The following is a 69,868-nucleotide window of genomic DNA, read 5'->3' on the forward strand; positions in this document are numbered from 1 at the left end:
CTGGGACAGAGGATGTGAGAGCTGAACCAGTTTTTTGGAGGACCTGAGAGGGCAGCTAAGTCAGTGGCTCTTAGGTTAGGAGAAGGCGAGCCTGTGCCTGGAGACTTTCCAGTCCCTTGCTTGTTAAAAATTTGTATGTGGCTCACTAGGAAAAATAGAGATGACACCATCATGGGGCTTACACACGGTCCAAAAGCAAGTTTAGTTACTCAGGAATGGTGGAGATTCTGCAGCGCACACAATTCTGTTTTCAATCAATTCTATTTTAATCTTATTTAATTTTATTTTTTTGTGTGTGAGGAGATCAGCCCTGTGCTAACATCTGCCAATCCTCCTCTTTTTTTGTTGAGGAAGACTGGCCCTGGGCTAACATCCGTGCCCATCTTCCTCCACTTTATATGGAACGCTGCCACAGCACGGCTTGCCAAGCAGTGCGTCGGTGCACGCCCAGGATCCAAACCAGTGAACTCCGGGCCACCGCAGCAGAGCTCGTGCAATTAAACACCTGCACCACTGGGCCGGCCCCTCTATTTGAATTTTAAAAGTACACATCATGAGAAAATCATTGGTTTTACAACCTGAAACAGTGTCAGATGCACAGTTTTGAGAACTATACTCCACGCTACAGCAGAGGGGAGGGGGGCCTGAGGAGCAGGGGAGGGATGGTTCTGGGAGGGATTGTGCATCCTCCACCCCCTTGGGAGAGAGCAGACAGTCAGGACCCTGGTGATCCCATGATTATTTCTGAACCAGAATCTTCCTCCATGGTGTCCCTCCTCCCGTCTCAACCCTCCTGTGCAGCTCACAGCAGACAGACGCTGGGATCTCCCACAGGCTCACATCTCCCCACTTCCATCCTTTGCTTAGGACCCGTCCATGGCTCCCAGGGCACTCAGGTGAGTCCAGAATCCTACCCGTGGCCCCCAGGATGACTGGCCCTGCCCTGCCCTCTGCCCTCCCAGAACTGAGCTCCACTGACATAATCACAGTTCTTGCACATTCTTAAAATCACAGCTCAGAGGCTCCTCCTCCAGGAAGCCATCCCTGACACCCTTGGCCCTCCTTCCCCAACCTACTCACTCTGAGTCACGATTATCTGGGGTGGTCTGTGCCCCCAGTGGATGTGAGAACTAGAAGGACAGGGCTGGGACTTCCAGTCAGCACTGTGTCCCCAGCATCGACCAGCACAGCTCTGGGGACAGAGCAGGTGCTCAGGGAATATTGAATGAGTGAAAGAATAAAGGAGTCAATGAATGACTGTGTGGGTGGTTGAATGAATGAAAGCACTGTGCTCAGGGTGTATCTAATCAACATGACTGTCCTGACAGAGTGACTTTCTGAGAACTGGTGCCTGAAGTTCAGACCTTTCCCTCTCTAGGCAGCCCCCCATCCTCCCTGTCATGCTGTTGCTCAGCTGGGCCCTGTGGGATCCCATACCCTAGGGAAGGCCTAAGAACCTCCTTCTAGCCACCTCTCCCCTGCTCCCCACCCCACATACATAGGGCCCAACCCTGTGTCGGGGGCTGGAAACCAAGCCACAACAGCAATCGGGCCCTGTCAGGACTGAGCTAGTTGGCCCGGGGCTCAGAGCCTGCTCTGTTCCTGATTTTACTAATCCCTTGGCTGAGTCTACTAGGAAACTAGATATTACATCACTGTGCACTTACACACAGTCTCCAAAGAAAGTGAAAAGTCAAACAGGCAGTAAGTGCTCTGTCGGCCTCCCTCAGGGGAGCGGCTCCTTCTCCTTCTGACCCCAAGTGGCTTCTCTCACAGGAGAAACTGCCCCCTCTCCCTCAGAGCGAGCGTATTCAAGCCCAAGGAGGATTAATTCCTGTGAAGGGGACAAGTGAAAACCTTTATGGTCCTGTTGTCTTAACTCTGATGGGGTCATGACCCACTTGAGGGTCTGGTGATGGTTGTGGACATTTTCGCCCAGAACATCAATGAAACAAATAAGTGTGATAAAGACATTGGTCACATCAGCCACCTCTAAGATCATCAATAGTTTACCCAGCGCCATAGTCTTGAAAGAGGAGACCAAAGTTGGAAGACTCACACTTCCTAATTTTAAACTTGCTATAAAGCTATGTAATCAAAATGTATGCCAGTATGGTGCTGGCATAATGGTAGACACAGAGATCAATGGGATGGAATTGAGGTTCCAGAAATAAGCCCATAGATTTATGGCCAATTTATTTTTTGATGAGGCTGCCAAGAGCATTCAACGTGGAAAGAAGTTTTCAGCATGTGGCACTGAGTCAAATGGATCTCCACAGGCAGAAGAATGAAGCTGGATCTCTACCTCACACCGTATACAACATATATGACTCAATGTGGATGAAAGGCCTAAATGTAGGAAGTAAAGCCATAAAAGTCTTAGAAGAACACATAGGAGTAATTCTTCATGACTTTGGATTTGAAAATGTTTTCTTAGATATGACAGCCAAAGCACAGATACAAAAGAAGAAATAAAGGATAAATTGGAATTAATCAAAATTTAAAAGTTTTGTGTGTCAAGGAACACTACCAAGATAGTGAAAATACAATCCACAGTTGGGAATGGGAGAGAACACTTGCATATGGTATATCTAACAATGATCTAGATTATAGTATCCAGAATATATAAAGAATTCTTACAACTGAATAACAAAAAGACAAACAACACAATTTAAAGAAAAGGATTTGAATAGATATTTCTCCAGAGAAGATATCCAAATGTCCAACAAGCACGTGAAAAGATGCTCAAAGTCATTTTTAAGGGAAATTCAAATCAAATTACTAAGAATTACCACTTCACACCCACTAGAATTGTGATAATGTTTTAAAATGGAAAAAATTGTGTTATCAAGGGTGTGGGGGAAACTGCAACACTCACACTTTGCTAGTGGGAAGGTGGAATGGTGCAGCCACTGTGGGAACCTGTTTGTCTCTTCCTCACTAAGTGAATCATAAAATTACCATGTGAACAAACAATTCTACTCCTGGTGTATTCTCAAAAGAATTGAAAGAGTTGTTCAATCACTTGTATGTAAAAGTTCATTGTAGAGTTAGTCACAAGAGTCAAAAGGTGGAAACATCACAGAAGTCCATCTACCGATTAATGGATAAACTAAATGTGGTATATCCACATAGTGAAATACTATTTCTTATGAGAAATGAATTACAGATACATTACAACATGGAGGAATGTTGAAAGCATTGTGATAAGCGAAAGAAACCAGACACAAAGAACTATATATTGTATGATTCCATTCATATGAAAAACCCGAAATCGGTAAATACATTGAGACAGAAATCAGATTAGTGGTCTCTAGGGGCTGGGAGGAGGGTAGAATGGGCAGGGATTGCTTAATGAGTATGAGGTTTTCTTTAGGGGTGATGAGAATATTCTGGTGATGGTTACACAACATCTTGAATGTACTAAATGCCACTGAATTGTACAATTTACAATGGTTAAAATGATAAATTTTATGTTATGTGTATTTTACCACACACGTAAAAAAAAGAGTAAAACATTTGAATGGGGGCCGGTGGTGTCCGGAGAGCAGAAGAAACTGTCCACACCACTGGTGCTGACCCACTCGGTCTGTTTCATCACTTCTGTTGCTGAAATGAGACTTTCCCTGAGCATCTTCACTTTCTAGTGGGATTCTGACTCCCATCTGCTTGTGCAGAGTGGAGGCTGGTCTGGTTCAAGTAAATCTAAAACCCTTGATCTATTCAGTCCCTGAAACAACTCGTTCCCTTCTCATTGATTATCAAAAACCACACTGAACTGATTCCCAAGTGTCTTTCTTGACAGCAAAGCCCCCAAAGAGCAGTGATAAGTGCTCAACAGAAGATGTCCAAGGTGCTGTATGGCTGTAATGGGGAGACTGACCTCAGCCTCAGGGTCCAGAGACATTTTGGGGAGGGTGACATTTAAACTGAAAGCTGGAGAGTGAATAGAATGCATGTGAAGAGAGTGGGGAGAGAGTCAGACAAGAACTGTCATGCACGAACCCTGGAACACGTGGATGTGGGGGGACCACAGACCCTGAAGTTGAGGTGCAGAAAATGAGGGGAGTGTGGGGCCTGCAGCTGGGGACATGGGTGTTGAGCCATAGGAGACATTTTGGGTTGTAATAAAGAGTTGCAATAAGTTGAGCATGATGGGAGGGTGATGAAGAGTATACGGGACACTTGGCATCCATCCCACCCACTCAGGGCCTTCCTGTCCTCAGAGGCTGGGCAGCTTCAGACGGCCTTTCCCAGAAGGCCTTGCAGCTGGGGTTCTGGATGAATCTGAGGCTCTGAGCAGTACAGCCATGGAGTCACCAGGTGTTTCCCCAGCAGCAACCACATGTCGAGGCAATAGCTTCGAGGTGCCAAGAGGCTGCTGGGGCTGCAGCAGTGATGTTCAGATCCCTGAGTCACACGGCGCTGCTGGTCTGGGCATCATCCCTGGAGGCCAAGCCTAGAGCCTGCTCCTCCAGCCCCTCCTCTGACCAGTTGGCTCTTAACTTGTTGCCAAATTCACCTCACTCCAGTGGGACTCCAACCCACATTCAGAGGAGCTCTGTGGAGGAACCCACAGGTGGGCCTCATACCCACAATCCGTCCCTTCCCTGGTGAGTTCTATTTTGTTCCGAGTCACAGATTTGAAACGAAATGGAAGCTGAGGGGTCAACGGCACAAGTGTTTATTCAATGGCCAAAGAATGGAGAAGTGGGAACTAGGTTCACAAATCAACTTCTCAGCTCATGGGGCACGTAAGCAGCTGTTATAAGGGGTCCAGGTTATGAAGGGGAGGAAAATTCATAGTTTTCAGAGAAATGGGCAGGGTTTTCTGGGGATCAAGGGTACCATCTCTTTTCTTTCCTTATTTGGTCCTATCCTGCCATTGCCGTGGCAACTGTAAACTGTCATGGCGCTGGCGGGTGTGTGGTGTAGCAGGGAAATGCATTACAATGAGCGTATGATGAGCTGCAGGGTCTATGTCCGGTGAAGTCAGATGGCCATGTTACCTTCAACTGCCGTTAACTAGTTTCTACTATATGTCTCAGCCTCCTCCTCCTTCCTCTCGTTGTGGTTTCCTGTAAGCTAAAGAGAACATGTCAGGCGTGTTCTGAGCAGGGCTGCGGTTACTGGCTTATGGGGTTGGTGTGCCGGGTAACAAAGGCACTGTTTTACTTGGGGGATCCAATCAGAGCTGGGATCAGGCCAGACCATCCATCCTTTGGTCACCAGAAGTCACTTTGCAGAGAGCAGGGGTCAGTTCCTGAAACACTGATAATGTGATTGGAGCAGAAGGGTGACACATCCTCCTCCTCAGCTAGCGGAGGAGGACCCTCTGGCTCTGGGGAGCCCCAGCCCCTCCTCCTGCGTACCTGACATTCTCTCTGTACACCTGAAAGTCCACCGAATTCCTGCCTGTCTCCTGGGAAGGGCTCCCTGAGGCCAGATGAAAATAACATCCAGATGCTGACAGGAGGGATATTCAGCCAATTTCTTCCTGGGGAGAAGGAGAAACCAGTGGGGAATGCGGCAAGAGCAGGAAATGCCAGCGTCCTCCAGGGTTTCCCATCCAGGAGCCCAGCTCTGCCAGCCCGGACCAGGAGCTGTGGGAACTTCGACCCGGGTCTTGTGCAGGGGAGTGTGAGAGCAGAGCCTGCCTGTCCTTCCTGGAGGGGCTGGGAAGGAGGGTCAGAGGTCCGTGGACTGGGACTCAGGAGTCCTGGGCTCTGCTCCAGCCTGTGTCACTGACCCACAGGGGGATCTTGGGTCAGTGTGCTGCTTGGATCGAGGGAACAGGAGGAGAGAATAAAACAAATGGCTGTTGGGGATCTTAGACTTACTGCCAAGAGAGCCAGAACCTTCCTCACCCATATGGGGAAACACAGTCCCAACACCTAATGATGGCTTCTACCAAGTCAGGCCGGGTCCTGCCTCACAGATCCAGGCTCTCGTGCAGAAGACAGAGCTTCCCCCAGACAGTGAGGTCCCACGGTGGACACAACAGGGTGGGGGGCTCTGAGGGAGCTGGTGGGGGGATTAGACGGAACTGTGTGCAAAGGCTTTTGTGACACCTTGAGAAGGGGCAGAAGCAGGATGCAAAGCCAGGGCTGTCTGACCCCAAAGCCTCAATGGTGTTGAGTTAGTGGTTCTCAGTGTCCACTCATCTCAGGACCAGCCACTGCCCTCCCTCCAGCACAGACCCCCCCTGCCCTGTCCTGATCTCCCTCTACCTTCCTGCCCTTTGGTCACTCAGCTCCCTTGAGAGACGATGCTCCAGGCCCAGGAGTGTGGGCTGGGCTCATTCCTCCTCAGAGACAAACCTCCAACCCTGCCGTGGGGAATGTGCTTTCTCCCTCACCCTGGCTGGTGTCCAGGCATCTACTGCACCCCAGATTTTCGCAGAGACAACCAGGCCTGTGTCCTGGCCTGCCTGGAGCCATCCCAGAAAGTGAATGGAATCAAGGTCGTGAGAAATGAGCCCTGAATTAGAAAACATGACGAGGCATCAAAGTCTGTGGCAGTCAGCAAAGAGGGGACCAGCCCTGCCTGGAGACTCCCCCATTCAGGAGTTTACTAAGCAATAAATGAGTAGTACATCATTACGTGGCTTCCAACATTCGGGAAGGAAAGTTTCTGTAAAGAACATTTGACAAGATTTTGCACAACACACACTAATCCATTTCCTAACCTATATTTTTCAATTAAAAAAATAATGTACTTTATGGGCAACTCAAGTGATTATATAACCTGCTAAAATGGTGCGATCCATAGTCTGGGAAATACTGCTCAAGTGTGCAGCTGCAAGAGAAGGGAGGCCAGAACACAGGGGAGATGTGGGGCAGGGAGGGCAGCTGCTGTCCCCCTGCCCCATGGGAGAAAGGGGACATTTGGGACTCTGGTAATTGCACAAGGATTTCTGCTATGGCAGGATCTTCCCTGGTCTGCTACTCCAGGCTCAACTCTCCTGTCCACACTCCTCACAGCTCACAGATGCAGGGATGTTCACAGACACAAATCTCAACTCTCCTTCCCTGGTCAGGACCTAGCCATGGTGCCCAGTGCACTGAGGTTAAAGTCCTGAGTCCTTCCCGAGGCTCACAAGGGACTGCCCCTGCCAACCCCCTCCAGCCCCCTCTCTCTGCCCTGCCCTCCACCCTCTCTGGGCTCAGCCTTGAAATCTTAGTTCAGACATCCCCTCCTCCAGGAAGCTCTCCCTGATCTCCCAATATGAGTGATGACCCCTCTCCCAGGCTCCCACAGCTCCTGGGTTTTCTGAACCTAAACCTGACCTCTATGAGCCATTATGGACTGAGGACAGTCTGTGGCCCCCAACGATGGCACAGGACCTGCTACTGAGTCATCACTGTGTCCTGGGGGTCATCTAGCAGAGGACTGGGCACAGAGCTCATCCTCAGCTACTATTTATTGCCAGGCCCTTCCTTGTGTCATCGCTGTTAGACCAAAAGAAAATGGGTCAGCTGGGCCAGGTTGACTCCATATTACAGGGAAGCAAACTGAGGCTCAGAGAGGCAAAGCCACCTCCCCAAGTTCACTCTGGGAAACCCAGTGTGTGGGCACCAGTGCTCATCCCCACACCACCCCCAGAGCTGGGCTGTGACGACACCTCTGTCCCCAACAAGGAGAGACCAGCGCTTGCACCGAGGACACCCCCGAGCTGACCTGGATGTTTCCCTGAATCCCCCACTTCTGCTGGGTCTGGACGCTGATGTGGTTCCCCCCTCACAGAGAAGGATACGCTCTGTTCCTCTTTCACTGGGTCCTCACCCTGGTTTCTGTCTGGAGCGGGTGCATGTCATGGAGGAGCTGAGTCTGGGCCTGGGCTCCAGGTGGAGGGGAGTCTGGGGAGCCAGTGTGGAGGCTCCCGCAGGGGAGCAGAGATGCAGAAGGCAGGATCTGTCCAAACACAGAAAGTGGGGAGAGGGACATGGCTGCAGACATGAGGGAGAGGTCGCACTTCCCCAGCCCTGGAGAGAACCTTGTCTATGCTGTGGTGGTCTCTGTGCCCCTGAGGGATGGAGTCCTGCAGAAGCTGGTGGAGGGGCCTCCTCATCCTGACTGCACGAGGTGACCTGGACCCACAGAACGGACCCCACAGTGTGGGGTCCTTCACCTTCTGTCTTCACATCCTGACCCCAAGATGGCTCTTCTCAGAGGAAATTCCATCCATCTCCCTCTGAACACCCATGTTAAGGAAAAAGCCTTTGAGAATCTACTGATGGTGGTGGAATTTCTCCTACAGAACTTCACAGACAAGTAATATTGACAGTGACCTTAACCACAACAAGCAAACTCAAGTTGATTATCTTACCATTCTGTCTGTCTCTCTCATGAACTCAGTGAAAATTGTGACTTCTGAGTGTCCTGCTCCCCACCACTCCCCCGTGTCTGACACAAAGCCTGGGGCACACGAAGTGCTAAGTGGACAGGTGCTCCTGAGGAAATGACCATTAGTGGAGAGACAGAGAAGGAGGTGGGGAGAGCGCCCTGGGGGCTGTGGGTCCCAGGGGTCCTCCAGGGCCTTTTTCTTGTTCATTCAGGAGCCACCTCAGCGTCCTCCCCACACATTCCCCTGTTCCCCAATCTTGTTCAGCCTGGAATTTTCAAATGTGTAAAAACTAGTCTCTCACCTGAATGCTGTGAGCTGCGCTTTAGTGAGCCCTGGGCTGGGGCTGCGAGGACAGGGAGCTGACAGGCCCCCGGGAGGATGTGAGGGGTTAGGATGCCAGGAGAGTGGGAACGAGGCCAGCGTGCTGGGTGTGAGCAGGAGGCATTTTGGGGAGAGGTTTGTGGCAGGGCAACTGCTCCTGCCCCAGGGCCCAGTGTGTCTCTGCAGGCCAGGCATGGGATCTGATGACATCACCATCTTTTCAGGAGAAATAAAAGCACCTGCTGAGAGCCACTGATCCTCTCTCCACTCCACTGCAGCCGCCCAGTGCCATGGCTGCCCGATGCTGTGTCCTGGGTAAGGAGGATCCAACCCCAATTCCCCTCCCCTTCCACAGGCCCATAATCCCTAGCCACCCAAACACAGGTGACCAGATTCCACCCTAGACTGCTCCTAGCCTTTCCATGTGTCTCATACAGGACAGACACCCCCTCAGACCTTCCCCTGCCTCAAGCTGTGCTCTCCGGGGTGGATCCCTGGCTGTGCCGTCAGCCCCACCTCATCCCTCTGCTCTCCCACAGCTGTCTCGGCCGCTCTCTGCGTCCTCTGCTCACACGGAGCTCCAGGTGAGCCCTGGAGGGACACTCAGAGTTGGGGTGTGGCTCCCAGAGGGCTCCAGGTGGGGAGCCCCTGCCCTGCTGCCTGGTCACACCAGCTCCGTCTCTTCCAGTGTCCCCTGTGGGTGCTCACCTGATGCTGTGCCAGCTGCACATGACCTGTGGGGACAAGTTCTACGACCCCCTGCAGCACTGTTGCTATGATGACGCTGTGGTGCCCTTGGCCAGGACCCGGAAGTGTGGCAACTGCACCTTCAGGGTCTGCTTCGAACAGTGCTGCCCTCGGTCACTCAGACCCTAGGAGTCCTTCCTGGTGAAGCTGAAAGGCCAGAGTTGTTCCTGGGCCCCGTCCCCGGATGACAGGGCTTGTCACAGGTGAGGTCCTGTCCCCCAAAGGGGATTGGGGGCTGCAGGGGAACGGGAGGGTCTGGATGCCTGTTCTGTCCCTAATGCCGCCCCCTGGCCCTGTCACCTGCTCCACTCCATCTACCTCTCCCTTTTCTCTCCTGGTTTCTCTCTCCCTTTGTGTTTATTTCTCTCAGCCTCTTTGCTGCCCTTCTGTGTCTCTCTTTTCCACTCCTCTGCCATGTTCTGTGCGTCCCTCCATCTCTGTCCACCTCTCTCTTGCTCACTCTCTCTCTCTGTGTCTCTCTTCGGTGTTGGCTGACAGAGGACCCGATGACCAGACGACTGCTGGATTCTGCTTCCTGGAGGAGCCTGGGGAGAGGGGCCTGGTGTGGACTTAGATCTGGGACGTGGAGTGGGTATTTGGGGACAGGAGACACTCAGACTCAATCCTCCTGTCTTGTTCTTTCTCCTCTTTAACACTCAGCCTGAATCTGCCCTTTAGTACTCAGAGTAACTAATACTCAGATGAGTAATAATTCCTGTTCTTCAAAATTCTCTGATGGTTGTTGCTGAGGTGGGTCCCGTGATCATAATAAGAACCACAAGGACCGGTCCAGCCACAGCATTGGCTCTGGTTGGGGAAATGTCTGTGGACTCACCACAAGTAATATGGACCCAGGTGAATGTCTCAGGCGTTCCTGCCCCATGGAATCACTATCAATAGTCTGAGACCCACACAACACCCACTCATCATTAATAGACGTTGGGTTGTTTCCCTTTTGGGCTACTATGAATAATTCTGCTGAATATTCTTGCACAAGTGGGTTGTGGATTTGATTTGCATTTCCCTAATGTCTAAACATGTTGATTATCTTGTCATGGGTTTATTGGTTCTGTGTATGTCATGTTTGGGGAAATGTCTTTAAATCCTTTGTCCATTTTTTAATTGTTTTTTTGGCTTTTTATAGTTGACCAGCAAGAGTTTTTATTATATGCTGGACACAATTCCCTCGTCAGGTATATGATTTGCAAATATTTTCTTTCACTTTGATGACTTTTCACTCTCTTGATGGTGTTCTTTGAAGTCCAAAATTTTCAATTTTAATGAAGTCCTATTTATCTATTGCTATATGGTTTTGGTGTCTTGTAAGGAACCATTGCCTATCTCCAGGTCATAAAGATTTAATCTTGTGTTTCTTCTATGAGTTTTATAGTTTGAGCTTCTACATTTATTTCTTTGATCCATTTTGGGTTAGTTTTTAACACGATGTGAGGTAAAAGTCCACATCGTTGTTTTGCATGTGGATATGCAGTTGTAAAAAACACTATTCTTTCCTCTATTGAATTGTCTTGGCACCCTTGACTCAATTAACCTTAAGATTAAGAGTTTATTCTTGGAGTCTCAATTATATTCCATGGAAATGTATGTCTATCCTTATGCCAGTGCCACACTCTCCCGATTATTGTAGCTTAGTCTTAAGTTTGGAAACCAGGAGGTGTAAGTCCTCCAAGTACTTCCTTCTTTGTCAAGATTGTGTTGGCTATTAGGACCCCTAGCCTATCATGAATTTTAGGTTCTTGTTGTCAATTTCTGCAAAAAGAGTGGTTGGATTTTTATAAGGATTATGTGAATCTTTAGATCAATTTGGGAGAGTATTGCCATCTAAAGAATAATACATTTTATAATCCATCAACAGGGGAGGTCTTCCCGTTTATTTAGTTCTTCTGGAAGAATATCTTTGGTTCATATAAAAGTTACTAGACATTGTCCAAATAGTGCTATCTTCATGCTATCAGGATAAAATAAAAATATTCTGTCTTCTATTTTCCTGTTATGGCCAGGAAAGTACTGATATGTAACCCATTGGTGATGTAAACAGTCATGATTAACTTGTCCACATCTGTCCTATCGCCTGAACTTCAGTCTTCGACATGCTCTGTAGTCTCCTGATCTTCACTCCAAGGGCAGGAAGTTCTCTGTGATGACCTCCTCTCTCCCCCAGTGAGTAACCCTGCAATCCAGCTGTTAGGCTGAGTCCTAGATGCTTGACTGCCCTTTGACTCCTCTTTCTTGTCCAGTTGGCACGACTTCAGTCTAGTGGCATTAGTCCTGGTTTACTGATTCCCAGGCTGTCAAGTCCCTACAGATCCCACCGGTGGTAACTCTTCTGACCATCAGCCCTTGTCCCCATTTCTCTTGCTCTGTCTCTGGTTCTATATCTCTCCCTCCCCTCCCCTCCCAGCTTCCCCACACCCTGCTGGTTCCTCCTCTTCTGAGGGGACAAGGACCACACTGCTCCTGCCAGCCATTTCTGGACTGACGCAATTTTTATGGGTACAAATTTTCTCTCCTTGAATATTTTATTAATTTTATTGGGGACCTGCCAACAACCTGCATTAGTACATACTCTTTCATAAACATAATACGCCTTTGGATTGTGAGGGAATGTGCTGGACGTCCAGTCATGGAACTTAGGATGGTGAGTCCCAAGCTTACCTACAGGCTCGAGAGGATTTGGGGTGAAATCTCCAAGGTCACCGTCTGCCTTTGTTTTCCTGCATCACTGTTGCCTCCTGATTGTATCTCCTTATACTCCTCTGGGAGGAGAGAGCTGGAGTCTCTCTTTGCACAGACGTGGGGCTGAGTTCAAGTTATAGAGATGGTGGAGGTCATCTGAACTTGTGCATAATGTGACCCCTTCCAAGACATGTGCCCAAGGACAGGACACCCAGTCACCCCAGCGCCCCATGTGGTGCATCCTCCTCTCATAGGGGATCAAATTGTGGTTGCCACGTCCACACAGGAAGGTGGAATAACTCATGTACGTGGAAACTGCTCTGTGTTTTTTCTACATAGATTCTAGTTTTTTAATCACAAATATTAAAGTTTTCTGGTCCGACAGTGCTGTATGGGGCACATCTGGAGTCCCAGCGTGGAGTGTGTCTGGCCCTGCCAGGGAATTTATCAGCCTCTCATTCTCTGTTCTACAGCCCCTCCCACTTCTATTGGGTTTCGTGGTGTCTGTTTGCTGCGAGTGCTGCTGCTGAGCATGTTAAGCAGGGGAAGGGTCTGGTGTGAGCGTCCAGGTGGTGGCCACGGAAAGCCCTGTTGCAGCAAACAGGAATCTGGCCTGAAACCCAAAGAAAGCAGGAGGAGCGAAAAGCACCCTGCCCTCACCCCATCAGCAAACATGAGACAGGACCTGTGGCACCGGGCAGTCCCTGTCCTGCATAGGTGACCTCCTCCCTGCACAGCTGACATTCCTCAGTGTCCCTGCCTGTCCCCTGGAGGGTCTCCCTGAGGACAATGGAAATAACACCCCAGTGCTGCCAGGAGGGGGTTTCAGCCTATTGAGCTCCCGTGGCAAAGGGGCAGCCTGTGGGAAAACCTGTGAGGGGAAGAAACGCCAATTTCCTTCCGTCTTTCATATTCCAGAAGCACAGATCTCCCAGCACCAACTAGGAGCAAGGGAATGTCTTCCTTGGGGTTTGACAGGGGTGCCTGACACTAGGGCCTGCTCGCCCTTTCCAGAGGGCTGGTTCCAGGACTGATGGAGGCCAGTGGCTGGGTGCTTTGTGTCTGAGTCCTGTGTCTGTAACCCGCAGAAGGGCCTCATGCCAGGATCTTCCCTACACAGAGGAAACTGGGCGGAGGGAATTCAACCAATGGGGTTTCTGTGCCTCTGATTTCCCGTGAGAACGTGAGTGTCCTCTGGTCTCTGGAGGAGACAGAGTCTCTAACACCTGGGCTCATGGCTCTGGCCATGGCAGTGCTAATCCCTGGCGTCACAGAGTTTTAAGCGCAGTAGAGGTGGCAGACTTGTCCCCAGACAGTGACAATGAGACTAGGCAGTGCAGAGGCAGCTGGCTGTAGGATTTTTGTTGCTGGTGGTGGTGGTTTGTGGTCCAAGCGATCCCTGCTGGATGCAGAACAGCCCCTCAAGCAGGAATGTATAGGCCTATCAGGAGGAATGACATGGGACACTAATGTCCGTGAAATAAAGTTTATTAACACACAAGAGACAACAATAGGATTCCCCAAGGAGAAGGCTCAGGTTTCATCCGGAGTGCAGTGGGGTCATTAGCTTGGCTGTTATTTTGGCTAGGAGTGGGGCGGGTCCTGTTTTTCATGGTTTGAGCTTCCTGTAGGGGTCACAGGAGGAAAGCTGCAGGCTTTCAGAGCTGGCCAGGAATTAAGCAGGAAGGGAAGGCCTGTGGCTTGAAAGCTGTCAGAGAGAAACATCCAGAAGGGCACCTCCCTCTTGGTTACAGAGAGTTGAACAGGGCTATCTGTAAGGGCATTTTTGACCCTTTGAGGAGGGGCAGAGGCAGGATTCGAACCCAGGGCTGCCTGAACCCAAGGCCTCAGTGCTGTTGAGTAGTGGCTCTCAGTGTCCACACATCTCAGGACCAGCCACTGCCCTCTAGCACAGCCTCTGAGCCCCTTGCCCTGTCCTGTCTCCCTCCACATTCCTGCCTCAGAGCCTGACTCAGCCACCCTGAGACACCAGGCTCCAGGCTCCAGCTGGGCTCCTCCTTCCCCAGAGAGACCAACCACCAACCCTGTCCCGGGTACTGGGCTCCTCTCTCTCTCCCTGGCGCCAGGCTCCACCTCACCCTCTTCAGGGCAGAGACAACCAGGCTGCGTGCCAGACCCACCTGCAGCCTCCCCAGGAAACACCTGGAACCCAGGCAATGACAGCTGACCCCTTCCTGGATGACATGCTGGGTAGTTTAAGGCAGCGGCTCTTGGGAAAGCAGGAGGTGAGCCCATGGCTGGAGCCGTCTCCGTCCCTCTGCTTACTAACTGTTTGGGCTCCAGTCCCCGGGGAAGAACTGATGTCACAGCATTCTGTGGCTCGCACACAGTCCAAAAGAAAGTTTCTTTAAACAATAATCGATCAGATTCTCTGTAGTGCACACTCTTCTATTTTCTAATCTGTTTTTTCTTTCGAATTTTGAAAACATGGCAGTTATGAACTACTCAATTTTTTTTTACAACCTATTAGAGGTCTGGAAACCACTGCTCTACCTGCAGCTGTAGGGACAGGAGGCTAAAAGAGCAGAGAGAGATGGGGCTGGGCGGGGCGTGTGCTGCCCCCACTCCCCATGGAGAGAACTCAGACGTTTAGGACTCTGGCAATTGCACAATTGTTTCTGCTGCAGCAGCCTCCTGCCTGGTCACCTGTCTCCTGTCTCCACCCTCCCGTCAACCCTCCTCACAGCAGACAGACACAGGGACGTTCCACAAATCTGTCTGTATCTCGACTGGAGAGTCAGGTCGCCCAGGTTCTTGCTCAGCATAAGAGAGGAATTCAGACACCAACACAATGGCAACAGCAAGCAAGTAAAGATCTATTAGAGGAAGGGTCAGATACACTCCAATCGAGGAGCGGGCAGTGCCAGAGAGCGCATCAGCCCCATGTCTTGGGTTAGTTTTATTTTAATTTGGGCTGTTTAGAAGGGAATTAGCGTTATCTGGTTACCCACCAATAATGGTTTTTCCCCACCCACATGTCGGGAGGGGGAGTTCTTGACCTTCAAGAGGAATCTCCAGAATTGTTATGGCAGTCATATTCCACGGTAGGGGGGCTAATGCACGTGGAATTTGTATGTAAATTAAAGAAAGGTCAATGTCCTCTAGAGGTGTATAGCAGAAGGCTCTGTGTGTGCTGTTTGCACACCTGTTATTTTTATCGTCACGGTAGATGGCCTCAGATTTAGTGGTGGCTCCAGGATGATCTGAGTTCCCCTTTATCTGCATCTTGTAGGATGCCAGCAAGACGCTTCACTGATGCCGCAAGGTCTCCAGCCATGATCCTCTGCTCATGTCTACCCAGCTACCTGTCTCATGACCACTTCCATCTCCTGCTTATGACCCATCCGTGGCTCCCGGAACACTGAGGATAAAATCCACAGTCCTCACGGAGGCCCACAAGGTGACCACCCCTGCCGCCCCCTCTCCCTGCCTGCCGTCTGCCATCCCAGGGCTCAGCCTCTCTGAAATAGTCACAGTTCTCTCCCATTCTTAAAATCTCACCTCACAAGTCCCCTCCTGCAGCTAGACACCTCTGATCCCCTGTGTATCCCATCCAGCCCTGCTCACTCTAGGTCATCAGTGTCTGGGGCGGCCTGTCTTCTCCACTGGACAGTAAGACTCAGAAAGACAGGGCCTGGGCCTAGGTCATCATGTGTCCCCGGCATCATCTAGCTCAGGGCTGAGCACAAAGCAGATGCTCAGGGAATATTGGGTGAATAAAGGGATGGATGGAAGGATGGATGCATGGATGGGTAGATGGATGTGTGCATGGATGCAAGCACGCATTGATGGATGGATGCATGGATGGATGGATGGATGGATGGATGGATGACGGATGAAAACACTGTTTTCAATGTGTGCCTGACTGGATGTTTCCATCTTCACATAGTAACTTCCCAGAATTGCTGCCTGAATTTCTTTGCAAACCTCTTTCCCTTCCAGTTGTCTCCTCCACCCCTGTGTCCTCCTCATGTGAAGTTTCTGCACAGCTGTGCCCCGTGGGGCCCCACTGCTAGGCAAGGGTCCCAGCCTCCCCTTCTGACACGAGATGCATCTTTCTCCTCCCCACCCCATCATCATGAATGTGGCCCTGAGGGACTTGGGGGGTTTCTGGGCCTGGAGAGGTCTGCCATCAGGGGCGTCCACTTCTTCCTGTCACATTGGTCTTGAGGCCTGTGGAGGCCCCTCGAGGCTCACTGTTGGCTTCCCTGGGCTTGCAGGCACCAGATGCCTTCCCTTCTCACCTGCACAGCGCCCTCCTACTGGAGCTCTTTCAGATCCCCCAGAATCCCTTCCCCTGGGGCACCCCCACACAAACACACTCACCAAGCAACAGCATCTCTGCCACATTCCTTCTGCAGACTCCTCCCTGACCCCCTGGCCTCCACCAGGCCCCAGACCCTCCCTCACAGCAGGATCTTGTCCCAAAGACCCTTTCCCAGGGCCCCCCAACTGGACCTGGTGATGGTGAGACCCTCCCCCACAGCAGTAGGATCTTGTTCTGGGCGAGACTTCAAGTCCCTCCTCTGCTCACACTCTGCCTCCCAAGCTCACTTTCCTGGAGGAAAAGCCTCAGCCCTGACTGGTGACCTCCTTAGGGGGCTGAGACCCTCCCACTTCCTTTACCTAGGGAAGAAAGAAGAGGAGGAGGGGCTTAGTCTGAGGGGAGGGGTGAAGGGGTAGAGAGAGTGGAGTTACGTAACTCAGCTTGTGGGGAAGGGTCTTCTGAGCTCCACACACAGCAGACCCCACCCTGTTGTGGGACGGGGTCTCTCCTCAGCGGGGGCAGCCACAGCTGGGCAGACACAGGGCAGGGACTCAGACGGGCCCGTGGGTGGGGGACACAGAGACCCTGAACACCCGGGACCAGACAGACTTCAGCCCCTCCACCTCCTCAGCCAGAGGGAATCTGGGACCCTTGAGGCACAGACTTGGTGTCCTAGGCAGAGCTGATGTCGAGGTGGGGTCTTGAGGGCCTCTGGGGCTCGCCATACACCCAATCAGAGTAAGTTGGGCTGGGCCACCAGTCTTGAACAAGATCGAAAACGAAAGAGGAAGCTGGAAAGGAATTGCTTTCAAATTGCTCACCCAGAACTCTCACAGGAATGGGGATAGTGTCCCCTGGGGACCCGAGAGCCCTGAGCCACCTGCTGCTCCTGTTGCTGCTGCTGGAGGAGTCGCGGGGGTTCCCCCCTGGTGAGCGCCTGGGCGGCGGTGGGGGATGGGGGAGTCTGGGTGCGGATGGGGGACCGGGCTTCGTGTGGGGCTGGCGGGAGGAGAGGGGACCTTAGGACTTGCGGATGGTGCGCTTGCAGGGGGCTCTACCGAAGGGAGCAGGAGTGTTTGAGGGGCGCGGCGGCGGGGAGAGGGAATGTGGGGAGAGTTTGGCGTGTCCCCAGGGTGGTGATGTGGGCGCCGTGTGTCCTGGGACTGAGGGTCCGCAGGGAGCACGTGAATGTCTCGGGGCCTGGGAGGAGGCGGGCAGGGAGGACGATGAGGGTTCCCCGGAGACACGTGGAGAGGGGGGGCGGTGAGTGTCTGAGGCACTCCGTGGGGGGGCGATGTCTGGATGGGGTGTCCGCAGGGAGCCAGGTGAGTACTTGGGGCCCATGGTGGGGAACAGTGAGCGTCTCTGGGGATGGCAGGGAGGCAGGTGAGGGTCTGGAGGAGGCAGTGTGGAGACAGGAAGTGTGTGTGGGGGGGTGCTGCGATGAAACTACAAGTCAGTGAGGGAAGTAGCAAGGAGCAGGTGGGCGGCCATGGAGGGGCATGGTGAGTGTGTGTGTGGTCCTCGTGAAGGGGGAAGGAGATCAGCAGGGAAGCTGGTATTTGGGAGCCATGGTTGAGGATGGTGAGTATCTGGAGTCCTCAGAAGGGGGCAGGTGTGTGAGGAGCTGCAGTATGGGGGTGATAAAGGGCTGGGGAGGTGGACAGGCAGGGAGGCAGGTGAGGGTCTTGGGGGGCATCACATTTGTGCTGGCCTTATGAAACATATCTCGGCTGCTCTTGTTGACACCGGCTCAAGACAAGGTTGACATAAGGGAAGCCATTGTAGAAGAGAAACCCTATCGTAGCTTTGAATGACCTCTGACAAACTAACCAAGCTGAATCTGCACCCTCCAGGAGGTCTAACTGGACTGGTTACGACCCCTGCTTGTGCATGCACCTCCCAGCTGTGATAAGATGATAACTTTGTTTTTTTGAGTTCCTTAGGAATGTGATGACCCCCGAACAGAGAATCTATGCTGATAGCCATCATCAGTGAAAACAGAAAGATCTGGTGTGGCGCTCCCAGTCTGTAACACCAGAAGGTCAACATTCCTAACCCCCTCCCCAATAACCCAATGGCCTATATAACTGCTGTAAGATTTTGTGCCCCCTTAAGATGGTTCTCTAGGACATGAGTCGGCCATCTTCCCTCTTGGGAGCAAGCTGTAATAAAAAAGTCCATTTTCTCCTACCACCTTGCCTCTTGACTATCGGCCTGTCTTACAGGGAGCAGAAGGCCCCAATTTGCGAGGTAACATTGTTACCTAACCAAGTGGGCTCGCCTCCTGTTGAGTTAAATAAGACTCTACACCACTGGAAGTTGTCTCACAAAGTAAAGTGTATTTGTAGCAAATGGGAAGCCATGAGGAATCATTTCCTAAGTCATGGCATCCCTGAACAAAGGGAAGCAGGAACTTTTATTTCTGTTGGGGAAAGAACATTCAAAAGGGAGAGGCAGGTATTCACTTGCACAGGCTCAGCTGGAGGACATGCTTCCACATAATGAGGCCTAGCTCTTCCTGGAGAGATCTTTGCATTAAAAATAAGGCTAAGGTCATGTGTATAGCTCTGTGGCGAAGCTTCGTCAGTTACAGGATGGTTGGTGGTTACATTGGGGTTAGTAGTGGTTAAGTTTGCGCTCCGCTTCAGTGGCCCGGGGTTCACAGGTTCAGATCAGGGGGCACAGACTGTTGCTCCGCTTGTCAAGCCATGCTGTGGCAGCATACCATATAAAGTACAGGAAGAAGGGCACAGATGTTAGCCCAGGGCCAATCTTCCTCAGCAAAAAGTGGAGGATTGGCAACGAATGTTAGCTCAGGGCTTATCTTCCTTGCAAAAAAAAAAAAAAGAGAGAGAGAGAAGCAAAAGAAACAACTTGGAAAAACAGTTAATTGCTTCCAGACCCACCTTTGAGTTTCTAGAGGGGCCTAGTCAGTGACACTCACATGTTCCATGTTGTGCTACAGTTTGTATAAGACTATTGTTTTAATCTTAAACATTTATTAGAATTAACCATGAAGCCATCTGATCTTGCAGTTTTCTTGCCTGGGAAATATTTAATCATGGTCTTAATTTCTTAATGGTTAAGGGACTATTGACTTTTTCTTCTTATATCAGCTTTGGTAAGGTGAATTTTTATCTCAGAAATTTGTCCATTTTTATTGTACGTAATTTTTTACTTCACTAATTTCTCCTTTTATCTTTTGACTTTTGTTATGTATTTTATGTTCTTTTTCTAATTTCTTGAGATTGAAGCTGAGAGGGTTCACTATTTAGTCTTTCTTTTTTTCTAGTATATGCATTTAAGGCTGTTAATTGTTCTCCAGTCACTACTTTAGCTGCACTCCCAAGGTGCAATATGGATTGTTTTCATTCTCATTCACTTCAAAATATTTTGCAATTTCCGTTATGATTTGTTCTTTGATCCATCGATAATATCAAGTGTGCTGTTTAATTTCCAAGCAATTGGGAGTTTTCTAGATGTCTTTTTCTAAAATTGATTTCTATCTTATTACCACAATGGTCAGATAACATATTCTGAATGGTTTCAATCCTCTGACACTTATTGAATCACTCTTCATGTTTCAGGCTGATTTTACCAAATGTTCCATGTGCGCATATAGACTGCCGTCAAACCCGTGTGAGTCAACTGTGTCAGGTTAATTCTGTGGCTCAGATTGTGTACCTTAGGGATTTTATGTCTGCTTGTTCTCTGGTTATTGTAAGGGAGGTGTTAACATCTCTCGAAGTGTTTTGGATCTGTCTCTCCTTTTAGTTTTGCTAATTTTGCTTTATGTATTCTAAAGCTACATAATTGGAAACATACAGGTTTATGATGGTGAAATCTCCCGTTGCATGGGCCTCTCTTAAATACTGCTTTTTGTCTTAAAACCTGCTCTGATGTTAGTGCAGCGATGCCAGCCTTCTTCTGGGTAGAGCTTACGTTTATATCGTTTTTCCATCCTTTCCATTTCAGTCTTCTGATGTCTTTGTGTGACTCTTATAAGCCACATAATTTGATTTTGTGATTTTTTCTTTTAACCTTTTAATCCGATAACCTTATTCTTTTACGTGGGGTTTTTAGTCCACTCACATTAATGTAATTACTGTTATATTTGGGTTTATAGCCACCATCTCGCTCTATATCTTCTCTTCAGCCCATCTATTTGTTCCCTTTTTTCTCCTTTTCTTTCCTTCTTTTGGATATCTAGCTTTTTCATTACTCCATTTCTTTCTTCTATTAATTGTTAATTGTACATCTCTTACTTTTCTCACAGTGGTCATTTTAGAGATTATAATCTGTATTAGTATTGTAGTCAAGTACTAGTTATGACTTATAACAATTCCCAGATATTGCTAGACCTTTAAACTCCGTTTCTCACCCCCCAAATTCTCACATTATTGTTGTCATAAACTTTAGTTGTACATATACTTTAAATTCCACAGAACAGAAAAATGATGGTTCTGTTCCTTCAATATTCCTCGGATCTACTCACACAGTTGGTCTTTGGGCTTCCTGCCTGGATTTGCTTCTTTCATTCTGGGATAACATTTCCTCTGCCTGAAGAGCTCCCATTGGTTTGTCCTTCAGTGCAGACCTGATAGCAGCGACTATGCACATTTTTTTTCTTAAACCACCTTTTTTTTTGACTTCCTTCCAGTATAGTATTTTTCCTGGCTTTAGATTTGTAAGTTGGCGATGATTTTATCTCAGCACTTGGAAGATGTCGTTTCTTTGTGTTCTGCTTCCCATCATTTCTGTTGAGAAGTCAGCTCTGATGGTTTTATAAAATGCCCCCTAAAAGTAATGTGTTTTATTTTCTCTGGGCGTTTTTATTTGCAATGTTTCTCTCTGTCTCAGCTGTTCAATATTTTGGCCGTGATGTTCTCAGGTGGCTTTGTTTCTGTTTATCCTGCTTAAAGCTGAGAGCTTCCTGAACCTGGTGTTGATGTCTTTCACCTGTCCTGGACAATTCTTGGCTATTATGTCCTTGAATAATGCCAGTGTTGCATTTTCTCTCTTCTCTCCTGAAACTCCAGTGTATAGATGAGAGGGTTGCACATGTCACTTATGCTTAGCTTTCCCTTTTTCTCCATTCGTATCTAAGCTTCTGTTTTTGTGTATGCCATTTTCCCATCCTCCAGCTCACTAATCCTGTTTTTCTCTGTCTAGTCTGCTGCAGATCCCACCCAGTGAATTCAAAACTTCAGATATTGTGTATTTCATTTCTAGAATCCCCATGTTATTTTTATACCCTTCAGCTCTCTGGTGAAATCCTCTTTCCTTTCAAATATTTTGCCCATTTTCTTCTATTTTATTAAACATATTAATAGTAAAATTTTTTTCTGCTAATACCAACATCGGGATCGTTTGCAGGTCGGCACCAATTCTCTGGCATCCCCTCAATATCTTGATTACGAGTCTTGTGTTCCTGCCTCTTTGGAGGTCAACAAATTCACGTTGAATCCTGGACTTTACATACAATACACCTTCTTGGCTTCAGTTGATGCTACTTGCTGCCCAGGAAAGGTTTATTCTTTTCCTCGCTTCAGCAGTTAATACAAGGGCCTTATGGCCTCAATTCACTTGGGATCTACCTGGGTCAGCACAAGTTCACAGTTCTAGAAGGATTCCGTAATCGGCACTGTGGCCTTTAGAGGTTTCCCCCGAGAGGCTGACAGTTCTTCTCTTCTTGGTCTAGAAGACCATGGGAAATTTCTGTTCTGCCTCTCGGAGGCTTCCAGTCTCCTGCCCTGTGCAGCTGTGATCTCTCAGTGATTTCTGCTTCTGTCTCTGCCCAAATATAATTTTGCTTTCTCTTCCCTCTCCTAATGCCTCTCTAATCTCTTTCCACCCTAATATTTTTGCCTGACCCACTCTTCCTCTCGTCCTGTCCATCACAAAACACTCTGCTTGGTTCCTTGCATTCACCTCTGGGATGTGTCAGGACAGAACAGCCTCATTTAAATGACTCAAGAGAGAGGCAGCTGTTAGAAACCTTGAACTTGGCAGGGCGAATCACCCACATGTTCTCCTCCCGCAGAAACCCACACTCTCCACTACGACCTCATGGCCCTGTCCCTGGACAGGCCTGGGAAGCCCCAGTTCCTGGCCCTGGGGTACTTTGATGATGAGCTCTTCCTGCGCTATGATGGCGAGAGCCACTGGGCAGCGCCCCAGGGTCTAGGGATCGAGATGGACCTAGGAACTGAGACCTGGGAGAGAGAAACCAAGGACCTGAAGGAGAAGGAGCAGCATCTCAGACAGTTGCTGACAGAGATCATGGGCCAGCAGGGCCAGGGCTCAGGTGAGTGGGGGCAGAGCCAGGGGCACGTGGGTCTGAGTCTGGTCCCTGCCCTGTTTATCCTGCAGCAGGGGGAGGGGAGGGCACAGCAAGGCTGGAATTGCACAGAGAGGTGAGGTCCCCCTGAGACTGCACCAGGTTCCTCAGATGTGGGTGGAGGAGACGACATACCCCTGTAGGCTGGAGTCCTGTTGGGTGGAGAGGTTCTGCGACAGTGAGGTGACGGGTCACTGCCTGGGGTGGGCCAGGCCTTCACTCCCTCCAGGCCACATTGGGCTGTGAGCTCCAGGGAGACAGCACTAGAGGCTTCTGGCGCTTGGGCTACAAAGGGCAGGACTTCCTCACCTTCAACTCACAGACCCTCACTTGGACGTTGGCCTCGCCCTCAGCCCAGCACATCAAGAAGCTCTGGGAGACCCAAGGCCCCAGGGCTGATCTGGTTAAGGATTTCCTGCGTGTGACTTGTCCTGCCCAACTCTGGAGATACCTGGCCTCCTGGAGGGGCCTCCTGGAGAATACAGGTACTGACCCTGGTGGAAAGGGTCCACCCACTGTGTCTTCCCCTGGTTCCTACAAGGAAGAGAACTTCCCTGCTGTTCTCTGAGTGGCTGTCCTGCCCTGGCCTTAGGTTAAGTGATGAGTTCTGACTGAATTGTCGGAGAGGCACACCCATGTTGGTGGGTGAGGGATCTCCTCTGGACCCATTGCTGGTCCATCAGATGGAGAAGTGGAGAGTCCCAGGATGTGGGCCTGGATCTCAGACCTCAGGCCCCAGGCAGGCAGGAGAGGGAAACCTTTTCTCTCCAAGACCCTCATTCTCTGTGATGTTGACTTTGAGTGGGGGGGACATCTTGGTTTGAACTCCTTGGTAAAGGCCCTAAGATGGGGCCAACTTGGCTGGGAGCCAAGATAGAACAGAATATTCCAGCTGTGCAGCAAGGGTCACATATTCAAATCCAAATCATCCAGAGTCATTACCAGGTTCATGCCACTTTTGTTCTGCTTCCACTTTTAGAAAAGTCCAGTTTCAAGTTTCCTCCTTGTCTAAGTCTTGTGACAGAAAATAAAACGAAAGAGTGGATACTGGTGTGCGGGGTGGGGGTGGGTAGAGTGGGCAATGAAAACCCCTATCATCAGCCAGAGGTCCCCAGAGGAATGTAAGGCCCAGGACAAAAGAATCGGGCCGTGGGGCCAGCTAGCCATCCTTGTGGACAGTCCGTCCATCGCCCCCTGGGGCATGTGGAGCTGATTCTGTTGGGGAGGAAGGAGGTGCATCTCCGAGGATGGATGCTCACTCCCTGTAGAGCAGAGCAGCGCCTCTGCCCCATCCGTGCCTACAAATTCTTCAAAACCGTGTGTAAGCATCTTCAGGTGGATCCACTGGCCCCTGAGAGCAGGGAGTTCCTCTCCTCTCAGGCTCTCCAGGTGGGGAGGACCGGACCCCCTCAGAGGGTCCTGGGGCTGTTGGAGCAGCGTGGGGGCCTCCCACAGTCCTCTCTCCACTGGGGATGTAGCCCCCCTGGAGGGGTGGCTGGGGCGAATGTGCACGGGTCATTTCTAAGAGCTGGCTGGTTCCTGCTCTTGGTTTCCCTGCAGTGTAAGGAGGGAGCGTCCTTGGCCTCACTGAACTCTGCTTTGTCTCCCCCCAGATCCGCCGTCAGTGACTGTGACCCGCAGTAAGAACCTGCTGGGCAAGGTCCTCCTGAGGTGCTGGGCTTTTAGCTTCTATCCTCGGGGTGCCACCCTGACCTGGCTTCGGGATGGGGAGCCCACGCACCAGGGCACCTTTGGGCCTGCGGTCAGCCTGCCCAGTGGGGACGGGACCTACCAGACCTGGGTGGACACTCGGAGCCTCCCTGGAGAGGAGCAGAGGTTTGCCTGCCACGTGGGACACTGCGGGCTGAACACCACGGTCCCTGCAGTCTCTGGTGAGGAACTGGGGGAGCCCTCGGGGTCCAGGGAGCTAGAGCAGAGTCAGTGTAGGATCCTCGTATGAAGAAGGCCCACTGGGTATAATCGAAGCCCATTTCATGGTGACCTCCAGGAACTCAAGGTCAGAGGGCTTCCTGTGCGGCTGCTCCTGCTGCGGCTCCTCTCGCTGTGTCCACTGTCCCTGCTGTGCTGTATTTGGTGGTGGTCGAAGCCTAGACGAGGAAGCACACAGAGGATGTGAGAGCCCAGGAGAGAAGCACGTGGGACAGTGAGGAGGACGGATCTGATTCTTCTCTGGGTGGTGAGTGGAGACAGCTCTCTTCTGTTAAAAACAAGGCAACATGCCCCAAACAGAGTCCCTTATGCTAAGTCCCACATCGTCACCAAAGCAAGATTTCACTCAGTGACAGTTTCAGCTCTCCCAGACATGGAATCCTAAACCTATCAACCAGGAATCTGCTCAGCACTAGTCAGGTCATCTGCCTGGTAGGCCCCTCCCATCCCCTAATGGAAGGTGACCTTGCAATAACCAAGCTGCCTTCTTGCCTAACATAAATCCCCTGTCCCTGCTCCCTTCTCCTAAAATCTCTTGCCTTGTACAGCTCTTCAGTGGTCCTTTCTTTCTGCTAGACTGGATTCTTCCCAGTCCATGAATCGTTGAATGAAGCCAGTAAGATCTTTAAAATTTACTCAGTTGGATTTTATTTTTTAACATTTGTTACCCAGGAACAGGAAAAGAATAGACAAACCAGTGTGTATTATGAAATCTGGCTAAAAAAAAAAATGATAAAGACTCAACAATTTATCCTTCCTTCAAATTCACATAAGAACTAGACCTCAGGTTATTCACTTAGTTGAGACAGACAGGTGTTTTTTTTGTATAGAAGTAGTCCAAATAATAAAGATAGAAAAACAGAGGACGAATTACGTTATTACCGTGGCCGGCCGGGTGGCACAAGCAGTTAAGTGCGCGCGCTCTGCTGCGGCGGCCTGGGGTTCGCGGGTTCGGATCCCGGGTGCACACTGATGCACCGCTTGTCAAACCATGCTGTGGTGGCGTCTCATATAAAGTAGAGGAAGATGGGCATGGATGTTAGCCCAGGGCCAGTCTTCCTCAGCAAAAACAGAGGAGGATTGGCAGATGTTAGCTCAGGGACGATCTTCCTCACACAAAAAACCAAAAAAAACCCCAAAAAATCCAGAATTACATTATTACCACTTTTTGAGCCAAATGAATGAATGGATCTCACCCATAACCATCAAGGGCCACCAACATGGCCACTGGGAAGACAGCTGGGCGTTGTGTGCTTCCTGGTGGAAAGACCCTGATGTCACTCTTTCATCGATTTACTGTAAATAGGAAGCAATTGACTGGAAACAGAGAATCAGGTTCAGCCACATGGTGGACACGTCTTTGGCAAAGGCACAGTCTTTGTGGAATATTACAGGACAAACTACCTTATTCTTTCACCAAATAAACTGTCAGGAAACAAAAAAAAAGATAGAGAGTACCCGAGGGTTATTGTAAATATTCAATATGATTACCTTTACACCTTGTTATGAAAAGAAGTCAATCTTGTCAATTTGCTGTTTTCTTGTTTAACCTGAGGGGTGACTCAAGGGTCACAAGGATTTATGAGCTTGTTTTACAGAAGAAGGAGAATGCCTTCAAGGAAGTTACCATCGCCAGATAACCAGCACCCAACTGCCATTGACGTCCAAAAGTCAGATTGCCTAGGGGCTCATCAGGAGTGACCCCTTTGTTTCTCTGAAACTCCACCTCCAGAGCCCCTTAGCTCTATAAAACCCCATGCTTTCTTCTCTTGTTAAGGCAGATTTGAGAGAACCTATTCTTCCATCTTCTCACTTTGGCCAATTGGAATAAACGATTCTCCACCTCCAAGCACTGATGTCTCAGTGATTGGCCTACTGCACATCAGGCACACAAACTTGAGATTAAGAGGGTCAGTATTAATTTTGGTGAGCCATCAGGAGTCGCATGCCTGTGGCTGGGTGGCCTCGGTTAGGGGTTGAGTGATCAGTGGCCCCCAGCAGCTGCCCGGGCTTCTTTGCCCAGGGGCCCTGCCCTGCTGCTCCCTGCTTCCCGCTGGTGTCAGGCACCCTCAGAGAAATGCTTGCTTGGAGTGAAGAAACACATTGGACTTGGGTCTACTTTTGGTTTTGCATTTGTCAGGAGTCAGATTCTATCTTTGTGTGGGTGCATTTGTCCTGGGTGCAAGTCAGCTATGGGGAACACTAAATTGACCCCCCACCTCTAGCCTCCTGTTACATTCTCCAAAATTGGGTAACTTTTAGCTACAAGCCTATGAAAAGGTAAAAGGTGATATTCTTTTACAATATCACATGGCCACAATATTCTTAAGACTCTGGAGAAAATGGCCCGATGATGGATCCTTAAATTGGAAAAACTTCTAAATTGGAAAAATTTTTAGAGAGCTCTCATCATAATTGTTTTATTGGTACCTATGAAAAGACCAAATTAAAAAGGAAATACAAGAAAATAATGACTAGCCTTAAGACTCTGACTCAGGCTACAATTAAATTGAAAAAAATGTAAAAGTATAAATGTTGATAAGAGTATAAAGGTTGGAATGTTTGAGCTAATTATATATAAAGAGTTTATATCAACTTTGCATGAGTGTGTTGTGAAAATGGACATTATGTCTGGGTGGGAATGCCTCATCTACCTAATATTATAAGACTTGTGGATGAAGTCCTAATGAAAACTATGCCTGGAGGTCTAAGCATTGATGGAAGTAAGTGACTACAGCTCTTTTGCATGATTGTGTTATAAATTGTATTGTGGGGATAGACATTGTGTCTCACTGGGGGAAACATTCCCCCAGTATTGATATTGTAAAACAGCATATAAATCTGCCCTTCAGACAATATTCGTTAAATGTACTAAAGGAAGTCGATGGGGTTGCCTGAGCCCATACAGTGTGAGATATTTTTCTACCTCCAGATGGTATAGCCAAAATTAAGAGCTCTATTTAACTGTTTAAAGTAAGTGATCTTTGACAAATGAAAGCTTGTTTAAGTTTGTTGGTGTGATTGAAATAGGCATGTCCTCATTTTCAGAGAGATTCATGGAAAGGACTCTGACACTTACTCTAGAATACAAGTTTCTGATGAACTTTCAGATCATAAAACTGAACTGGATGAGAAATTACAGAACTCTGATGGAGAAACTGATGACTTCATGAAACTGCTAACAAAAGATAAAAGAGTTATGGGACTAACTGAACTGATGAAGATGATTATAATTTTTATGACTTTTTCATTTGAAATATTGCTGATTTTTAGTGTTTTGTTTTTTCAGATTTAAGAAAACCGTTTTGTCTTTTCTCTTAAGCTAACTATGGCTTATAGCAGTTTGTAAATTATATCTTTGTAAGCAGAATTGAAACATTTATCTTTTTCTTCCTACCTTATCCTTCCCGAATTTAGAAATTCTTAGTGAATGAAAATACTTATTCTCGTGGCAATATAGTTATTTGCATAAGTTCAATAAGAATCTGTTCTCCTTGTAATGGGACACAATTGGAAACACTGGTAATATTACCAAGCTTTGACTGGAATGTCACATTTGAGAGAAACATGCATAGACTCAGATATGACCAGACGGCTGAGGGAGAAAGGTGGACTTTATGAAATAAAGCCACTTGGAAATACTGGCCTGGTATCTTGCTTCCAGTGTTCCCAGCAACCTTACCAGGTGAGTAAAGAAGGTCACTTCCCTGGCAGGTGCAGAGAACTTCAGGATATTTTGGGGAATCTCAAGAGAAGAGAGGAAATCACTCAAATCTATGGGTTTTGCAGAGGGAGTCTGATAACAAGTCTTTGGATTGGCTTTCTTGGCCTTGAGAGGCCTTTAAAGTTCTCTCTGCGAGTCCTTATAAAAAGTTGCAGCAAAGTAGATTCAAAAGAATCTATATGATGAATTGCTATTCTTGCTGTACTTATGTAAATAATTGGGCCAAGCCAACTAATTAGTCTCAATTTGGCTATCTTTGGTAAAAAAATAAAAATAAAAAAGACGGTGATTTTAAAGAGAAAAATTATGTTTCAGTAGAAACTGTAATACACACTTGTGGATATTAGATTCTAGTTCTGTAAATTGTCTTTGAGGTTTCTGTTTTCTGTCTGTAACTGGCTATTATGCTTTCTCATTGACTTTGACTCCCAAGCCTGGAAAGACAGTTGGATTATTAGAATTTCTCAGATGTTGGCAAAGGCAAGTAATCTTTCTAGAAGTTGGATATGTCATCCCAAACGTTATTCAGTGCATGACCATGAGGACCCCTTGATAATTCTGGTTTATAATGTCTAGACTGGTTTTCAAGACTGTTCTCTTGGATTCCACAAGGGATTAGATGTATTCTTCAGGGACTATTAAAATTTGAGTTGTGTACACTTCTTACCCTTCTGACTGGATATTTGATGATAAAATGTGCTTTTCGATGTTGTACTAAAACTGTTAAACAAGGTGCAAACATTCTAATAATGCAAAATATAATCCAATGCCCAAGTATTTTCAACCTAAGGTTGAAAATTTTTATTCCTCAGTTTCCCATCTTCACCTCCCTTCAGCAGGAAGTAGCCAGAACGATTGACACCCCCCTTCCTACAAGAATGAGGAAAGGAAAAAAGACAGTGGGGATTGAAGCCAGGTACCTGAGGGTTACTGTAAATATTCAGTAAGATTACCTTACCACTTCATTATGACAAGAAGTTAATCTTGTCAATTTTCTGTTTTCTTGTTTAACCTGAGGGGTGACTCAAGAGTCACAAGGATTTATGAGCTTGTTTTACAGAAGAAAGAGAATGCCTTCAAGGAAGTTATGCTCACCGGATAACCAGCCCCAGATTCCCAGAAGTCACATTGTCCATGGGCTTGTTGGGAGTGAAACATGGATTTCCCCTTTGTTTCTCTGAAACCCCTCCTGCCAAGCCCCTTAGCTCTACAAAAGCCCCTGCTTTCTTTTCTTGTTCAGGTGAATTCGAGAGAACCTGTCCTCCTTGCCTTCTCATTTTGGCCAATTCGAATGAACCTTTGTCCATCTCCAAGCACCAGTGTCTCAGTGATTGGCTTACTGCACATCGGGCACATGAACATGAGCTTAAGAAGCTTGGTATCAGATACACTAAAAGGTGTTCAATAGACATGTCCACCGATTGAATGTCTGGACTTAATTTAGGTTTTTCGTTTGTTTTTTCTTTTTTTGCTTTTATTGAGACATAATTGACCTACAACATTGCATAAGTTTAAGGTATACAGCTTAATGATTCTACTTACATGTGTCGTGAAATGATTACCACAATAATCTTGGTTAACATCCATCATCTCATATAGATACCAAAAAGAGAAAAACATTTTTTTCCTTATGATGAGAACTCTTAGGACCTACTTATTCTCTTACCAACCTTCAGATACCCCATCCAGCATGTTCACTATAGTCATCCTGTTGTATGTTACATCCCCAGGACTTATCTATCTTATAACTGGAATTGACCACCTCCATCCAATTCCCTCACCCCCCTGTCTGGACCTAATTTGGATTTCGATTCCACAGAATACAGTGCCAAGGAGAGAGGCTTTAGGAAAAATCAGCCCTGTTGGTACTCAATTTGGACTTGCAGCCTCCAGAACTGTGAGGAAATAAGTTTCCCTTATTTAAGCTGCCCAGCCTGTGGTATTGTGTTATGGCTGCCCTAGCAAACGAATACAAATGGGAAAATGGAAAAGAGAAAGAGGAACCACGAACAGGAGTGGGGGCAGGAGGCCGGGCCCAGCACCGCTGGCTGAGGGAGAGGACAGTGTCTCATGCGCGATGAAGCTGGCTTGAGACTCACCAAAATACCACAGGACACGGAGTCCTTCAGCCCCCAGGAGATCTGTGGGATGCCCCTGAGGGCAGGGTCCTGAGAAGAGCGGGCTCTGCAGAGAGGCCTCTCATCTGGATCCCAGAGGAGTGAGTGACCTCCTCATGCCTCAGTTTCCTCCTCTATAAAACAGGGTCATGGAGCCAGCTCGGTGGCATGATGGTTGAGTTCACACACTCTGCTTCGGTGGCCTGGGGTTCACTGGTTTGGATTCCCCAGTGCAGACCTACACGCCACTCATCAAGCCATGCTGTGGTGGCGTCCCAGATACAAAATAGTCACCTGGTACCTACCTCACAGGGCTGATGTGAGAATTAAAAGATTCAAGGTGAACAGGCTTTGAACGGCACTTAGTACATAATTGCTCCCTAAATGTGTGTGACTCATGTCTCAACTCCCTTGAGAGGGTGGAGGATGACAGGCAGCTCAGGATTTAGGAAGACTGTCACCTGAAAACTGACCAGAGACAAGACCCTCCCACAACTGTCAGACACAAGGACACTGTCACGGTTGGAAGCCACATTGACAATGACCACAATGGAGCCCCTGGTGTATGCCAGGCCTTGGGGCCAGCCTGGGGAAGGAGCAGTGGGCTGAAGAGACGTTGATAATAACACCTGGAAGGTGTCTCAGTTACCTCCTACTGCATAACATTCCACCCCACGCTTAGTGCTAACAAACAACCCCTTTGTCGTTTCCCAGTGAGTCACAGACAAATGGTTAGTGCACTCGGGAATGGAGAAGGCTTTGGGCAGGGCTCATGGGCTCGTTAGCTGAGAGCCACTGACGTACAGTCAAGTCTTCCCAAGAAAATAGTTCAGCTCTTACAACCTCCATCCCAGGCATTTCCTGGGGAGGCTGCAGGTGGGCTGGGCCCCAGGGGTGATCGTTCTGCCAAAAAGCGGTGTGAGGTCAGGGTGCAAGAGGTAAGCATGTTCCCCAGGGCGGGGTTGGGGTTCAAAGCTCTGAGCTGGGAGGAGCCCGGTCTCTCAGGGCAGCTAAGTCAGGCCCTGGGGCAGGAAAGAGGAGGGAGATCAGGACAGGACAGGGGTCTAGGAGGCTGTGCTGGTGGGAGAGGGGCGGGGGCCAGGCCAGGCTCCATGGGTGATGAGAGCCACTAATCTGATGTCAATGAAGCTTGGAGTCAACAGTCCTGGGTTCAAATCTTGTCCCTGCACCTTCCTTGAGGATCCAAGAAGCCATTTGCAGGGCCAGCCCGGTGGCTTAGTGGTTAAGTGCATGCGCTCCACTACTGGCGGCCTGGGTTCGGATCCTGGGTGCGCACCGACACACCACTTGTCTGGCCATGCTGAGGCCGTGTCTCACATACAGCAACTAGAAGGCTGTGCAACTATGATGTACAACTATCTACTGGAGGGCTTTGGGGGAAAAAAAAAAGGAGGAGGATTGGCAATAGATGTTAGCTCAGAGCCGGTCTTCCTCAGCAAAAAGAGGATTAGCATGGATGTTAGCTCAGGGCTGATCTTCCTCACAAAAAAAATAATAAATAAATAAATAAAAAATTAAAAAAAGAAGCCATTTGCAGGTACTACCTTCCATCTCTGTGTAATAAAGAGGAAGACTCCATTTTTGATGCTAGACACTTACGGTTTCAGTCCCTCACCTCCCACTTCTGCTCGACATGGGCAGACCTGTAAGAGAGCCCACACACTCCCTCCCTTAGAAAATTTGTTCTTCTTTAGATGGCAATGCTCTCCCAAATGGATCTAAAGATTCAACATTATCCTTATAACAACCCAACCACTCTTTTGGAAGAAATTGACAAACAGAACCTAAAATTCATGATAGGCTAGGGGCCCGGAACAGCCAACACAATCTTGACAAAGAAGGAAATACTCAGAGGACTCACACCTCCTGGTTTCCAAACTCATGACTAAACTACTGTGGGAGATCAAAACTGGCCACCCTGAAATATGTCTCTTTATCTTGATTATTTTCTCCGATGGACATTTGACCTCCCCCACTAACTGATTAAATGTATTTAACTCTGAGCATGGACAGACTGGCAGGGTCCTCACTAAGCCCACTATTGTTCAAGTTCTGTTTACCAAACATTTACATTTGTAAAGATATCTCCCACTCTGTCCTGGGAAGAGCAGAGATGACCTTATCTCTGGACACTCTTATCAGTACGGAAGGAGAGGACTTAAATCTGCGTACCCTTGATTACTGTGCTTTCCGGTAATGCCACTAGCTGCCTCCCCCCGCACCCCCAACATCCTCCTTTGTCTTTAGCTGAAGATAGGATTTAAGATGAGAATCTCTGCCATTTGTTGAGAAACACAGTTTCCCTGGTTTCTCCCATGTATACGTGTTATTAAATTTTGTATTCCTCTGCTAACCTATCTTTTAATCATTTGGCCAGCCATAAGATCCTGAAGGGAAAGGGCGGAGGGGGATTATCCCTCTTCCCCAACACTACAATAATCAGGACAGTGTGGCACTGGCATAAGGATAGACATACATTTCCATGGAATATAATTGAGACTCCAAGAATAAACGCTTACTTTTGTGGTTAATTGATTCCAGGGAGCCAAGACAATTGAATAGAGGAAAGAATAGTGTTTTCTACAACTGGATATCCACATGCAAAACAACGAGGTGGACTTTTACCTCACATGATGTTAAAAATTAAGCCAAAATGGATCAAAGAAATAAATGTAAGAACTAAAACTATAAAACTCATAGAAGAACCATGGGATTAAATCTTCATGACCTGGAGATAGGCAATGGTACCTTAGAAGACACCAAAGCCATAGAGCAACAGATAAATTGGACTTCATTAAAATTAAAAAGTTTGTACTTCAAAGAACACCATCAAGAGAGTGAAAAGTCATCACAGTGAAAGAAAATATTTGCTAATTCTACACTTGATGAAGGAACTGTATCTAAAATATAATAAAAACTCTTACTGGGACCGGCCTCGTGGCCAAGTGGATAAAGTTCTGTGCACTTCACTTCAGTGCCCCAGGTTTGCATGTTCGGATCCCAGACACGGACCTACTCCACTCATCAGCCATGCTGTGGTGGCGTCCCACATATACAACAGAGGAAGACTGGCACGGATGTTAGCTCAACGTGAATCTTCTTCATCAAAAACAAAACAAAAACTCTTACCAGTCAACGATAAAAAGCCAAATAACCAATTAAAAAATGGATAAGGCATTTAAAGACATTTCTCCAAAGATAATGTACACGTAGCCAAAAAACCCATGACAAGATAATCAACATTTAGTCATTAGGGAAATGCAAATCAAATCTATAATGAAAGACCGCTCGACACCCACTTGTACAAGAATACTCGTGGCAGAATTATTCATAGTAGCTGCAAATGGGAAACAACCCAAATGCCTATCAACTGATGAATGAGTGTTGTGTGGGTCTCACTCAGCCTATTGATAGTGATGCCACAGGCGGGAATGCCTGAGAAACTCCCCTGGGTCCATATTACTTGTGGTGAGTCCCTCAGACATTTCCCCAACCAAAGCCAATGCTGTGACAGGACCAACCCTTGTGGTTCTTATTATGATCACAGGATGCACTTCAGCAACAACCATCAGGGAACTTTGAGGAACAAGATTTATTATCCAGAGATCCTAGAGGGTACCAGTCACCCTACTTAGGACAGATTCAGGCTGAGTGTTAAAGAGGAGAAAGAATGAGAAGGGAGGACTGAGTCTGAGTGTCTCCTGTCCCCAAATACCCACTCCACGTCCCAGATCTAAGTCCACACCAGGCCCCTCTCCCCAGGCTCCTCCAGGAAGCAGAATCCAGCAGTCATCTGGTCATCAGGTCCTCTGTCAGCCAACACTGAAGAGAGAGACAGAGAGAGAGAGTGAGCAAGAGAGAGGTGGACAGAGGTGGAGGGACGCACAGAACATGGCAGAGGAGTGGAAAAGAGAGACACAGAAGGGCAGCAAAGAGGCTGAGAGAAATAAACACAAAGGGAGAGAGAAACCAGGAGAGAAAAGGGAGAGGTAGATGGAGGGAGCAGGTGACAGGGCCAGGGGGCGGCATTAGGGACAGAACAGGCATCCAGACTCTCCCGCTCCCCTGCAGCCCCCAATCCCCTTTGGGGGACAGGACCTCACCTGTGACAAGCCCTGTCATCTGGGGACGGGGCCCAGGAACAACTCTGGCCTTTCAGCTTCACCACGAAGGACTCCTGGGGTCTGAGTGACCGGGGGCAGCACTGCTCGAAGGAGACCCTGAAGGTGCAGTTGCCACACTTCCGTATCCTACCCACAGGCACCACAGCGTCGTCACAGCAACAGTGCTGCAAGAGGTCGTGTAACATGTCCCCACAGGTCACGTGCGGCTGAGACAGCATCAGGTGAGCGCCCACGGGCGACGCTGGAAGAGACGGAGCTGGTGTGACCAGGCACCAGGGCAGGGGCTCCCAGCCTGGGGCCCTCTGGGAGCCGCACCCCACCCCTGATTGTTCCTCCTGGGCTCACCTGGGGCTCCGTGTGAGCAGAGGATGCAGAGATCGGCCGAGACAGCTGTAGGAGGGCAGAGGAATGAGGTGGGGCTGCCGGGGCAGCCGGGGGTCCATCTTGGGGAGCCCCGCCTGGCGTAGGGGAAGGTCTGAGGGGGTGTCTGTCCTGTAGGAGGCACAGGGAAAGGCTAGGAGCAGTCCAGGGTGGGATCCAGTCACCTGTGTCCAGGTGTCTTGAGATTATGGGCCTGTGGAGGGTGAGGGGATACAGACAGGACTCTTGGAAGAAATGGTTTAGGGTTCTTGAAAGTGTGAATATTTCCTGAGTGGGAGGAGTTCTGAGCAGGAGGCTCAGATACAGTCAGGCCATAGCAGGGCTGAGCTGACACTGGTGTTGTCTTACATATCTGACCGACACTAAAATGTAGAAGATTACGAGCCAGCCCTGATGGCCTAGCAGTTCAAGTTCAGCGTGCTCTGCTTCGGTGGCCTGGGTTCAGTTCCTGAGCGCAGAACCACACCACTCATCTGTCAGTAGCCATGCTGTGGAGGCTGCTCACATAGAAGAGCTAGAAGGACTTACACCTAGAATATACAACTGTGTACTGGGGCTTTGGGCAGGAGAAAAATGAGAGAGAGGGAGATTGACAACAGAGGTTACCTCATGGTGAATCTTTCCCAGCAAGAAAAGAAAACAAGAGGGATTAAAAAGTAATTTAGAAGATTAGATTTGGAGTGGGAACCCAGGACATGTATGGTATTGGGTGTGAGTTTGGAAACTGAATCAGCGATGTGGATGGGGCTGATCTTGGGATGTGGAATGGGTATGGCTCTGATGGAGTCATTTGTAGGGCATGGGGCCAGGGAGGAGGATTAGGTTGAGGTAAGGATGGGGTGGTGGCTGAGACTGGAGATGGGCTTGGCGGGAATTGGGGTGGGTCCTCCTTACCCAGGATGCAGCATCGGGGAGCCTTGGCTCTGGGGCGGCTACAGTGGAGTGGAGAGATGATCAGCGGATCTCAGCAGGTGCTTTTATTCCTACTGAAAAGCTGGTGATGTCATCAGATCCCCTGCCTAGCCTGCAGAGACACTCTGGGCCCTGGGGCAGGAGCAGGTGCCCCAAAGACATTCTCACCCCCAAATGTCTCCCTCTCATGCCCAGCATGATGGCCTCATTCCCACTCTCCTGGAATCCTAACCCCTCACATCCTCCCAGGGGGCCTGTCAGCTCCCTACCTCACAGCCCCAGCCCAGGGCTCACTAAATGACAGCTCACAGCATTCTGGTGAGAGACTAGGTTTTACACATCTGAAAATTCCAGGTTGAACAAGATTGGGGAACAGGGGAATGTGTGGGGAGGACGCTGAGGTGGATCCTGAATGAACATGAAAAAGCCCCTGGAGGACCCCTGGGACCCACAGCCCCCAGGGCGCTCTCCCCACCTCCTTCTCTGCCTCTCCACTAATGGTCATTTCCTCAGGAGCACCCGTCCACTTAGCACCTCGTGTGCCCCAGGCTTTGTGTCAGACATGGGGGAGGGGTGGGGAGCAGGATACTCAGAAGTCACAATTTTCACGGAGTTCATGAGAGAGAGAGAGAATGGTAAGATAATCCATTACAGTTTGGTTGTTGTGGTCAATGTCATTGTCAATATGACTCGTCTGTGAAGTTCTGTAGGAGAAATTCTACCACCATCAGTAGATTCCAAAGGCTTTACTCCTTAACGTGGGTGTTCAGAGGGAGATGGATGGAATTGCCCCTGAGAAGAGGCTTCTTGGGGTCAGGATGTGAAGACAGAAGGTGAAGGATCCCCTTCCCTGAGGGACACTGTGGGGTCAGTTCTGTGGGTCCGGGTCACCCCGTGCCGTCAGGACTGGGAGGCCCCTCCCCCAGCTCCTGCAGGACTCCATCCCTCAGGGTCACAGAGACCAGCCCAGCATGGACAAGTTTCTCCACAGGGCCTGGAAAGGGCGGCTTCTCCCTCATGTCAGCAGCTGTGTCCCTCTACCCACCTCCCTGTTTGGAAAGATCCTGCCTTCTGCATCTCTGCTCCCCTGCGGGAGCCTCCACACTCCCTCCCCAGACGCCCCTCCACCTGGAGCCCAGGCCCAGACTCAGCTCCTCCATGACATGCACCTGCTCCAGACAGAAACCAGGGCGAGGACCCAGTGAAAGAGGAACGGAGCGTGTCCTTCACTGTGAGGGGGGAACCGCATCAGTGTCCAGACCCAGCAGAAGTGGGGGATTCAGGGAAACATCCAGGTCAGCTCGGGGGTGTCCTCGGTGCAGGCGCTGGTCTCACCCAGTTGGGGACAGAGGTGTCATCACATCCCAACTTTTGGCTTGTGTTGGGCTTGGCACCGGTGCCCGCATGCTGGGTTTCCCAGAGTGAAACTGGGGAAGTGAGTTTGCCTCTCCAAGCCTCAGTTTCCTTCCCTTTAAAATGGCGACAATGAGGCCCACCTGACCCACGGTCTTTTGTTCTAACAGAGATGACACAGTGAAGGGCCTGGTCGCCTCTTTGCTGACTGCTACAGACTCAGCTGCCCCATTATGTTTTCCAGTTCAGGGCTCATCTCTCATGACCTTGATTCTGTTCATTTTCTGGGATGGCTCCAGGCAGGCCAGGACACAGTCCTAGTTGCCTCTACCAAAATCTGTGGGGCAGTAGATGCCTGGACACCAGCTAGGGTGAGGAAGAAAGCATATGCCCCAGGGCAGGGTTGCAGCCATGTCTCTCAAGGGAGCTGAGTGAGCAAAGGGCAGGCAGGTAGAGCAAGATCAGGACAGGACAAGAGGGTCTGTGCTGATGGGAGGGCAGTGGCTGCTCCTGAGATGTGTGGACACAGAGCCACTAACTCACTGGGTCCTGACCAGTGGAGGGTCTAGCCACTGAGAGACACTGTGAGAACTCAGTATCTGGGGACAGCTCTGTCTCCTGTGTGAGAGCCTGGATCGTGAGGCAGGACCTGGCCTGTTCTGGTTGAAGCCGTCATTTGGTGTTGGGACTCTGCTTCTCCTTATGGCTAAAGAAGGTTCTGGCTCTCTTGGCAGTAAGTGTAAGATCCCCAACAACCATTTGTTTTATTCTCTCATCCTGTTCCCTGGATCCAAGCAAGACATTGATCCAAAGTTCTACTGTCAGTCAGTGACACAGGCTGGAGCAGAGCCCAAGACTCCTGAATCCCAGTCCAGGGGCCTCCGAAGCCCCCTGGTCTAACGCCTCCAGGAAGGACAGCAGGCTGTGCTCTCAGACTCCCCTCGGGGCTGGCAGAGCTGGGCTAGTGTGGTTTTTGATCTTCAAGGAGAAGGGACCGAATAGATCAAGGGTTTTATATTTACTTGAACCAGACCAGCCTCCACTGTGCACAAGCAGATGGGAGTCAGAATCCCACTATAAAGTGAAGACGCTCAGGGAAGGTCTCATTCCAGCAACAGAAGTAATGAAACAGCCTGAGTGGGTCAGCACCAGTGGTGTGGACAGTTCCTTCTGCTCTCTGGACAACCCCCCGCCCCCCGCCATTCAAATGTTCGGACTCTTTTTCATGTGTGTGGTAAAGTACACATAACGTAAAATTTATCATTTTAACCATTTCAAACTGTACAGTTCAGTGGCATTTATTACATTCAAGATGCTGTCACCATCACCAGAATATTCTCATCACCCCTAAAGAAAACCCCATACTCATTAAGCAATCCCTGCCCATTCCACCCTCCTCCCAGCCACTAGAGACCACTAATCTGCTTTCTGTCTCAATGTATTTACCTATTTTGGATTTTTCATATACATAGAATGATACAATATGTGGTTGTTTGTGTCTGGCTTCTTTCACTTATCACAATATTTTCAAGATTCGTCCATGTTGTAATGTATCTATACTTCATTTCTTATGAGAAATAGCATTTCATCATATGGCTATACCACGTTTAACTTCTCCCTTCATCGACGGGTGGACATTTCTGGTGGTTCTACTTTTTGACTCTTGTGAATAATGCTCCTATGAACATTTGTGTACAGTGATGGTTTGAACAACTGTTTCAATTACTTTGGGTATCTGCTCAGGAGTAGAATTGCTTGTTCACATGGTAATTTTATGTTTCACTCACTGAGGAACAGACGAACAGTTTTCCCCAGTGGTTGCACCATTTTACACTCCTACTAGCAAACTGTGAGGGTGGCAATTTCTCCACATCCTTGCTAACACATGTTTTTTCATTTTAAAAAATTATCACTATTCTAGTGGCTGTGAAGTGTTAATTTTTTGTAGTTTTGATCTGAATTTCCCTTAAAAAGTGACTTCGAGCAGCCTTTCACATGCTTGGTGGACATACCTTCTTTAGATCAACATCTATTCAACTCCTTTGCTGATGTTTAAATTGTGTTGTTTGTCTTTTTGTTATTAAGTTGGAAGTGTTCTTTATATATTCTGGATACTATATTCTAGATCATTGTTACATACGTGCTTTGCAAATATTTACTCCTGCTCTGTGGGTTGTATTTTCATTTTCTTGATAGTGTTCTTTGATACACAAGAATTTTAATTTTTTATAAAGTCTAATTCATGTTTTTTTTTCTTGTGTCCATACTTTTGGTGTCATATCTAAGAAACCATTTTCAAATGCAAAGTCATGAAGAATTACACTTCTGTTTTCTTCTAAGACTTTTTGTTGTTGTTGTTGAGAGGAAGATCAGCCCTGAGCTAACATCCATGCTAATCCTCCTATTTTTGCTGAGGAAGACCGGCTCTGAGCTAACATCTATTGCCAATCCTCCTCCTTTTTTTCCCCAAAGCCCCAGTAGATAGTTGTATGTCATAGTTGCACATCCTTCTAGTTGCTGTATGTGGGACGCAGCCTCAGCATGGCCAGATAAGCGGTACGACAGAGCACACCCGGGATCCGAACCCGGGCCGCCAGTAGTGGAGCACGCCCATTTAACTGCTAAGCCATGGGGTCGGCCCCTCTTCTAAAACTTTTATAGCTTTACCTTCTACATTTAGGCCTTTCATCCACTTGAGTTAGTTTTTGTATATGGTGTGGGGCAGAGGTCCCGCTTCATTCTTCTGCCTGTGGATGTCCATTTGACTCAGTGCCACATGCAGAAAACTTCTTTCCACATTGAATGCTCTCGGCATCCTCATCAAAAAATCCGTTGGCCATAAATCTATGGGCTTATTTCAGGAACCTCAATTCCATCCCATTGATCTATATGTCTGTCCTTATGCCAGTACCATACTGTTTTGATTGCTGTAGCTTTATAGTAAGTTTAAAATGGGGACATGTGAGTCTTCCAACTTGGGTATTCTTTTTCAAGATTCTTTTCGCTATTCAGAGTCCCTTGCAATTCCATATCAATTTGAGAATGAGCTTTTACATTTCTAGAAGAAGAGAAAAGGGCCAGTGGGGTTTTTCTAGGCACTGCATTGAATCTGCAGATTGGTTTGGGAAGTAATCATCTCAATGATATAAATGGAAGTGATTTGGGAATGTGATTGGGACATTGCTATGGAAGGAGATGAGAGCAGGAGAGGAAAGGGATGGGATGGAGGCTGAGGTTCCCTTGGGGATGGGGCTACAGCTGTGTTTGGAGATGGTGTTATGCCCTCCTTACCTGGAGGCCACATCGAGGATCACGTCTCTGGGGTTGGCTTTGGTTTACTCGATGGGAAAGCGGCAGATTGGGCAGGTCCTTTCACCTCTAGAGAGGAGCCAGGGATGTCAGAGGATCTCCAGTCCTCTTCCCTGACCTCAGGGGCATTCCTTTGTACTGGCGCCTTGGCCGGCATCACACAGGGTATCTGTCACCTGGGAACCTGACCAGATCCTTGAAAAGCCAGGAAAGGACTGATGCCCCCTTCACCTTCCTTCCCCCAGATGCATCCCTCTCATTCCCCAGTAACAAGGCCACTTTAGCCAAAAGGAAGGCATAGGATACACCTTGGAGCCGTCCGCACTCTCCCAAATTGAAACAGCTAATAATGTCTGATCCATGTGACCCTACAAGTCTCCTACTTTCTGCTGATTCTATTGTACATTTGGAAACCTCCTGAGGGGGCTTGTCAACACCCTGACCTCACACTCTCAGCCCAAGGACCAGAGCCTAGTACCCACTCACCCAACCACAGCTGATGCTATTCAGCTGAAAGCCACTGTGATGGGCAGTGACCTTTTATTTACGGATTTGGAAATTTTTTTGTGTGTGTGTGAGGAAGATCAGCCCTGAGCTAACGTCTACGCCAATCCTCCTCTTCTTGCTGATGAAGATTGACCCTGGGCTAACATCTCTGCCCATCTTCCTCCACTTTATATGGGACGCCCCCATAGCATGGCCTGACAAGCGGTGCATTGGTGCGCACCCAGCATCCGAACCAGCGAACCCTCAGGCCACCCAACTGGCACGGGCGCACTTAACCGCTATGCGATGCGGCCGGCCACCCGGTTTGAAAATTCTAATTTGAATAAGTTGCTGAAAGGGAAATTCACCAGGTTTCTGGGGTCACTCATGAAACCAAAACAGGAACTCCAGTGTCACAAGGACACGTGTCTGTTTCTGTTTCTTCTTTTTAGTCATCACTTACTCAAGGCCACACAACTTGCACATCCCAGGCATGTTGCAGGCTCTGAGAGTCAGTGCTGAGGCTGCCCCGCAAAAGCCACCATTTTCATTAGGCTCATGGACAGGGAAGAGGAGAGATGAGAGGGGAGGTGAGAAGGGGAGGGAAGAGGAGAGGAGAGGAGCTTATGAATGAGAGAATGGGAGAAGCTCTGCTAGGCCCTGGGTAAACAATCGATGAACCTAGAGGTGACTGATGGGACCAACGTCATTATCACACTTATTTGTTTCATTGACGTGCTGGGTGAAAAGGTCCAGAACCATCACCAGATCCTCAAGTGGGTCATGACCCCATCAGAGTTAAGACAACAGGACCATGAAAGGTTTTCACTTGTCTCCTTCACAGGAATTAATCCTCCTTGGGCTTGAATACGCTTGCTCTGAGGGAGAGGGGACAGTTTCTCCTCTGAGAGAAGCCACTTGGGGTCAGAAGGAGAAGGAGCCGCTCCCCTGAGGGAGGCTGACAGTGCACTTACTGCCTGTTTGTCTTTGCACTTTCTTTTGAGGCTGTGTGTAAGTGCACAATGATGTAACATCTATGTTTCCCAGTACAGGCAGCCAAGGGATTAGTAAAATCAGCAACAGAGCAGGCTCTGAGCCCCGGCCCAACTTGCTCACTCCTGGCAGGGCCCGGATGCTGTTGTAGCCTGGTTTCCAGCCCCCGACACAGGGTTGGGCCCTATGTATGTGGGGTGGAGAGCAGCGGGGAGGTGGCTGGAGGGAGGTTCTTAGGCCTTCTCTAGGGTATGGGATCCCACAGGGCCCAGCTGAGCAACAGCATGACAGGGAGGATGGGGGGCGGCCTAGAGAAGGAGAGGTCTGAACTTCAGGCACCAATTTTCAGAAAGTCGATCTGTCAGGACAGTCATGTTGACTAGATACACCCTGAGCACAGTGCTGTCATTCATTCATCCGCCCACACGGTCACCCATTGACTATTTTATTCATGGCTCATTCAATATTCCCTGAGCACCTGCTCTGTCAGCAGGCCTCTGCTAGTCGATGCTGGGGACACAGTGCTGGCCAGAAGTCCTAGCCCTGTCCTTCTAGTTCTCACATCCATTGGAGGCATAGACCACCCCAGACAGTCATGACTCAGAGTGAGTAGGGCTAGGAAGAAGGGCCAAGGGTGTCAGGGATGGCTTCCTGGAGGAGGAGCATCTGAGCTGTGATTTTAAGAATGAGCAAGAACTGTGATTGTGTCAGTGGAGCTCAGTCCTGGGAGGGCAGAGGGCAGAGGACAGGGCAGGGCCAGTCACCCTGGGGGCCTCGGGGAGGATTATGGACTCACCTGAGTGCCCTGGGAGCCCTGATGGGTCCTAAGCAGGGGATGGAAGTGGGGAGATGTGAGCCTGTGGGAGACCCAAGCGTCTGTCTGCTGTGAGGTGGATAGGAGGGTTGAGAGGAGGCAGGAGACCAGGGAGGAGGCTTCTGATGCAGAAATAATCATGAGATTATCAGGGTCCTAACTGTTTACTCTCTCCCGAGGGGGTGGAGGATGCACGCTCCCTCCCAGAACTATCCCTCCCCTGCTCCTCAGGCCTCCCCTCTCCTCAGCTGCAGGGTAGAGGAATGTTCTCCATACTCTGGATCGGTGCTCTTTCAGGTTGTAAAACCTGAGTTTTTTAAATGGGTACTTTAAAATTCAAATAGAAATGATTGAAAATAGAGCAGTGTGCATAGCATAGACCCTCCACCATTCCTGGGTAATTAAACTTTGTTTTGGACCATGCGTAAGCCCCATGATGGTGTCATATCTATTTTTCCTAGTAAGTCACATACAAACGGTTAATAAGCAGGGGACTGTAAAGGCTCCAGGCACAGGCTCGCCTTCTCCTCTCCTAAGAGCCACTGACTTAGCCGCCCTGTCACGTCCTCCAAAAAATGGGTTCAGGTCTCACATCCTCTGTCCCAGGTGCTTCCAGGAGGCTGAAGATGGGCTCAGCGCCCAGCCCAGCATCCCTGCCAAAAGGAGGATGAGGTTGGCCTGGACACCAGCCAGTTCCAGAGAAAAGCACATTCCCCCTGGGGGCAGGGTTGGGGTTGGCGTCTCTGAGGAGGGAGGCGCCCAGCCCACCATCCTGGGCCTGGAGCCTGGTCTCCCCAGGGGCTGAGTCAGGACCCGGGTGGAAAGGTGGAGGGAGATCAGGGCAGGGGGTCTCAGAGGCTGCGCTGGTGGGAGGGCATTGAAGGCCAGGCCAAGGCTCCGTGGACACTGAGAGCCTCTGACTAGACAGTGATGAGGGTTTGGGGTCCAACAGCCCTGGGTTCAAAGCTTTATACTTTCTCAAAAAGTCAAATATGCCGTTTACAGGCAACACTGTTTACCTCTCTGCATAAGAGAAAGATTCGATTTTTCATGTTTAACTCTGACAGCTTTTGAGCCCCACCTCCCTCACTTCCACTGCACATCTGGGCAGACCTCACACTCCCTCCCTTGGCAGCAGAAGGAAGTTCAAATCCTCCACCCCAGCCCACATGCAGGAACCTCACCCTGGTCCCAGGTCCTAGACAAAAAGAGAAAGCCAAAGTCATCATTCCCACTTCACACAGTAAGTGAACATAAGTGAGGCCATCTTGTTACACTAAATGGCCCCAGCCCCTCCTCTGTGTGACTACTCACTGTTCTGCACATACTCTAAAAAATTCACATGCTCTCCTGATTTATGGCGTCCACTTCAGCATGTACTCCCCAATAGTTTGATAAATTAAAATTTTGTTCTATGAGTGTCTCTCCAGGAACAGGCTGGCCACTGGCGGGCAACACACCTACAAGGTATCACAGAAGAATGGAACAATGTGATGCCTGGAGCCTGTCGTGCCTGGAGACCAACATCCCTAGACCCCCTCCTTCCTTCCCATTTTCCCTATATAACTACCTGAAGATTCTGTAATCTTTGAAGATGGGTCTTTGAGACATTAGTCACCTGTCTTCTGATTTGCAGGCTAATCTAATTAAACTTCATTTCTTGATCTCTAACTTGTAATTAATTGGCTCAGATCATGGTGAGCAGAGCAGGCCCATTGCTCAGCATCAAATTCTGGCACCCCGGGTGGGACGAGCCTCTGCCCGTGGCTAGTTGACTTGGAGGAAGCTGTTTTGGGATTTTTCCCTGCAGCTGCCTGGTGGCTTTTTTTCCTTTTCTGTTTTCCCACCTGGGGAATTCCCTTTGTGGCTTCCTCACTTGCCGACTGCCTCTAAAGCTTCAGTGATCTGGAAATGAAGGACTGGATCCTAAGCTGATGAGCTTGCATCTGCAGCTAGGTGAGTCGTCCAGAGTGCACCCCCCGGGTACTGTCTTCCTTTTTCCTTGTCTGGGGGCCTTGGGCAGGCCAAGGTCCATCTGGTTTAGGTGTCGTTGTTTAGGGATCAAGAAAGGTAGAGACTGCCTAGTATATTATCTGGAATACTGGTCTCTGGTTTGTCTGTGGTGCACATGCCTGTGTGGTCTGTTCTCCTGTTGAGGGTGTGTGTTGTTCCACTACACACACAGAAACTGTGTGCCAGTTTCTCTCTGTGTCAGAATCCCTCAGCACACTTCCAGTGCTTCTTACGTCATCTGTGGGGACGTGAAGTTTGAGACTTTTTCTGTCAAGTGTCAAGCCAGAATTGCACCCCTCAGTGTAGGCTCTGCTGTTTGTATGTTAACAAAAGCCAAGAGAGCACGGCCTGACCATCTTTTCCCCCTCTTTGTGTGTCTTGTCTGGCACCTTCTTTGCTCTCATTGTGTGGAAGTTAGGTTTGGACTTAGAGTATGCTGGACTTGGACTTGCTGCAAAATAGAGACTTTCCGCCAGACACCTGACCTCCTACACTGGCGTGGGGAAATTAGACCTTACCTCTTGCCTCTTTGGCTTGTTTACCAGTGGTGTGAGAACTGTACGTTTGGGTGGAATGGGATTTGGATAAGTCCCATAGTTATCTGGACACTCGGAGTCAAGCCCTGCACCCTTCTCTGGGTCCATTAATTGTCTGACACAAACTTTATCGCCATGGGCACCACTCCGTCTGTTCCAAAAAAATGGCCCGTCACACTGCATGCTGGCTAGTTGAGCTGATTTCAGTTATGAGCCCATGACAAAGAAAAGGATGATCTGGGGCTGGCTTTAGGGCGTAGCGGTTAAGTGCGCGTGCTCCGATGCTGGTGGCCTGGGTTCGGATCCTAGGCATGCACCAACGCACCACTTGTCAGGCCATGCTGTGGTGGCGCCCCACGTAAAGTGGAGGAGGATGGGCATGCGTGTTTTCTCAGGGTCAGTCTTCCTCAGCAAAAAGAGGAGGATTGGCATAGGTGCTAGCTCAGGGCTGATCTTCTTCACAAAAAAAAAAAAAAAGAAAGAAAGAAAAGGATGATCTTTTACTGTAATGTAGCCTGGCCCCAGTATACACTGGGCTCAAGAGAAAAGTGGCCCCCAAATGGGTCACTCAATTATGATGCCATCTTGCAGCTAACATTGTTGTGCAAGAAGGAAAGAAAGAAAGACAAAATTTGTTATGTTTAAGCCTTTATGCTGCTATGTCTAGATCAGGGAAGAGGGAACAATGGACCAAGCAGTCCCCAGCCTCCTCCTCCTCCCCCCCTCCTCCTCCTCCCCCCGCTTTTCCAGGCCCTTGGCTTGTCTGGGGGGAAACGCCTCAAGGATTGCCAGGTCTCAGAGAGGGACTCTGCTTCTCGAACCCAGCAAGGGACGCAATTCGGTCTGGGGGCCCTTCCCGGAGCAGGGCAATTTCCACTGTGACAATATCCCATAGGCATAAATGGACAAGGGCAACTGGCTGGCTTCATTTGGATGCACTCTCCTTTCTCTACCCTGGTTCTTTTTAATTGGAAACATTGTATATGCCTGAATGCCCTGTTCTCCTCCTGGGACCAAACCTTCTGTGTAAACTCAATGCTCAAGTGATTTTTGCTCCAGGCCAGCTAGAGGTTGAGGTGCCCCTGGAACAATCATCCTTGTGGTTCCAGATGGCACTGTCAAGTGTTCAGACACCACTGCCAGACCCGCTGTCACCCGAAAACTTCAAGGAGGTAAGACAGGACCTATGGGCAAAAGGGAAGCCTGGGAAAGCAAAGGATGTCCAGCCAATACATATAGCCTGAAACAATATCTGCTAAAACAGGAGGCTTAAAAGGGCATTCAACCAGTGCTGCAGAAATTCCTGGTGGCAAAATTAATCAGACCTGCCCAGTCACCACATAATACTCCTATTCTCCGGGTCAAAAAAAATAAAAACATTCAGAGAAATATCCATTTGTTCAGGACCTTCGTGCCATAAATAAGGTGGTTCAGGGCCTGCACCCTGTGGTGCCCAGCCCTTACACCTTGCTAACCAACATTCCAGGTGAATACGGCTGGTTTTCAGTTTTGGATGTAAAGAATGCATTCTTCTGCATACTGCTCAAAGAATCACAACAACTCTTTGCCTTTGAATGGCGTGACCCAGACACTCGGGCCACTCAAAAATATTGCTGGACAGTGCTCCCCCAGGGCTTCAAAACCTCCCCTACACTATTTGGGGAGGCCCTAGTTAAAGACTAGAGCCACTTACAATCACAAGAAGGATTGCTGGTAGAGTACGTGGATGACTTGCTGATAGTGAGCCCCACTTATGAGCAGTGTCTGGACAACACAAGAAAGACCTTAAATCATTTGGATGAATGTGGGTACAAGGTCTCAAAAAAAAAAAAAAAGCACAGATCTGCAAACAAAATTTACATACGTAGGGTTGACATTATCAGAATGCCAGAGGGAACTGCTTCCAGACCAATAAAGGGCTAGAGCATGCGTGACCCTCCCACCACCCTGCAACAGCGACGAGGATTCTTGGGCATGGCTGGTTTCTGAAAATCCCTCTATGAGGTTCTAAAAAGGCTGGACTGGGAGCCACCAGAATGGACAAAGGAGTGTCAGATAGACTTTGATACAATCAGGGCAAAGTTAGTTTCAGCCCCAGCTTTGAGACTTCCTAACTTGGACAAGCCCTTCATCCTATATGTACATGAAAGGCAGGGAATAAACTTGGGGGCTTTAGTTCAAAAACTGGGCAGGAGCCCCTGGCCAATGGCTTATATTTCCAAGTAATTAGATCAGACTGTCAAAGACTAGCCCCCTGCCTCAGGGCAGTGGCTGCTACCTGCAACATAGAGAAGGAAGCTGAAAAATTCACCCTGGGCCAATTCACCATGGTATATGTGCCACATCAAATACTCACATTATTGGAGTAAAAAGGGGGATTCTGGCTCACTTCAGGATGGATGGACAAATACCAGGCCATCCTTTTGGAAAATCCAAATGTATAGATGCAAGTATTGTCCTCCCTAAACCCAGCCACCTTACTCCCTGATGAGATATCAGAAGCCTTAGAACATGACTGTTTACAAGTTATGGAGACAGTGTCTTCTAGGTGACCTGATTTGTTGGACTGTCTGCTGGAAGAACTGGACTTGGAACTCTTCACAGACGACAACAGCCTCATGGATCAAGGTAAGAGATACACGGGATATGAGGTCATAACTTCACAAGAGCCTTTGGAGGCTAACACCCTACCCCCAGGAAGCTTGGCTCAAAAGGCAGAAATCATCACCCTCAGTCAAACTCTACGTCTAGCTCAAGGGAAAAAAGTAAATATATACAAAGTTTCCTGTTATGGCTTTGCTGTAGTGCATGCTCATGGGACAATCTGGAAGGAAAGGGGACTCTTAACACCAGAAAAAAAGGAAATCAGACATGGCCCTAAAAGCCTTAAAACTGCTTGGTGCTATTAATAAGCCTGCCCATGGAGCTACCATGCATTGCCCTGGCCACCAGAGGGAGAATCTATTGGGTCCAGAAATACATCATAGGGCCACACCTCTAAAAGACTATGCAACAGGTGACTAAAAATTGTGCCACCTGTGCAAAGAACAACCCCAAGACCACTTCAACTCCCCCACATCTGGGCACTCAGCATAAAGCGAAATGGCCTACTAAAGACTGGCAAATAGACTTTACCCAGATGCATGGGCAACAGGGAATTTCAGGTTTTTGTTAGTGTTTGTGGACACCTTCACTGGGTGGGTAAAAGCCTTTCCCACTAGGACTGAGAAAACATCAGAAGTCACTCCCATGTTGCTAAAAAAATCACCCGTAGGTCTGGTCTGCCTATTACTTTACAGAATGATAGTGGACCAGTGTTTGTCTCCCAAATAACCCAACAAGTGTCCAGAAGCTTAACCATCTGATGAATACTATACTCAGCTTGGAAAGCTCAATTAACTGAAAAAAAATGCAAAGAAAAATCACACCTTAAAAAAAAAATAACGAAAATCAGTCAGGAACACAACTCCCTTGGGATAAGGTGCTGGCCCTTGCCCTGTTAAGGGTCAGAGAAGCTCCGTGAAGTAGACTAAAGTTGAATTCTTTTAAAATTCTATATGGGAGACTCCTTCAGGCATGTTCCCTGGGATTGAATCTCTGGATGTTTTAAGGAATGTTATGATTACTAATTATGTTAAATCATTAAGCTCTGTATTAACTTCTGTCCATCAGTTTGCTCCTCGTAGGTCTGCATATCCACCTGATGTTCCTCCACATGGCTTCTGATCTGGTGATCATGTTTTACTGAAAACTTGAAAAGACCAGGGACCCGAAAACCAGTTGTCATCCAAGTGGATGGGCCCTTTTAAGTGGTGAGAAGATTTGGGTGAATTCTTCTATTCTCTTGAGATTCCCCAAAATATCCTGAGGTTCTTTGCACTTGTCAGGGAAGTGACCTTCTTTACTCACCTGGCAGGGCTTCTGGGAACCCTGTAAACAAGGTACCAGGCCAATATTTTCAAGGGGCTTTATTTCATTAAGTGAATCTTTCTCCCTTAGTGATCTGGTCATATCTGAGTCTATGCATGTTTCTCTCAAATGTAACAATGCAGTCAAAACTCTGGTAACATCACCAGAGTTTCCAATTGTGTCTCATTATAAGGAGAACAGATTCTTATTGATCTTATGCAAATAACTATATTGCCATGAGTATAAGAATAGTCACTCACTAAGAGTTCCTAATTTCTGGAGGCATCAGGTAGAGAGAAAAAGGTAAATGTTTCAATTCTGCTCACAAAGATGTAATTTGCAAACTGCTATAAGTCATAGTTAGCTTAAGAGAAAAGAGGAAAAGGTTTTCTTAAATCTGAAAAACAAAACATTAAAAAATCAGCAATGTTTCCAATAAAAAAGTCATAAAAATTATAATCATCCTCATCAGTCCATTTAGTCCCATAACTCTTTACCTTTTGTTAGTGGTTTCATGAAGTCATCAGTTTCTCTGTTAAAGTTCTATAATTTCCCACTTAGTTCAGTTTTACGATCCAAAAGTTCATCAGAAATCAGTATTCTAGAGTAAGTGTCAGAGTCCTTTCCATGAATCTCTCTGAAAATGAGGACATGCCTATTTCAATCAAACCAACAAACTTAAACAAGCTTTCATTTACTAAAGATCATTTACTTTAAACCAGTGAAATAGAGTTCTTAATTTAGGCCATACCATCTGGAGGTAGAAAAATATCTCACACTGTATGGGCTCAGGCAACCCTACTGACTTCCTTTAGTACGCTTAATTAACATTATCTGAAGGGCAGATTTATATGCTGTTTTACCCTATCAATACCGGGGGAATGTTTCCCCCAGTGAGACACCATGTCTATCCCCACAGTACAATTTATAATACAATCATGCAAAAGAGCTGTAATCACTTAATTCCACCAACTCTTGTACCTCCAATCATAGCTTTCAGTAGGACTTCATCCACAAGTCTTATAATATTAGGTAGGGGAGGCATTCCCATCCAGATACAATGTCAATTTTGAAAACACACTCAAGCAAAGTTGATATAATCTCTTTATATAAAATTATCTCAAACATTCCAACCTTTATAATCTTATCAATACTTATATGTTTACATTTTTTCAATTTAATTGCAGCCTGAGTCAGAAACTTAAGGCTAGTCATTATTGTTTTTTTGTATTTCCTTTTTAATTTGGTCTTTTCATAGGTACCAATAAAACAATTATGATGAGAGCTCTCTAAAAATTTATCCAATTTAGAGATTTTCCAATTTAAGGATCCATGATCCAGCAGTTTTCTCCAGAGTCTTAAGAACATTGTGGCCATGTGATGTTATAACAGAATATGACCTTTTTCCTTTTCATTGGCTTGTAGCTAAAAGTCTCCAAATTTTGGAAAATGTAACCCAGGGGGGTAGAGGTAGGGGTCAATTTAGTGTTCCTCATAGCTGACTTGCACACAAGATCAATGCACCCACGCAAAGATAAAATCCGACACCAGACAAATGCAAAATCAAAAGTAGACTCAAGTCCAGTGCATTTCTCCACTCCACGTAAGCATTTCGCTGAGGCTGGCTGACACCAGCAGGAAGAATGGAGCAGCAGGGGAAGGCCCCTGGGCAAAGAAGCCCGGGCAGCTGCTGGGGGCCACTGATCACTTGAACCCTCACCAGGAGGCCATCCAGCCACAGGCATGCGACTCCTGGTGGCTCACCAAAATTAATACCGAACCTCTTAATCTCAAGTTTGTGTGCCTGATGTGCAGTAAGCCAATCACTGAGACACTGAGACATCAGTGCTTGGAGGTGGGGAAAGGTTTATTCGAATTGGCCAAAACAAGAAGGTGAGAGAATAAGTTCTCTGAAATCTACCTTAACAAAAGAAGAAAGCAGGGGGTTTTATAGAGCTAAGGGGCTTGGGAGGTGGAGTTTCAGAGAAACAAAGGGGTCACTCCTGATGAGCCCCTGGGAAATCTGACTTCTGGACATCAATGGCAGCTGGGGCTGGTTATCTGGTGATGGTAACTTCCTTGAAGGCATTCTCCTTCTTCTGTAAAACAAGCTCATAAATCCTTGGGACCCTTGAGTCACCCCTCAGATTAAACAAGAAAACAGCAAATTGACAAGATTAACTTCTTCTCATAACAAGGTGGAAAGGTAATCATATTAAATATTTACAGTAACCCTCAGGTACCCTCTCCATCTTTTGTTTGTTTGTTTGTTTCCTGACAGTTTATTTGGTGAAGGAATAAGGTAGTTTGTCCTGTAATTTTCCACAAAGACTGTGCCTTTACCAAGGACCTGTCCACCATGTGGTTGAACTTGATTCACTGTTTCCAGTCAATTGTCTCCTGTTTCCAGTAAATCGATGATGGAGTGACATCAAGGGTCTTTCCACCAGGAAGTGCACATCAAGCTGTCTCTCCAGTGGCCAGGCTGGCAGCCGTGGATGATTACGGCTGAGATCCATTCATTCATTAGGCTCACAAAGTGGTAATAATGTCACTCTGCCTTTGCTTTTCTATCTTTATTATTTGGACTACTTCTGTACAAAAAAAACCCTCTCTTTCTCAACTAAGTGAATCTCTTGAGGTCCAGTTCTTATGTGAATTGGAAAGGCAGGATAAATGGTTGGGTCTTTATCTTTTATGTTTTTTAGCCAGTTTTCGTAATACACATCTCGTCTCCCTCATCTGGTGAGCAGGAAGATGGCTTGTCTATTCTTTTCCTGTTCCTGGGTAAGAAATGTTAAAAAACAAAATCCAACTGAGTAAATTTTAAAGATCTTACAGGCTTCCTTCAAAGATTCATCAACCGGGCAGTATCCTGTCTAGCATATAGAAAGGATCTCCGAAGAGCTGTCCAAGGCAAGAGATTTTTAGGCATAAGGGAGCAGGAACAGGGAAGTTATGTTAGGCAAAAAGGCAGCTTGGTTACTGCAAGCTCACCTTCCTTTAGGTGATGGCTGGGGTCTATCAGGCAGATGACCTGACTAGTGCTGAGCAGATTCCTGGTTGAGGGGTTTAAGATTCCATGTCTGGGAGAGCTGAAACTGTCACTGAGTGAAATCTTGCTTTGGTGATGACGTGGGACTTAGCATAAGTGACTCCATTTAGGGCCTGTTGCCTTGTTTTTAGCAGGAAGAGAGCTGTCACCACTCACCACCCAGAGAAGAATCAGATCCGTCCTCCTCACTGTCCCATGTGCTTCTCCCCTGGGCTCTCACATCCTCTGTGTGCTTCCTCATCTAGGCTTCGACCACCACCAAATACAGCACAGCAGCGACAGTGGAGACAGCGAGAGGAGCCGCAGCAGGAGCAGCCGCACAGGAAGCCCTCTGACCTTGAGTTCCTGGAGGTCACCATGAAATGAGCTTCAATTATACCCAGTGGGCCCTTCTTCACACGAGGATCCTATACCAACTCTGCCTCCAGCTCCCTGGACCCCGAGGGCTCCCCCAGCTCCTCACCAGAGACTGCAGGGACCATGGTGTTCAGCCCGCAGTGTCCCACGTGGCAGGCGAACCTCTGCTCCTCTCCACGGAGGACCCGAGTGTCCACCCAGGTCTGGTAGGTCCCATCCCCACTGGGCAAGCTGACCCCAGGCCCAAAGGTGCCTTGGTGCATGGGCTCCCCATCCCGAAGCCAGGTCAGGATGGCACCCCGAGGATAGAAGCTAAAAGCCCAGCACCTCAGGAGGACCTTGCCCAGCATGTTCTTACTGCGGGTCACAGTCACTGACGGGGCATCTGGGGGGAGACAAAGCAGAGTTCAGTGAGGCCAAGGAGGCTCCCTCCTTCCACTGCAGGGAAACCAAGAGCAGGAACCAGCCAACCCTTATAAATGACCCATGCACATTACCCCAGCCATCCCTCCAGGGGGGTTACGTCCCCAGTGGAGAGAGAACTGTGGGAGGCCCCCACGTTGCTCCAACAGTCCCCGGCCCTCGCCCACCTGGAAAGCCTGAGAGAAGATGAACTCCCTGCTCTCAGGGGCCATCGGATCCACCTGAGGATGCTCAGCACACAGTTTTGAAGAATTTATAGGTACTGATGGGACAAAGGGGCTGCTCTGGTCTACAGGGAGTGAGAATCCTGCCTCGGTGATGTACCTCCTTCCTTCCCAACAGAATCGGTTCCACATGCTCCAGGGGGATGGAGGGACTGTCCACAAGGATGGCCAGCTGGCCCTGCAGCCCGATTTTTTCGTGCTGGGCCTCACTTTCCTCTGGAGACCTCTGGTTGATTATAGGTATTTTCATCCACCACCACCCCCGCCCACACACACACAGTATCTACTCTTTCGTTTTATTTTATGTCATAAGACTTAGATGAAGAGGAAACTTAAAAGTGGACTTTTCTAAAAGTGAAAGTAGAACAGAAGTGGAATGACCCTGGTAATATGATTCTGGGTGGTTTGCCTTTGAACATGTGACCCTTGCTCCAGAGCTGGAATATTTTGTTCTATCTTGGCTTCCAACCAGGTTGGCTTCATCCTAGGGCCTCTGCCAAGGAGTTCAAACCTAGACGTCTCTCCCCGTCAAGTCAACATCCCAGAGAATGAGGGTCTTGGAGAGAAAAGGTTTCCCTCTCCTGCCTGCCTGGGGCTTGAGGTCTGAGATCTGGGCTCACATTTGAGGGCACTCCACTTCTCCAGCTGATTGAGCAGCAATGTGTCAAGAGGAGACCCCTCACCCACCCACATGAGTGTGCTTCTCCAACAGTTCAGTCAGAACTCAGCACCTAGCCCAAGGCCAGTGCAGGACAGCCACTCAGAGAACAAGAGGAAAGTTCTCTTCCTTGTAGGAACCAGGGGTAGACTCAGTGGGTGGACCCTCCCGCCCAGGTGAGTACCTGTATTCTCCAGGAGGCCACTCCAGGAGGCCAAATATCTCCAGAGTTGTGCAGGACAAGTCACACGCAGGAAAGTCTCAACCAGATCAGCCCTGGGGCCTTGGGTCTCCCAGAGCTTCTTGATGTGCTGGGCTGAGGGCGTGGCCAACGTCCAAGTGAGGGTCTGTGAGTCGAAGGTGAGGAAGTCCTGCCCTTTGTAGCCCAAGCGCCAGAAGCCTCTAGTGCTGAGGTCTCCTTGTAGCTCACAGCCCAATGTGGCCTGGAGGGAGTGAAGGCCTGGCCCATCCCAGGCAGTGACCTGTCACCTCACTGTCCCAGAACCTCTACACCCAACAGGACTCCCGCCCAGAAGGGTATGTCGTCTCCTCCACCCAAATGTGAGGAACCTGGTGTAGTCTCAGGGGGGCCTCACCTCTCTGTGCAATTCCAGCCTTGCTGGGCCCTCCCCTCCCCCAGCTGCAGGATAAACAGGGGAGGGACCAGACTCAGACCCACGTGCCCCTGGCTCTGCCCCCACTCACCCCGGCCCTGCCCCTGCTGGCCCATGACCTCTGTCAGCATCTGCCTGAGTTGCCGCTCCTTCTCCTTCAGGTCCTTGGTCTCTGTCTCCCAGGTCTCAGCTCCCAAGTCCGATTCGATCCCTAGACCCTGGGGCTCTGCCTTGTGGCTCTTGCCATCATAGCGCAAGAAAAGCTCATCATCAAAGTACCCCAGGGCCAGGAACTGGGGCTTCCCAGGTCTGTCCAGAGACAGGGCCATGAGGTCGTAGCGGAGAGTGTGGGTTCCTGAGGGAGGAGGACACGTGGGTGATTCACATGGCCAAGTTCCATGTTTCTAACACTGCCTCTGTCTTGAGTTAGTTAAATCGGGCTATTGTGTCCTGACGCATCCCAGAGGGGAGTGCAAGGAACCAAGCAGAGTGTTTTGTGATGGACAGGATGAGAGGAATAGATGGTCCGGCAAAAAAACTAGGGTGGAAAGAGATTATAGAGGAGTTAAGACATGGAAGAGAAAGTCGAAGTATATTTGGGCAGAGAGACGGAAGCAGAAATGACTGAGATCACAGCTGCACAGGGCAAGAGACTGGGAGCCTCCGACAGGCAGAACGGAAATTTCCCATGGTCTTCTACACCCAGAAAAGAACTGCTAGGCTCTCAGCTGAAACCTCTGAAGACCACAGCGCCAGTTGTGGAATCCTCCTAGAACTGTGACCTTGTGCCGACCCAGGTGGATCCTGATTGAATTGAGGTGATAAGGCCCTTGTATCTGCTGAAGTGAGGGAAAGAATAAACCTTTCCTGGGCGGCAAATAACATCAACTGAAGCCAAGACGGGTGTAATGTAGGTAACGGACAGGATTCAACGTGAATTTGTTGACCTCTAAAGAGTCAGGAATACAAGACTGGTAATCAAGAAATGGAGAAGATCCCAGAGAACTGGAGCTGACCTGCAAATGATTCCAATGTTGGTATTAGCAGAAAAAAATTTTAATATTAACATGTTTATGAAACTGGAAGAATAGGGCCGGCCCCGTGGCTTGGTGGTTAAGTGAGCGCGCTCCACTGCTGGCGACCCGGGTTCGGATCCCGGGCTCGCACCGACGCGCTGCTTCTCTGGCCATGCTGAGGCCGCGTCCCACATACAGCAACTAGAGGGATGTGCAGCTGTGACACACAACTATCTACTGGGGCTTTGGGGGGAAAAATAAATAAATAAAATCTTAAAAAAAAAAGAAACTGGAAGAAAATGGGCAAAATATTTGGAAGTAAAGAGTATTTCAACAGAGAACTGAAATATACAAAAATAAAATGGGAATTCTAGAAATGAAATACACAATATCTGAAGTTGTGAACTCATTGGATGGGACCTGCAGCAGATTAGACAGAGAAAAACAGAACTAGTGAGCTGGACCACAGGAAAATGGAATATACAAAAACAGAAGAAAAGAGAAATATGAATGGAGAAAATGGGAAAGCTAAGCATAAGTGACATGTGCGACCCTCTCATCTATACACTGGAGTTTCAGGAGAGAAGAGAGAAAATGCAACACTGGCATTATTCAAAGAGATAATAGCCAAGAATTTTCCAGGACAGATGAAAGGTAAACACCAGGTTCAGGAAGCTCTCAGCTTTAAGCGGGATAAACAGAAACAAAGCCACCGGAGAACATCATGGCCAAAATATTGACCATCCAAGACAGGCAGAAACATTGAAAAGAAAAACACCCAGAGAAGAGAAGACATTACTTTTAGGGAGCAATTTATAAGACCGTCAGAGCTGACTTCTCAACAGAATTTATGGAAAGCAGAACACAGTGAAACGACATCTTCCAAGTGCTGAAATAAACTCATCGCCACCTTACAAATCTATAGCCAGGAAAAATACTATACTGGAAGGAAGTCAAAATAAAGATGATTTAAGAAAAAAAATGTGCATAGTCGCTGCTATCAGATCTGCACTAAAGGAAAAGCCAATGGGAGCTCTTCAGGCAGAGGAGATGTTATCCCAGAATGAAAGAAGCAAACGCAGGCAGGAAGTCCAAAGACCAACTGTGTGAGTAGATCCGAGGAATACTGAAGGAACAGAACCATCATTTTCATTTTCTGTGGAATTGAAAGTATATGTACAACTAAAGTTTATGACAACAATTTTGTGAGAGTTTGGGGCGGCGGGAAATGAGTTTAAAGGTCTAGCAATAGCTGGGAATTGTTAAAACTCATAATTAGTACTTGACTATAATACTAATACATATTACAATCCCTAGAATGACCACTGTGAGAAGAGTAAGAGATGTACATTTAACAAATTAATAGAAGAAAAACATGGAGTATTGAAAAAGCTAGATATGCAAAAGAAGGAAAGAAAAAGAGATAAAAAGGAACAAATAGATTGGCTAAATAGAAGATATAGAGCGAGATGGTGGATATAAATCCAAACATAACAGTAATTACATTAATGTGAGTGGACTAAAAAACCCAGGCAAAACAATAAGGTTATCAGATTAAAAGGTTAAAAGAAAAAGTTACAAAATCAAATTATGTTGCCTATAAGAGTCACACACATACATCGGAAGACTGGAAGGGAAATAATGGAAAAATGATATAAATGTCAGCTCTAACCAGAAGAAGGCAGGAATCGCTCTACTAACATCACAGGAGGTTTTAACACAAAAAGCACTGAGTAAAGAGAGGCCCATGCAATGGGAGATTTCACCATCATAAATCTGTATGTTTCCAATTACAAAGCTTTAGAGTACATACAGCAAAATTAGCAAAACTAAAAGGAGACACAGATCCAAACCACTTCGAGAGATGTTAACAACTCTCTCACAATAACCAGAGAACAGGCAGACATAAAATCCGTAAGGTACCCAGTCTGAACCACAGAATTAACCTGACACAGTTGACCCACAGGGAACAGACGGTATTTCTAAGTGCACAGGGAACATTTGCCAAAATCAGCCACACCCTGAAACATGAAGAAAGATTCACCAAGTGTCAGAGGATTGAGACCATTCGGAATATGTCATCTGACCACTGTGGTAATAAGCTAGAAATCAATTTTTAAAAAAGATATCTAGAAAACCCCCAATTGCTTGGAAATTAAACAGCACACTTGATATAGTCCATGGGTCAAAGAAAAAACCGTAAGGGAAATTACAAAATATTTTGAACTGAACGAGAATGAAAACAATACATATCGCACCTTGGAGTGCAGTTGAAGTAGTGACTGGAGAACAAGTAACAGCCTTAAATGCATATTTTAGAAAAAAAGAAAGACTAAATAGTGAACCCTTTCAGCTTCAATCTCAAGAAATTAGAAAAGGAACATAAAATACATAACAAAAGTCAAAAGATATAATAAAAATAAAAGGAGAAATCAGTGAACTAGAAAATTATATACAATAAAAATGGACAAATTTCTCAGAAAAAAAATTCATCATACCAAAGCTGATATAAGAAGAAAAAGTCAATAGTCCCTTAAATATTAAGAAATTAAGGCCATGATTAAATATTTCCCAGCAAGAAAACTGCAGGCTCAGATGGCTTCATTGGTTAATGCTAACAAACGTGTAAGATTAAAACGGTATTATACAAACTGTACTAGAAGATGGAACACGAGAGAGCACCCCAGAGACGTTTCATAAGGCCAGCACAAATCTGATGCCCCCTGCGGGTCCACCTCCCCAGACCTTTACCACCCCCATACTGCAGCCCCTCAGACACTCGCCCCCTTCCGAGGACCCCAGATACTCACCATCCCCCACCATGGCTCCCAAATACCAGCTTCCCTGCTGATCACCTTCCCCCTTCACGAGGACCACACACACACAGACACACAGCACACACACACACACACACACACACACTCACCATCCCTCTCAGTAGCCACCTACATGCTCCTTACTACTTCCCTCACTCACTGCTCCTTTCATCGCAGCCCCCCTCCCCCACTTCCCGCCACCACACTGCCTCCTCCAGACCCTCACCTGCCTCCCTGCCATCCCCAGAGACCCTCAGCGTCCGCCACCTCGGGCCCCAGGCACTCATCTGGCTCCCTGCGGACACCCCATCCAGACATCGCCCCCCCCGCGGAGTTCCTGGGACACTAGGACCACCCCCCTCTCCACGTGTCTTCGGGAACCCTCACAGTCCTCCCTGCCCGCGCCTCCGGGTCCTACAAACACTCACCGCCTCCTCCCAGGTCCCCACTCACGGGCCCCTGCGGACCCTCAGTCCCAGGAAACACGGCGCCGAGAGCACCACCCTGCGGACATCCACCAGACCCTCCCCACATCCCCTCTCTCCGCCGCCGGGCGACTCAAACGCTCCTGCCCCCTTCGGTAGAGCCCCCTGCAAGCGCGCCCTCCACAAGTCCTAACGTCCCCTCTCCTCCCGCCAGCCCCACACGAAGCCCGGTCCCCCATCCGCACCCAGACTCCCCCCATCCCCCACCGCCGCCCAGGCGCTCACCAGGGGGGAACCCCCGCGACTCCTCCAGCAGCAGCAACAGGAGCAGCAGGTGGCTCAGGGCTCTGGGGTCCCCGGGGAAAATCATCCCCATTCCTGTGAGAGTTCTGGGTGAGCAATTTGAAAGCAATTGGTTTTCAGCATCCGCTTTCGTTTTCGATCTTGTTAAAGTCTACCAGCCCAATCCTGGGCGCGCACCGACGCACCGCTTCTCCGGCCATGCTGAGGCCGCGTCCCACATACAGGAACTAGAAGGATGTGCAGCTATGACGTACAACTATCTACTGGGGCTTTGGGGGAAAAATAAATAAAAAATTAAAAAAATAATAATAATTTAAAGTCTACCAGCCCAGGAGCGGGCCCCGTGGCTTAGTGGAGAAGTTCGCGTGCTCCGCTGCTGGAGGCCCGGTTCGGATCCCAGGTGCGCACCCGACGCCCCGCTTCTCTGGCCATGCTGAGGCCGCGTCCCACATACAGCAACTAGAAGGATGTGCAGCTATGACATACAACTATCTACTGGGGCTTTGGGGGAAAAATAAATAAAATAAAATTATTAAAAAAAAAAGAAAAAGACTGACGGCCCAGTCCACCCTACTCTGATTGGGTGTATGGAGAGCCCCAGAGGCCCCCAAGACCCCACCTCGACATCAGCTCTGCCTAGGACCCCAAGTCTGTGCCTCAAGGGTCTCAGATTCCCTCTGGCTGAGGAGGCGGAGGGGCTGAAGTCTGCCTGGTCCCAGGTGTTCGGGGTCTCCGTACCCCCACCCACGGGCCCGTCTGAGTCCCTGCCCTGTGTCTGCCCAGCTGTGGCTGCCCCTGCCGAGGACAGACCGCATCCCACAACAGGGTGGGGTCTGCTGTGTGTGGAGCTCAGAAGCCCCTTCCCCACAAGCTGAGTTATGTAACTCCAGTCTCCCTACCCCTCCACCCCTCCCCTCAGACTAAGCCCCTCCTCCTCTCCTTTCTCCCCTAGGTAAAGGAAGTGGGAGGGTCTCAGCCCCCTAGGGAGGTCACCAGTCAGGGCTGAGGCTTTTCCTCCAAGGAAGTGAGCCTGGCAGGCAGACTGTGAGCAGAGGGACTTGCAGTCTCGCCCAGGACAAGATCCTACTGCTGTGGGGAGGGTCTCACCATCACCAGGTCCAGCTGGGGGGCCTTGGGAAAGGGTCTTTGGGACGAGATCCTGCTGTGAGGGAGGGTCTGGGGCCTGGTGGAGGCCAGGGTGTCAGGGAGGAGGCTGCAGAAAGAATGTGGCAGAGATGCTGTTGCTTGGTGAGTGTGTTTGTGTGTGGAGGTGCCCCAGGGGAGGGGATTCTGGGGGGTCTGAAAGAGCTCCAGTAGGAGGGCACTGTGTAGGTGAGAAGGGAAGGCATCTGGTGCCTGCAAGCCCAGGGAAGCTGACAGTGAGCCTGGAGGGGCCTCCACAGGCCTCAGGCCTCAAGACCAACGTGACAGGATCAAGTGGATGCCCCTGATGGCAGACCTCTCCAGGCCCAGAAACCCCCCAAGTCCCTCATGGCCACATTCATGGTGATGGGGTGGGGAGGAGAGAGATGCATCTCATGTCGGAAGGGGAGGATGCGACCCTTCCCCAGCAGGGGGGCCTCACGGGGCACAGCTGTGCAGAAACATCACATGAGGAGGACACAGGGGAGGAGGAGGAGTCAACTGGAAGGGAAAGAGGTTTGCAAAGAACTTCAGGGAGCAATTAAGGGAAGTTACTATGTGAAGATGCAAACATCCAGTCAGATACACGTGGAAAACAGTGCTGTCGTCCATCATCCATCCATCCATCCATCCATCCATCCATCCATCCATCCATTTATTCATTCAATATTCCCTGAGCATCTGCTTTGTGCTCAGACCTGAGCTAGATGATGCTGGGGACACATGGTGACTTAGGCCCAGGCCCTGTCTTTCTGAGTCTTACTGTCCAGTGGAGAACACAGGCCACCCAGACACTGATGACCTAGAGTGAGCAGGGCTGGATGGGATACACAGGGGTCAGAGGTGTCTAGCTGCAGGAGGGGACTTGTGAGATGAGATTTTAAGAATGGGAGAGAACTGTGACTATTTCAGAGAGGCTGAGCACTGGGATGGCAGAGGGCAGGCAGGGAGAGAGGCCAGCAGGGGCGGTCACCTTGTGGGCCTCCGTGAGGACTGTGGATTTTATCCTCAGTGCACCGGGAGCCATGGATGGGTCATAAGCAGGAAATGGAAGTGGTCATGAGATAGGTAGGTGGGTAGACATGAGCAGAGGATCGTGGCTGGAGACCTTGCTGCATCAGTGAAGCGTCTTGCTGGCATCCTACAAGATGCAGATAAAGGTGAACTGAGACCTGCCTGACACCACCCACTGAGTCTGAGGCCATCAACCGCGATGATAAAAATAATGGGTGCGCAAACAGCACATATAAAGCCTTCTGCTGTACACCTCTAGAGGACGTTGACTTTTCTTTAATTTACATACAAATTCCATGTGCATTAGCCCCCCTTCTGAGGGGCATGGCTGCCATGACAGTTCCAGAAATTCCCCTTGAACATCAAGAACTCCCCCTCCCAATGTGTGGGTGGGGGAAAAGCCATTATTGGCAGATAACCACATGATGCTAATTCCCTTCTAAACAGCCCAAATAAAAATAAAACTAACCCAAGACTCGGGGCTGATGCGCTCTCTGGCAGTGCCAGCTCCTCACTTGGAGTGTATCTGACCTTTCCTCTAGTAAATCTTTGCTTGCTTGCTGTTCCCTGTGTGTCGGTGTCTGAATTCCCGTCTTACGCTGACCAAGAACCTGGGCGAGCTGACTCTCCAGTCGAGTTACAGTCAGATTTGTGGCACGTCCCCATGTCTGTCTGCTGTGAGGAGGGTGGACACGGAGTTGAGACAGGAGACAGGAGACCAGGCAGGAGGCTGCTGCAGCAGAAATAATTGTGCAATTGCCAGAGTCCTAAACGTCTGAGGTCTCTCCATGGGGAGTGGGGGCAGCACACGCCCCGCCCAGCCCCATCTCTCCCTGCTCTTTTAGCCTCCTGTCCCTACAGCTGCAGGTAGAGCAGTGGTTTCCAAACCTCTATTAGGTTGTAAAAAATGTTGAGTAGTTCCTGCCTGTTATGGTTTCAAATTTTGAAAGAAAAAACAGATTAGAAAATAGAAGAGTGTGTACTACAGAGAATCTTATCGATTGTTGTTTAAAGAAACTTTCTTTTGGACTGTGTGCAAGCCGCATGATGCTGTGATATCAGTTCTTCCTGGGGAGTGGAAGTCAAACAGTTAGTAAGCAGAGGGATGGAGATGGCTCCAGCCCCGGGCTCACCTCCTTTCCTAAGAGCCACTGACTTAAACTACCCATCATGTCATCCAGGAAGGGATCCAGCTGTCATTTTCTTGGTTCTAGGCGTTTCCTGAATGGGCTGCAGGCTGGCTTGGAACCCAGCCTGGTTGTCTCTGCTGTGAAGAGAGTGAGGTTGATCCTGGAGCCAGGGTCAGAGAGAGGAGCACACTGCCCAGGGCAGGGCTGGAGTTGGCATCTCTGGGGCAGGAGGAGCCCAGCTGGAGCCTGGAGCCTGGTGTCTCAGGGTGCTGAGTCAGGCTCTGAGGCAGGAATGTGGAGGGAGACAGGACACGGCAAGGGGCTCAGAGGCCATGTTGGAGGGCAGATGTTGGTCCTGAGATGTGTGGACACTGAGATCGCTAACTCAACAGCACTGAGGCCTTGGAGTCAGGCAGCCCTGGTTTCAAATCATGCCTCTGCCCCTCCTCAAAGTGTCAAAGACGCCCTTACAGATAGCCCTGTTCAACTCTCTGTAACCAAGAGGGAGACACCTTCTGGATGTTTCTCTCTGACAGCTTTCAAGCCACAGGTGCTCCCTTCAGCCTCACTTCCTGGCCAGCTCTGAAAGTCTGCAGGCTCCCTCCCTTCACCCCTACAGGAAGTTCAAACCATAAGAAACAAGACCTGACCCACTCCTAGCCAAAAATAAAAGCCAAAGCTAATGACCCCACTTCCCTCCGGATGAAACCTGAGCCTTCTCCTTGGGGAATCCTATTGTTGTCTTCTGTGTGTGTAATAAACTTTATTTCATGTACATTAGTACATGAAATATAGTTTATTATATATACATTATACATTTAATATACATTCCTGATGAGGGGCTGTTCTCCATCCAGCAGGGATCGCTAGGCACCACAAACCACCACCACCACCAGCAAAAATCCTACAGCCAGCTGCCTCTGCTCTGCCCAGTCTCGTTGTCACTGTCGAGGGACGAGTCTGCTGCCTCTACTGCACTTAAAACTCTGTGACACCAAAGACTAGCTCTGCCAGGGCCACAGCCATGTACCCAGGTGTTGGAGACTCTGTCTCCTCCAGACACCAGAGGACACTCACGTTCTCATGGGAAATAAGAGATGTAGAAACCCCATTGGTTGAATTCCCTCTGCTCAGTTTCCTCTGTGTAGGGAAGATCCTGATAGGAGGCCCCTCTGTGGATTACAGACACGGGACTCAGACACCAAGCACCCAGCCAGTGGCCTCCATCAGTCCTGGGACCAGCCCTCTGGAAAGGGCGAGCAGGCCCTGGTGTCAGGCACCCCCATCAAACCCCAAGAAAGACATTCCCACAGCTCCTGGGCAGTGCTGGGAGATCTGCGCTTCTGGAATGTGAAAGACAGAAAGAAATTGTGTTTCCTCCAGTCACAGCCTTTCTCATTGGCTGACCCTTTGCCCCGGGGGCTAAATAGGCTGAAACCCCCTCCTGGCAGCATTGGGGTGTTATTTCCATCGTCCTGAGGGAGCCCCTCCAGGGGACAGGCAGGGACATGGAGGAATTTCAGCTGTGCAGGGAGGAGGTCAACTATGCAGGACTGGGACTGCCCGGTGCCTCAGGCCCTGTCTCGTGCTTGCTGATGGGGTGAGGGCAGGTTGCTTTTCGCTCCCCCTGTGTTCTTTGGGTTTCAGGCCACATTCCTGTTTCCTGCAACAGGGCTTTCCGTGGCCACCACCTTGACTCTCACACCAGATGCTTCCCCTGCTTAACATGCTCAGCAGCAGAGCTCGCAGCAAACGGAAACCACGCAACCAAATAGAAGTAGGAGGGGCTTTAGAACAGAGAATGAGCTGATAAATTCCCTGGCAGGGCCAGACACGCGCCACGCTGGGACTCCAGACGTGCCCCATACAACACTGTCAGACTGGAAAACTTTAATATTTGTGATTAAAAAACTAGAATCTACCCAGAAAAAAACACAAAGCAGTTTCCACGTACATGAGTTATCCCACATTCCTGTGTGGACGGAGCCACCACAATTAGATCCCCTATTAGAGGAGGATGCACCATGTGGAGATGCTGGGGTGACTGGGTGTCCCGTCCTTGGGCACATGTCTAGGAAGGGGCCACATTATGCACAATTTCAGATGATCTCCACCATCTCTGTAACCTGAGCTCAGCCCCAGGGCTGTGCAAAGAGAGACTCCAGCTCCCTCCTCCCAGAGGAGCATAAGGAGATACAGTCAGGAGGCAACAGTGATGCAGGAAAACACAGGCAGATGGTGACCTTGGAGATTTCGCCCCAAATCCTCTCGAGCCTGTAGGTAAGCTTGGGACTCACCATCCTAAGTTCCATGAGTGGACTTCCAGCACATTCCCTCACAATCCAAGGGCATATTATGTTTTATGAAAGAGTATATACTAATGCAGGTTGCGGGCAGGTCCCCAATAATATTAATGGAGAGAAAATTTATACCTATAAAAATTGTTTCAGCCTAGAAATGACTGGCAGGAGTAGTGTGGTCCCTGTCCCCTCGGAAGAGGGGGAACCAGCAGGGGGTGGGGAGGCTGGGGAGGGGAGGGCAGCGAGTTATGTAGACACACCAGATACAGAGCAAGAGAAATGGAGACAGGGGCTGATGGTCAGAAGACTCACCACCAGTGGGATCTATAAGGACTTGACAGCCTGGGAATCAGTAAACCAGGACTAATGCCACTAGAGATAAGTAGTGCCAACTGGGCAAGAGGAACCAAAGAACAGTCAAGCATCTGGTGCACAGCCTAACAGCTGGATTGCAGGGTTACTCCCTGGGGAAGAGAGGAGGTCATCACAGAGAACTTCCTGCCCTTGGAGTGAAGATCAGGAGACTACAGAGCATGTTGAAGACTGAAGTTCAGGCGAGAGGACAGACCTGGACAAGTTAATCATGACTGTTTACATCACCAGTGAGTTACATGTCAGTACTTTCCTGGCCATAACAGGAAAATAGAAGACAGAATATTTTATTTTATCCTGATAGCATGAAGATAGCACTGAAGGACAATGTCAAGTAACTTATTTATGAAACAAAGATACTCTTCCAGAAGAACTAAACAAACGAGAAGTCCTTCCGTGGTGATGGATTAGAAAACGTATTATTCTTTAGATGGCAATACTCTCCCAAACTGATCTAAAGATTCACATAATCCTTATAAAAACCCAAACACTATTTTTGCAGAAATTGACAACCAGAACCTAAAATTTGTGATAGACTAGGGGCTCGGAATAGCCAACACAATCTTGACAAAGAAGGAAATACTTGGAGGACTCACACCTCCTGGTTTCCAAACTTAAGGCTAAGCTACAATAATCAGGACAGTGTGGCACTGGCAGAAGGATAGACATACATTTCCATGGAATATAATTGAGACTCCAAGAATAAACTCTTAATCTTAAGGTTAATTGAGTCAAAGGTGCCAAGACAATTCAATAGAGGAAAGAACAGTGTTTTCTACAACTGGATATCCACATGCAAACAATGAAGTGGACTTGTACCTCATATCATGTTAAAAATTAACTCAAAATGTATCAAAGAAATAAATGTAAGAGCTAAAACTATAAAACTCATAGAAGAAACATAGGATTAAGTCTTCATGAACTGGAGATTGGCAATGGTTCCTTAGAAGACACCAAAACCGTAGAGCGATAGATAAATTGGACGTCATTAAAATTGAAAACTTTGTACTTCAAAGAACACCATCAAGAGAGTGAAAAGTCATCAAAGTGAAAGAAAATATTTGCAAATCATATACCTGATGAGGGACTTGTGTCCAGCATATAATAAAACTCTTGCTGGTCAAGTATAAAAAGCCAAAAATACAATTAAAAAATGGACAAAGGATTTAAAGACATTTCCCCAAACATGACATACACAGAGCCAATAAACCCATGACAAGATAATCAACATGTTTAGACGTTAGGGAAATGCAAATCAAATCCACAATGAAATACCTCTCCACACTCATTTGTACAAGAATATTCAGCAGAATTATTCATAATAGCCCCACAATGGAAACAACCCAATGTCTATCAACTGATGAATGGGTGTTCTGTGGGTCTCTGACTATTGATAGTGATTCCATGGGGCAGGAGTGCCTGAGACACTCACCTGGGTCCGTATTACTTGTGGTGAGTCCACAGACATTTCCCCAACCAGAGCCAATGCTGTGGCTGGACCGGCCCTTGTGGTTCTTATTATGATCACAGGACGCACCTCAGCAACACCATCAGAGAATTTTGAAGAGCAGGAATTATTACTCACCTGAGTATTAGTCACCCTGAGTATTAAAGGGCAGATTCAGGCTGAGTGTTAAAGAGGAGAAAGAACAAGACAGGAGGATTGAGTCTGAGTGTCTCCTGTCTCCAAATACCCACTCCACGTCCCAGATCCAAGTCCACACCAGGCCCCTCTCCCCAGGCTCATCCAGGAAGCAGAATCCAGCAGTCATCTGGTCATCGGGTCCTCTGTCAGCCGACACTGAAGAGAGAGACAGAGGGAGAGAGTGAGCAAGAGAGAGGTGGACAGAGATGGAGGGACGGACACAACATGGCAGAGGAGTGGAAAAGAGAGACACAGAAGGGCAGCAAAGAGGCTGAGAGAAATAAACACAAAGGGAGAGAGAAACCAGGAGAGAAAAGGGAGAGGTAGATGGAGTGGAGCAGGTGACAGGGCCAGGGGGAGGCATTAGGGAGAGAACAGGCATCCAGATCCTCCCGCTCCCCTGCAGCCCCAATCCCCTAGAGGGGACAGGACCTCACCTGCGACAAACCTTGTCATCCGGGGACGGGGCCCAGGAACAACTCTGGCCTTTCAGCTTCACCAGGAAGGACTCCTGGTGTCTGAGTGACCGGGGGCAGCACTGCTCGAAGCAGACCCTGAAGGTGCAGTTGCCACACTTCCCGGCCCTGCCCAAGGGCACCACAGCGTCGTCACAGTGACAGTGCTGCAGGGTGTGGTAGAACTTGTCCCCATAGGTCATGTGTGGCTGGCACAGCATCAGGTGAGCTCCCGTAGGGGACACTGGAAGAGACGGAGCTGGTGTGACCAGGCAGCAGGGCAGGGCCTCCGAACCTGGAGCCCTCTGGGAGCCGCACCCCAACTCTGAGTGTCCCTCCTGGGCTCACCTGGGGCTCCGTGTGAGCAGAGGATGTAGAGAGCGGCCGAGACAGCTGTAGGAGAGCAGAGGGATGAGGTGGGGCTGACGGCGCAGCCAGGGGTCCACCCCGGAGAGCACAGCCTGAGGCAGGGGAAGGTCTGAGGTGGTGTCTGTTCTGTATGAGACACATAGAAAGGCCAGGAGCAGTCTAGGGTGGAATCTGGTCACCTGTGTTTGGGTGGCTAGGGATTATGGGCCTGTGGAAGGGGAGGGGAATTGGGGTTGGATCCTCCTTACCCAGGATGCAGCATTGGGCAGCCATGGCGCTGGGCGGCTGCAGTGGAGTGGAGAGAGGATCAGTGGATCTCAGCAGGTGCTTTTATTTCTCCTGAAAAGATGGTGACGTCATCATATCCCATGCCTGGCCTGCAGAGACACGCTGGGCCCTGGGGCAGGAGCAGGTGCCCCGCCACAAACCTCTCCCCAAAATGTCTCGCGCTCACACCCAGCACAATGGCCTCATTCCTACTCTCCTGGAATCCTAACCCCTCACATCCTCCCGGGGGGCCTGTCAGCTCCCTGACCTCACAGCCCCAGCCCAGGGCTCACTAAACCCCATCTCAGGGCATTCAGGTGAGAGACTAGTTTTTACACAATGGAAAATTCCAGGTTGGACAAGGCTGGGGAACAGGGGAATGTGTGGGGAGGACGCTGAGGTGGCTCCTGAATGAACAGGAAAAAGGCCCTGGAGGACCCATGGGACCCACAGCCCCCAGGGCGCTCTCCCCACCTCCTTCTCTGTCTCTCCACTGATGGTCATTTCCTCAGGAGCACCTGTCCACTTAGCACCCCGTGTGTCCCAGGCTTTGTGTCAGACACGGGGGAGGGGTGGGGAGAGGACACTCAGAAGTCGCAATTTTCACTGAGTTCATGAGAGAGAGAGAGTGGTAAGATAATCAACTTGAGTTTGCTTGTTGTGGTCAAGGTCATTGTCAATATTACTTGTCTGTGAAGTTCTGTAGGAGAAATTCCACCACCATCAGTAGATTCTCAAAGGCTTTATCCTTAACGTGGGTGTCCGAGGGAGATAGATGGAATTTCACCTGAGAAGAGCCATCTTGGGGTCAGGATGTGAAGACAGAAGGTGAAGGACCCCACACTGTGGGGTCAGTTCTGTGGGTCCAGGTCACCTCGTGCAGTCAGGACTGGGAGGCCCCTCCACCAGCTTCTGCAGGACTCCATCCCTCGGGGGCGCAGAGACCACCGCAGTGTAGACAAGGTTCTCTCCAGGGCCAGGGAAGTGCGACCTCTCCCTCAAGTCCGCAGCCATGCCCCTCTCCCCCCTTTTCTGTGTTTGGACAGATCCTGCCTTCTGCGTCTCTGCTCCCCTGAGGGAGCCTCCACCCTGGCTCCCCAGACTCCCCTCCACCTGGAGCCCAGGCCCAGACTCAGCTCCTCCATGACATGCACCTGCTCCAGACAGAAACCAGGGCGAGGACCCAGTGAAAGAGGAACGGAGCGTGTCCTTCACTGTGAAGGGGGAACCACATCAGCGTCCAGACCCAGCAGAAGTGGGGGACTCAGGGAAACATCGAGATCAGCTCTGGGGGTGTCCTCGGTGCAAGCGCTGGTCTCTCCCGGTTGGGGACAGAGGTGTTGTCACAGCCCAGCTCTGGGGGTGGTGTGGGGTTGGCACTGGTGCCCACACACTGGGTTTCCCAGAGTGAACTTGGGGAGGTGACTTTGCCTCTCTGAGCCTCAGTTTGCTTCCCTGTAAGGTGGAGACAACCTGGCCCAGCTGACCCGTTGTCTTTTGGTCTAACAGCGATGACACAAGGAAGGGCCTGGCAATAAATAGTAGCTGAGGATGAGCTCTGTGCCCAGTCCTGTGCTAGATGACCCCCAGGACACAGTGATGACTCAGTAGCTGGTCCTGTGCCATCGTTGGGGGCCACAGACTGTCCTCAGTCCATGATGGCTCAGAGAGGTCAGGTTTGAGTTCAGAAAACCCAGGAGCTGTGGGTGCCTGAGAGAGGGGTCATCACTCATCTTGGGAGATCAGGGAGAGCTTCCTGGAGGAGGGGATGTCTGAACTAAGATTTCAAGGCTGAGCCCAGAGAGGGTGGAGGGCAGGGCAGAGATAGGGGGCTGGAAGTGGGTGGCAGGGTCAGTCCCTTGTGAGCCTCGGGAAGGACTCAGGACTTTATCCTCAGTGC

At 49.0% G+C, this 69,868-nt stretch overlaps 3 protein-coding genes across 8 annotated transcripts; 1 reads left to right on the forward strand and 2 right to left on the reverse strand.

Annotated features, from left to right (window-relative positions):
* Positions 1 to 17,197: 17,197 nt before the first annotated feature.
* Positions 17,198 to 29,218, forward strand: LOC147912848 (MHC class I-like protein MILL1). Of its 5 annotated transcripts, none has more exons than XR_015549470.1 (6): positions 17,198 to 17,326; positions 22,444 to 22,707; positions 22,953 to 23,225; positions 24,354 to 24,632; positions 24,749 to 24,937; positions 27,739 to 29,213. XR_015549470.1 is itself a non-coding variant. In XM_087421502.1 (6 exons), the coding sequence occupies exons 3-6, from the start codon at positions 22,470 to 22,472 to the stop codon at positions 24,850 to 24,852; spliced, it is 753 nt and encodes a 250-aa protein (XP_087277628.1). In that variant the 5' UTR covers positions 17,246 to 17,326; positions 19,988 to 20,039; positions 22,444 to 22,469; the 3' UTR covers positions 24,853 to 29,217. The 5 variants fall into 5 exon arrangements, 4 of the variants coding, with proteins under 4 accessions (XP_087277627.1, XP_087277626.1, XP_087277629.1 ...); XM_087421502.1 differs by adding an exon at positions 19,988 to 20,039 and having other exon boundaries at positions 17,246 to 17,326; positions 23,094 to 23,225; positions 24,749 to 29,217; XM_087421501.1 differs by having other exon boundaries at positions 23,094 to 23,225; positions 24,749 to 29,218.
* A 4,919-nt stretch (positions 29,219 to 34,137) lies between these two features.
* Positions 34,138 to 40,626, reverse strand: LOC147912849 (insulin growth factor-like family member 1). The gene is made up of 4 exons (XM_087421923.1): positions 40,614 to 40,626; positions 35,022 to 35,168; positions 34,656 to 34,917; positions 34,138 to 34,374 (listed from the first exon to the last, which is right to left on the reverse strand). Exons 1-4 carry the CDS (start codon positions 40,624 to 40,626, stop codon positions 34,365 to 34,367), a joined length of 432 nt encoding a protein of 143 aa, XP_087278049.1. The 3' UTR covers positions 34,138 to 34,364.
* An 8,666-nt stretch (positions 40,627 to 49,292) lies between these two features.
* On the reverse strand, positions 49,293 to 59,386 carry LOC147912850 (MHC class I-like protein MILL1). 2 transcript variants are annotated; one of them, XR_015549472.1, is made up of 6 exons: positions 59,256 to 59,386; positions 54,805 to 55,068; positions 54,284 to 54,559; positions 52,901 to 53,179; positions 52,594 to 52,782; positions 49,293 to 52,165 (listed from the first exon to the last, which is right to left on the reverse strand). XR_015549472.1 is itself a non-coding variant. In XM_087421511.1 (5 exons), exons 1-5 carry the CDS (start codon positions 59,344 to 59,346, stop codon positions 52,679 to 52,681), a joined length of 1,014 nt encoding a protein of 337 aa, XP_087277637.1. In that variant the 5' UTR covers positions 59,347 to 59,386; the 3' UTR covers positions 49,293 to 52,678. The 2 variants fall into 2 exon arrangements, 1 of the variants encoding a protein (XP_087277637.1); XM_087421511.1 differs by having other exon boundaries at positions 49,293 to 52,782.
* Positions 59,387 to 69,868: the final 10,482 nt, after the last annotated feature.

This window comes from Ceratotherium simum, chromosome 33 (genome assembly GCF_057802395.1).
Source record: "Ceratotherium simum simum isolate JZ-2026a chromosome 33, ASM5780239v1, whole genome shotgun sequence".
Classification (NCBI taxonomy): Eukaryota; Metazoa; Chordata; class Mammalia; order Perissodactyla; family Rhinocerotidae; genus Ceratotherium; species Ceratotherium simum.

Excerpts from the sequence above, each read along its gene's own strand:
- LOC147912848 (XM_087421500.1), top strand. The coding sequence starts at position 17,236 with ATGGGGATAGTGTCCCCTGGGGACCCGAGAGCCCTGAGCCACCTGCTG. Across the intron at positions 22,708-22,952 it reads CCAGCAGGGCCAGGGCTCAG|GCCTTCACTCCCTCCAGGCC; the intron begins GTGAGTGGGGGC and ends GGGGTGGGCCAG. Across the intron at positions 23,226-24,353 it reads GGGCCTCCTGGAGAATACAG|ATCCGCCGTCAGTGACTGTG; the intron begins GTACTGACCCTG and ends GTCTCCCCCCAG.
- LOC147912849 (XM_087421923.1), bottom strand. Across the intron at positions 34,918-35,021 it reads CTGCTCACACGGAGCCCCAG|CGTCGCCCGTGGGCGCTCAC; the intron begins GTGAGCCCAGGA and ends CGTCTCTTCCAG.
- LOC147912850 (XM_087421511.1), bottom strand. The coding sequence starts at position 59,346 with ATGGGGATGATTTTCCCCGGGGACCCCAGAGCCCTGAGCCACCTGCTG. Across the intron at positions 55,069-59,255 it reads GTCGCGGGGGTTCCCCCCTG|GAACCCACACTCTCCGCTAC; the intron begins GTGAGCGCCTGG and ends CTCCTCCCTCAG. Across the intron at positions 52,783-52,900 it reads CATGGTCCCTGCAGTCTCTG|GAACTCAAGGTCAGAGGGCT; the intron begins GTGAGGAGCTGG and ends GGTGACCTCCAG.